Source organism: Solanum stenotomum, chromosome 6 (assembly GCF_019186545.1).
Source record: "Solanum stenotomum isolate F172 chromosome 6, ASM1918654v1, whole genome shotgun sequence".
Classification (NCBI taxonomy): domain Eukaryota; kingdom Viridiplantae; phylum Streptophyta; class Magnoliopsida; order Solanales; family Solanaceae; genus Solanum; species Solanum stenotomum.
Genome location: NC_064287.1, coordinates 37,606,487 through 37,678,575, shown reverse-complemented (window position 1 = coordinate 37,678,575; position 72,089 = coordinate 37,606,487). Strand labels below are relative to the sequence as shown.

Sequence of the window (72,089 nt, the reverse complement as noted above, 5' to 3'; positions counted from 1 at the left end):
TTCTATCACATAGAATTTTTTCGAATATAAGACCACTAGTAACTATGTTAATCAATCTACTATTCTACCTCAAGCTGTTATGCCAACACCTACCTCTTGATCAATTTAGTAAACCACCTGCAAGACTCTTACTAAACCACCTTAACTCAAATTTCCCTTATCAAATATATCTCATACCACCTAGACTTTAGTACAGCTAAGCCAAACTCTCAGTCAACATCCTGACTTAACAGCGTTCCAGTTAAACAAAATATGAATAGGTAACCATAACTTAGTAAAATAGATAACATACAAGTATAACCACCCCCAGAAACATTACCCTGACTCTTATTCCTTACCCATACTTAACATTCATAAATCATATGATCCACAACATTACGAAAAGTCATACCTGATTCATCACACCTTTCAAATAATTTGAACCTCTAATGATCCGAAAAACATCATTACGGTATTTAGTATGCAATTCTACTCTACACAAAGACCAGCCAAACATTTAAATATATCAATTCGGCCATTTAAAGACCAACATGTAATAAATATAAAACAATAAATAAATACTGAACGTTCATGGTACGCACACAAATGATATCTCGTACCCATGCATGATACTCATGCCAACTGCTAATACATACCATGCATGAATCCGAGCCAACCATTAGTAATCTGTACCAACATGGTAACCGAGCCAACAAACAATCACAAACAACATACACTATCACATTCACAATGAAAAATTGCAGTTGAAGCCACAAATAAATTAAATAGGTTCATTGCATAAAATTTATCAACATAATGTAATTTCAATATTCATCCCTTGTGTTTTCCCCACATGCATTGTCCAAGTAATACTATATAACAGTTGACATGAACATATCGCATAACTTGGAAATCAAATAACCATCACCTACTATTTTCTGATCATAATCTGATCACCCACAATTACCTTTCCTAGGATAACACTCAGCAAACACCATAAGTTGAACATCAACTAAGCAAATTCATCCCCAACCTAAACCATAACTAACCACAATTCCAAGACTCCGTGCTCAAAGGCCTAAGCACGAAATCACTTGACAATCTATAAGATATTATATTAGTAAAGATAACTTTAACTACTCGGTTAAGAAGCCTAGCCTATATCAAATTAAGAAGTAAAATAAATGAATTCCCCCGCATATTGTCGAACTTCACTGATCATGTAGAGGTACCAGCTGTTTGAGAGGCTTCTTTTGATGTGATATCTGACTTTATTGAGTAGCTTGTCAAGTAATGGGACTATGCCCATAAGGCACACGTACAGTTCTCATAGTCCCCATGCACAGGCTAGCTACTATTCGAAATTTCAACATATTATAATTGTGGGTCTATGGATTGATGAGAAATCTGAGTTCGGTAAGTTACTAGAGTACTGATGATGACTAAGGATGAAACATTGTTATGGTGGCGGACATATATTGATTGAACAACCATCAGATGAGAAGACGATCACATACTAAGAATGTAGAGGGTGTGATACAAGACTTTCATGCTAAGCCTGTGGTCAAGAAGATTGGTACGTAGTTTCAATGGATCAGGGATTAGCTAGTTTTTGGAACCAGATCGATCTCAAGGGTATTCCCAATGGTATATATAGTTGATTTTTTTGTTTATAAAAAACGCAATAACATGCACTTATTGAAGATTGAAGTGCAGTATTAAAACAGAAACGCACACGCAATAGGACGTAGGAATTAGGAAGAAAATTAATTTGTTCTTAAAAAATGTCATCTTATTACAAATTTTTATAAAGTATTCTTAATAAAATAATTTTCAATCACATTAATATTTTAATTTTAATTTTTTTTCTTTTGATTAAATACCATATCAAAGTCAAAAAAATATCACTCAAACTAAGATCATTTTATTACCATATATAGTGAATTATATTTGAATATCATTAAAAATAAAAGTCAATTGAAAACAACAAAAAAAAAGGTGAACATGGACTTTTTAACGAAACTACTTACTATAAATAGCAAAATGTATTTTTTTTTGGTTGAAAAATTCATAGAAGTGCCATGTCGAAGTAGATAAGGGATTAGAAGAGTGTCCTTGTCCTATATGGTAGCAAATACATCCCCATTAGGACACGCGGCAATGTTATTTGGTGTGACAAGGATACTAAATTTTATTAAATAAATACTCTCTCCGTTTAAAAAAGAATAACCTAATTTAGCTTGGAATGGAGTTTGAGAAAATAAACAAAACATTTTAATCTTGTGGTTCTAAATTAAAGTTATGTCAAATGTACCAATATGCTCTTTAATCTTGTGATTTTAAACATGCTACATGAAAAGATAAAGTTAAAGTGTTGCCAAAAAAGAAAAGAAGGTCATTTTTTTCTAAATAAACTAAAAAGGAAATTAAGTCATTCTTTTTTAAACAGATAGAATTGATCAATATAATTGCTAGATTATGTAATTACACAAATTTCAATCATCAGGTGGCTTTCCTTAACAGATCCAAAAAGTATAATTGGTATTTGGTAAAATGGTAGAAATTAATAGCTACCAAACACGCATTATTATTTCTTTTACCATGAAATGTTTTTAATTATCATGTTACGTTTTTTCAGAAGTTAATTTGATTAATATTTAAAGTTAAATTAGATTATATTAATTCAATATTTTAAACAAAAAATTTAGTCAAAAGCTATATGAAAAGTACTATAAATTACAATTTTTATTAGTTTAACGATATATATAGTTGATTTTTTTTTGTTTATAAACGCAATAACATGCACTTATTGAAGATTCAAGTGAAGTATAAAATAAAAAATAAGTCATATAAATTAATTTTATATTTTTCCAAATATCTAGTCTTAATCGGACTCAAAGAAACTATTTATTACTATTTATTATAACTAGCAAAATGTCTTCTTTATTTATTACCTCTGTCCACTTTTAATTGTCATAGTTTACTTTTTAGAGTCAAATGATATTAATTTTAACTAACATTTTACGATGTATTTTTTATCATATTGATATGCTAAAATTGAAATTTATACTCCCTCCATTTCAAATTAATTGAATTATTGAGACATTTTTCATTTTTCAAATTAACTTAATTGTTCAATTTTCAAGACTATTTTTAAAATGTTCTTCCAATTTTACCCTTCATTAATTAGTATTGGAATTAGTTATTAATTAATATTTAGTTGTTTTAATCATAAAATTGATAATAATTAATAAGAGTAAAAATGGAAAATTATATCTAATTTATGTCTTAATCTTCTTTTCTTAAAAGGCGTGAAATAGCTTAACAATTCAATTAATTTGAAATGGAGGGAATAATATTTTTCGTATAGTTTTTAATTATCTAAATTATTTATTTAAAATATCAAATTAATATAATTTAATTTAACTTTAAAAATTAATTTAATTAACTTTTAAAAATCGTAACATAACAATTAAAATTGAATAAATAAAGTATTTTTTGGGCTGAAAAAATCATAAAAGTGCCATGTGGAAGAGGATAAGGATTAGAAGAGTGTCTTTGTCGTATTATGGGCAGCAAAGAGATCCCCCTATACGACACGTGGCAAATAGATGGGTTGTCCATTAAATGTTGTAGGTTATAATAATTGATCATAAGTCAGAGAAGGGGTGGATTGACGTGGCACGTCACTCTCTAAAAAGAAAAGACAAGTTTCTAGTGATGGCCTAATCACTTTCTCACAACATCACTACATTCATCCTTCTTTTTCACTCTCAAAACCTTTTTTTTTCTTATTGAAAAGGGTTGGAAATATCTTTAAATTATGGGTACGTATGTATGTATTACGTGTAAATATATCAATAGTTTATTATTTTTTTAAGAATAATGTATTAACGTACTTTTTAACTTGACTTCAGATTACATATATGACAACATTAGTGACTTAGCTTTCGTGCTGTCAGCGACCATGTGCAGTGGCGGACCTACCTTGGTCCAAGGGGTGTCGAACGATATACCTTCGTTGGAAAATTATGTTGTGTATAGTGATTAAATTTTAGTTTAATAAATATAAATACATAAATTGACACTTCTTGAAACAAATTGAAGGTTTAGTCTATTGGTTAGAGGCTTGCAAACACTCCATGAGGTCATGTGTTCAAGTCCTACTAGCCTATTTATAGTTTTTTTTTATTATAACCATTGACACCCCTTAATGAAAATTCTGTGTCCGTCACTAACCATGTGGCAAGGGGACTATTAGAAGATTGATCTGCTCTAAAAAGTTGAGTATTTTGATTTGCACTCATAGTCTTTAATTTTGAATGTGAACAAGTAGATATTTAAACGTGTAATACATATTCTAACACGAAATAACATGTGTCATATATGACATAATATAAATTAATTTGAGTATATCTCACACAATTATCACATAGTTTTTAAGTTCAAGATTAAGTGTCTACTTGTTTACAGTTAAAGTTTGAAGACATATATAATAGCTGAAGCCAAGTTAAATGACATGTTCATGTTCATGTTCATGTATATGTTTATATAGACAGGGAAGGCGGCGGCGGGGTTGGGGGAGCAATAAAAAATTGATCCGCTCCAAAAAGTTGAGTATTTCAGTTCAGTTTGCATTTACAACCTTCAATTTTGGGTATGAATAAGTAGGTACATATACTTGTAATATATATTCTAACACGATATAGCATGTATCCTATATGGCATAACATAAATTAATTTGAGTATATTTCACACAAATTGTCATATAATTTTTAAATTCAAGTTTAAATATTTACTTATTTATACTAAAAAATGGAGGACATATATACTAGTTGAGTTCAAATTAAATAACACGTTCATATATACGTTTATCTCTTATTCTGCATTATCTACATTGATAAATAAATTTTGGTTATCACTAATATGAAATGTTATTTAAGTTATATAATATAAGTAGATAATCTCTAAAGAAAATTTGTTATGAAGTATATCTTTATTTTTAATAATTATTTTTATATTAATTTTATCGAAATATGTTTATAAAGTTATTATACTATTAATTTCATTAAAAACAGTAAAATTGTTTTTTATTCTATTCATTTGTTTCCTTTTAGGACGACATTAATTTATATACTCAAGCAATACTTCTCAGTTCTCACTTTTCCTTTTTGGTCAAATTTGTGTTCTTTTATAGATTTATGTAAATTAAATAACAAAAATACTATGATTTTAAAGAAGTGTATATAAATTTCTTTTGATAGTGTAAAGATAGAGAAGACATTTAGAAAGTTAATTAGGCAAAAAAGGGAGAGAATCACGATTTTTCAAACTTGAGGGGGGGAATTTAATATTTAAAGTAAAGTTATGGATATAAATAATTTCCACCTGATATCCACATCTCAACTGATATTTTTTTATTAATTTAATTTATAATTTATAATTTATTGTACTATATGATATATAAAATACATACCTTAAACTTTAAATGACTACGTGTAATTTGAAATTTAGATTACGGGGTTGTTTACCATGCAACAAACCCCTCTACCCGACCACATAATATTATTGTGTTCTTTGTGATTCAACAATTATTGACGTGGTGAGAATTAAACTTTATTTTGTTAGCGGATCTAGAATCTAAGGTTGTGGGTGCTCTGAAAGTGGCGGAGTGAAAAGTATAAAAAATACATGTTAACAATGAGATTCGAACTCAGACTCAACAATACTAAAATAGCCTTAAGCACCCACCCAAGAGCCAATGGGTCAATTAGATTATTTATTCATTGGGTGCTCTATGTTAATTTTATACAAATACCTCTTAATTTCTACATAAATATATATATTTCGAGACGAAGTTAATGGGTGCTCGAGCACCCGGCAGACTCCATGTGGGTTCGCCCCTGATAGCGGGTGACACGTCGTGTCACGCCCCGAGCCTACACCCTGGGATGGATTGGCACTCGAGAACCATTGTTGGCCCCAAGTAAATCCTTGGCCTGACGTACTTACTCAGCGGAAGACTTAAAGAATTATTACAAGAATCAAATGCATTTGTAAAACAACTAGCTGGAATAAACTTAGAACGTTTAAAGATAAACATTCAAACTAGCCATAATTGGCAACTCAAGTCTTATAGCAAAACATCTGAAATACAATACTAAAGAACTGTGACTACTCGTCTACGAAGCCTTTAAAACAAAGAGGGATGTCAGGACAAGACCTCCGATCATCCTAATAACTGAAATACTAGAAAGCAAAGTAAAAGGAGTCCTCCGAAAAGCAAAGAGGCTCACCAACTGACTCTGAGTCCTCAACTAGATCAACGAGGGGCTGGATGCTGATCCTGGTTACCTGTCTCTGCATCATAAAACGATGCAGACCAAATGACATCAGTACATTAAATGTACGAGTATGTGAGGGGAATACTAAACAAGACATAAGCTTGAAAGGAATCTGAAAAGAACACTTACCTTGACTTTACTCAACTCATGAATAGCTCAACTCAAATGCAAAGTAAAACAACAATAATAGTGCAGTTATACATAACATTTAAAATAGTAGTAGCAACTCAATTTGTTAAAGAAATGCAATAACAACTCAGTTTACATATAAAGTAAACTAATACTGTTGGAATTTCTCTAACCAACAACCACCACTATGAGCCTAAGTGGTGATACAACGTCTTGCCCACGCTGCTAGAACTGTCCTATACTTTGTCGTCATATAGAATGCCTTAACTAAGTGGATCCACTAGTCTATGCTAAAAAACACCAAGGATTCATCTAAAAAGTATGATCTTTTTCTACCCATGATGGCTACATGGTTTATGGAGACTTGAGTTATAATGAACTCGCATCCCCATATCGGTGCTCAATACTACTCCCAAAATATACTCAGCTCATATGTTTTTAAAACAAAAACTCTTTCTTTGGTTTGAGATAATTACTCAAAACTTAGCTTAAACGCTCTCTTGGAAATCAGTGTTTCCTTTCTTGCTCAAATGTGAAAACATTTTAACTCTTGGGAATACTTAGTTCCCGTATAATCTTTGAAGAAATGAACTTTACTTTTACTCTTTACTCAACTCAAAACTTAATTCTTAAAACGACGTTAAAACGTTTGTAAAAGACTTTTGAAAAACTCTTTGAACTTCTTTTGACTTGATTCTTAACTTCTTAACTTTCCTTGAATTGAATTATGAATTCAAGGTTCATGATATCATGTTTATGGATGATTTCATGATATTTAGACGTACCTTAGAGTGTTGGAATCAATTAGGAAACATAGGTACATTGCTAATGAACTAATACAGAAAGATGGGGGAAGAATGGGAAGAACTGGCGTCCCAAGCGCTCAGAGCGACGTGGAGCGCCAGAGGAAAAACTTCAGAAGCAAGGGTGGGGCGCTTTGTCTGGCACGGTGCCCCAAGACCCAAACTTCAGAGCCTCTGCTGAGGCGCTCTGGCTGGGGCGGTGTCCCAGGCCCCTGCCCAGGTAAGTCCAGACTTTTCTTGCTCGTTTTTCAACTCTAAATCCCCTAAATCAACTTGGTTCTTTCTCCAAACATTTAGAATCGACTATACCTTCAATATATGCAAGATTAAACTCAAAATCACACCTAAAAACATGAATCAACCTCAAGAAACTTCAACAACAAGAACCCACAAGATTTCAAACGAATTTCATCAAGAACTCATAAGATTTGCTTTCAAAACAATATAACTTCGATGAATTGAATCATGATTGGCGCGTGGGTGAACTAACCCAACGTTATGTGATCTCACATACCTCCTAGGGATCACCCCTTGACGAAATCCACAAGCGATTCTGGAAGAACTTGACGATTCTTGCTCCTTCTCCTCTTTTCTCCTATTATTTTCTCTTCCCTCAAAACCCTAACTTAGTTTAGACCCCAAATAAACTCCTAAAAACGAAATAAAATAATTGGGTAAGGAAAAGACTAAACTACCCTTTCCAAAATCCGAATTAGACTTTCCTTATTTGAACATCCCAACTTCAAATAGGCATATCTCACTCATACGAACTCAAAATCGCGCAAACTCGGCAGCGTTGGAAAGATAATCCTAAGATCTTTACTACGGTATATGAAAGCACATCTAACTCATCCTGATCTAGGAGTTATGGTCGTTTGAAGTTGACCTAAAACTCATTCTTAACTTAACTTAAACAAATTTCCAGATATTTCATTCTTTCCAAAAATGACTATTTCTAATTGTAGCTCTTTCTAGTTCTTTCAAATAGTGAGGTGTTACAATATCTCTCCCTTGGTAATATTCGTCCTCGAATGATATTACTCTTACTAGGCTAAGGGTGTAACAACTATCATTCAGTTCAAACACCCAACAAGCAAATCTAACACATCAAGTATATAAATTAAAGAGTACTATTCCCAAGTAGCTTCCTCAAAAAACTGATTCCTCCAAAGGACTTTGACTGACGCTACTTCTTTGGTTCTCAACTTGCGAACCAGACGGTTTAAAATCTGAACCGGAATCCCCTCATAGGATAAGTTATCCTTGATACCAATATCTTCAGTTGGTATGATAAGTGAATGATCTCCCATGCACTTCTTCATCATGGAAGTATGAAATACCAGATGAACCGCTGCTAACTCTTGAGGTAGCTCTAGCTCATAAGTTACATTACCAACCCTTTTGGATATTCTGTAAGGGCCAATATATCGGGGACTAAGCTTCCCTTTCTTACCAAATCTCATAACACCCTTCATGGGTGAAACTTTCAAGTATACCCAATCATCTACTTCAAACTCTAACTCCATTCTCCTAACATCAGTGTAGGATTTCTGACGACTTTGCGTTGTTTTCAACCTCTCTTGAATGAATTTCACTTTCTCCATAGCTTGATGAACTAAGTCTGATCCTATCAACCCAGCTTCACCAACTTCAAACCATCTGATAGGAGATATGCATCTTCTCCCATAAAGAGCTTCATAAGGAGCCATTTGGATGCTAGAATGGTAACTATTGTTGTAAGCGAACTCAATGAGAGGTAGTTGATCATCCCAATTCCCCTTGAAATCCATCACACAAGCCCTTAACAAATCCTCTACGGTCTAAATAGTGCGCTTTGCTTGACCATCTGTCTGAGGATGAAAAACAGTACTTAAGTTCACCTTTAAACCCAAGCCTTTCTGAGAAGATTTCCAGAACTGTGCAGTAAATTGTGCACCTCTATCTGAAATAAGCAAAACTGGCACCCCATGAAGTCTAACCACCTCTTGAATATATAACTTAGCATAATCTTCTGCTGAATGGGTAGTCTTTACCAGCAAAAAGTGGGCTGATTTTGTCATTCTATCAATAATCACCCAAATAGAATCATGGTGCCTATGAGACCTTGGTAAACCTGTGATGAAGTCCATATTGATTATCTCCCACTTCCATTCCAGAAGTTCTATATTCTGATCCATACCACCCAACCTTAGGTGCTCTACTTTAACTTGTTGGCAATTCGGGCACTTAGCAATAAACTCTGCAATTCCCTTCTTCATACTACTCCACCAATAAACCTTTCTCAAATCACAATACATCTTTGTGGAACCTGGATGGATTGAATAACTGGAGCTATGAGCTTTCTCCATGATCCTCTCTTGGAGTTCATCCATCCTTGGTACACACAACCTACCTTGATACCTCCATACGCCATCTCCCCCTTGTTCAAAAGTCAATACTTTTTACTTGTGAACATTTGCCTTCAATTCAAGCAAAATAGGATCTTGGTCTTGCTTTTCTTTCACTTCTGACACTAAGGATGATTCAGTTCCATTCATCACCACTACTCCTCCTTTAGTGGAATCGATTAGACGAACTCCCAATCATGCAAGCCTATGCACATATTTCGCTAACTCTCTCTTTTCTTCCTCAACATGGGTAGTACTACCCATAAACAACCTACTCAAGGCATCAACAACCACATTAGCCTTACCTGGGTGATAAATAATACTCATGTAATAATCCTTGAGTAACTCTAACCACCTTCGCTGTCTCAGATTAAACTCTTTCTGAGTAAACATATACTGTAGACTCTTGTGATCGATGAACACGTCCACATGAATACCATACAGATAGTGGTGCAATATTTTCAAATTAAAAACTACGGCAACTAATTCTAGATCATGGGTTGGGTAATTCTTCTCATAAGCTTTCAATTGTCTGGAGGCATAAGCTATAACTTTGCCATTCTACATTAACACACAACCCAAACCAACTCTAAACGCATCACAATATACAACAAAGCCTTACGTGCCTTCTGGTAAGGTCAATACTGGGGTAGTAGTCAACCTCTTTTCAATTCTTGAAAGCTTTTCTCACAAGCTTCAGACCATTGAAATTTCACTATTTTCTGAGTCAACTTGGTCAAAGGGGATGAAATAGATGAGAACCCCTATACGAACCTTCTATAATATCCAGCCAACCCCAAGAAACTTCTAATATCAATTGGAGATATGGGTCTAGGCCAGTTCTGCACTGCATCTATCTTCTGAGTATCAACTTTAATTCTCTATCCAGACACATTGTGGCCTAAAAAGGCCACAGACTCAAGCCAAAACTCACACTAGAGAACTTGGCATATAACTCTCTATCCTTTAAAGTTTGGAGAACTATTTTGAGATGACTAGCATGATCTTCTTCATTCCTTGAATAGATTAGTATGTCATTAATGAATACGATAACAAACATATCTAAATAAGGTTTGAATACTCTATTCATAAGGTCCATGAATGCTGCAGACGCATTGGTCAAACCAAAAGACATGACTAGGAACTCATAATGACCATAAAGGGTCCTGAATGTTGTCTTTGGAATATCACATTCCCTTACTCTCAACTGATGGTAGCCTGATTTGAGGTCTATCTTAGAGAAACAGGTAGCACCCTGAAGCTGATCGAAAAGATCATCAATTCTCGGAAGAGGAAACTTATTTTTGAAGGTAACCTTGTTCAACTGGCGGTAATCTATACACATCCTAAGGGAACCATCTTTTTTTCTCACAAATAAGACCGGAGCACCCCCAAGGTGAGACACTTGGTCGAATGAAACCTTTATGTAGGAGGTCTTTCAACTACTCATTCAACTCTTTTAACTCTGCTGATGCCATTATGTATGGTGGAATAGACATAGGACGAGTATCTGAGTGTCTATATCGAAGTCTATTTCTCTCTCAGGAGGGACTCCGGGAAGATCATCAGGAAAAACTTCTGGAAATCTTTTTACTACTGAAACTGAATGAATATGAGGTATCTCAACACTAGAGTCATTAGTTCAGACTAAGTGATAGACACACCCCTTGGAAACTAACTTCCTCACCTTAAGGTACAAAATGAAATGACCCTTAGGCACTGCTGAACTGCTACTCCACTCTATAACTAGCTCATTAGGAATTTGGAACCTAACAACTCGAGTTCTACAATCAATGGAGGCATAACAAGCATGAAGTCAGTCCATACCAAGAATGACATCAAAATCTACCATGTCTAACTCAATTAAATTAGCCATGGTGTTCTTGTGATTGATGGAAATGACACAATCACGATAGACTTGCTCAGCTAGAATAGACTCCCCAACATGTGTAGAAACATAAAAGAGTTCACAAGGTTTCTCTGGAAGAACATCAAAATTATTTGCAACATAAGGAGTCACAAAAGATAAACTTGCTCCTGGGTCTAGCAAAGCATAAACATCAAGAGTAAAGACTTTGATCATACCAGTGACAACATCTGGAGAATTCTCTTGCTCTTGATGACTAGTGATCGTATAAAGGCGGTTTGCTCCTCTTCTAGTACCAGAAGTAGCTCCTCTAGGTGCAGCCCTGTCTGGTGGAGCAACTGATGAAGATTGGGCTCTAATTCCCTGATTTCAATTACCTTGTCGGTTCTTAGGGCACTTTTTCATGAAGTGACCCTCTTGTTCTCACTTGAAACAACCTGTGGAGCCATCACGACACTTACCTGGGTGAGTCCTTCCACACTTAGAACATGCAGGAGCCCAGTTACCTCTTTGTGCCACACTACCCTAAGACTGTGTGGGTCTAGCTCTGAAGTTCTGTGAATTCTCACCATTGTACTCACATTTGTTTCTGGGTGCAGGTGCACTAGCAGATGATGGAGCAGGCCCCTTTTGCTTTTGTTCGAAAGAAGACCGATTCACATTATTTCTTTGCTGCCCAGACTCATTCCATGTCTTCGCTTTCTTGTTTCTAAACTCCTCTCTATCCCTCAGCTTCTCTTCCTCAACCTGCTGAACATAGACCATCAACCATGCTATATCCATGTCCCTAATTAGCATGGCTACCTTGCCCTCTTTGCTTGATAGACGGGACAACCTAGCAACAAAAAAAACCCATCTTGCTTCTCATATCCGCAACCATCTCCGAAACATATCGGGAAAGTTGGATGAACTTCAAGCTATACTTATGAACACTTAGTGAATCTTGCTTAAGGGTGAGAAACTCTCGTACCTTGGCCTCTTTCAGTTCTCGGGGAAAGAAACTCTCCAAGAAAGCCTCCTTAAAACAAGCCCAACTCGCAGGTGGTGATCCCTCACCTCTACCCTTCTTCCACTGGTCAAACCAAGTCCTAGTAACATTCTTCAGTTGATATGCAGCTAGTTCAACTCACTCAACATTGACAACATACATGACCTCAAATACCTTTTGCGATTCCTCAACAAAATTCTCTGGATCCTCAGTAGTGCTTGAACCGGTGAAACTTGGAGGATTCATCGTCAAGAACTCTCGGATCCTCGAAGTATCAGCCACTTCCTGTCTAGCTCCTCTTTGTTATCCAACCTGGTTAAGCACAACTTGACTTAAATTTTGAATCGCTTCCCTGAACTCAGCATTCGTGACTTCTCCTTGGGGTTGCACTTCAGGTGCATTAGATACCATTTGCTCCTCAACGTTCCTCCTAGCAGTACGACCTCAGACAACTCTTCATGGAGGTAAACTGAAAATATGCGCAAGCATGAATTATAAGAAACTTTCTAGAGATCAAACTCTAACACACGAAATGAGTGTAAAATAAGTGAGGTAATTTTCCAAAGTGTTGCAACCTCATAATTATAGATGTGGTGCGCTTCACACCGATAACTAGGACTCTACAGACATGAATTTATAGACTCCCTAGGACTCTTGAACTTTGGGCTATAATACCAAGCTTGTAAAGCCCCGAGCCAACACCTTGTGCGGGACAGGCACTCGAGAACCATTGTTGGCCCTAAGAAAACCCTTGGCCTGACTTACTTACTCAACGGAAGACTTAAAGCATTTTTCCACGAATCAAATGCATTTGTAAAACAACTAGCTAGAATAAACTTAGAACATTTAAAGATAAACATTCAAACTAGCCATAATTGGAAACTCAAGCCTTATAGCAAAACATCTGAAATACAGGACTAAAGAACTGTGACTACTCGTCTATGAAGCCTCTAAAACAAATAAGGATGTCGGGACAAGACTCCTGATCATCCTAACAACTGAAATACTAGAAAGCAAAGTAAAAAGAGTCCTCCGAAAAGCAAAGAGGCTCACCAGCTGACTCTAAGTCCTCAACTGGATCAACGAGGCGCTGGATGTTGATCCTGGTTACCTGTGTCTACATCATAAAATGATGCAGGTCAAATGATATCAGTACATTAAATGTACGAGTATGCGAGGGGAATACTAAACAAGACATAAGCTTGAAAGGAATCTGAAAAGAACACTTACCTTGGCTTTACTCAACTCATGAATAGCTTAACTCAAATGCAAAGTAAAACAACAATAATAGTGCAGTTATACAAAGCATTTAAAACAATAGTAGCAACTCAATTTGTTAAAGATATTAAATAACAACTCAGTTTACATGTAAAGTAATATAATACTGTGGGAATTTCTCTAACCGTCAACCACCACTATAAGCCTAAGTGGTGATACAACGTCTTGCCCACGCTGCCAGAACTGTCATATAATTTGTCTTCATATAGAACACCCTTAACTAAGTGGATCCACTAGTCTATGCTAAAAAAATCTAAGAAATCATCTATAAAGTATGATCATTTTCTACCCATGATGGCTACATGGTTTATGGAGACTTGAGTTATTATGAACTCGCGTCCCCATATCGGTGCTCAATACTACTCCCAAAATATACTCAACTCATATTTTTTTAAAGAAAAAACTCTTTCTTTGGTTTGAGATAATTACTCAAAACTTAGCTTAAAGCTCTCTTGAAAATAAGTGTTTCCTTTCTTGCTCAAATGTGAAAACATTTTAACTCTTGGGAGTACTTAGTTCTCGTATAATCTTTTAAGAAATGAAATTTACTCTTACTCTTTACTCAACTCAAAACTTAAGTCTTAAAACAACATGAAAATGTTTGTAAATGACTTTTGAAAAATTCTATGAACTTTTATTAAGTTGATTCTTGACTTCTTAACTTGTCTCTTAACTTTCCTTGAATTGAACTATGAATTCAAGGTTCCTGATCTCATGTTTATGGATTATTTCATGATGTTTAGACTTACCTTAGAGTGTTGGAATCAATTAGGAAACATAGGTACGTTGCTAAGAAACTAGTACGGAAAGATGGGAGAAGAATGGGAAGAACTGGTGTCCCTGGCGCTCAGAATGACATGGAGCGCCAGAGGGAAAACTTCAGAAGCAAGAGTGTGGAGCTTTGGCTGGCACGGTGCCCCAAGACCCAAACTTCAGTGCCTCTGTTGAGGCACTCTGGCTGGGGAGGCACCCCAGGCCCCTGCCTAGGTAAGTCCCGACTTTTCTTGCTCATTTTTCAACTTTAAACCCCCTAAATCAACTTGGTTCTTTCCCCAAACACTTAGATCGACTATACCTTTAATATATGCAAGATTCAACTCAAAATCATACCTAAAATCATGAATCAACCTCAAGAACCCACAAGATTTCAAACGAATTTCATCAAGAACTCATAAGATTTGCTTTCAAAACTATATAACTTTGCTGAATTGAATCATGATTAGCGCGTGGGTGGACTAAACCAATGCTATGTGATCTCACATACCTCGTAGGTATCACCCCTTGATGAAATCCACAAGCGATTCTTGAAGAACTTGACGATTCTTGCTCATTCTCATCTTTTCTCCTCTTCTTTTCTCTTCCCTCAAAACCCCAACTTAGTTTTTCAAAAGCGTAAACTGACCAAGTTTAGTTTAGACCCCAAATAAACTCCTAAAAATGAAATAAAATAATTGGGTAAGGAAATGACTACACTACCCTTCCAAAATCCGGATTAGACTTTCCTTATTTGAACATCCGAACCTCAAATGGGCATATCTCACTCATACAAACTCAGAATCGCGTGAACTTGGTGGGTTGGAAAGATAATCCCAAGTTCTTTCCTACGGTATATGGAATCACACCTAAATCATTGTGATATAGGATTTATGGTTGTTTGAAGTTGACCCAAAACTCATTCTTAACTTAACTTGAACAAAATTCCAGATTTTTCATACCTTCCAAAACTGACTATTTCTAATTCTATCTCTTTCTAGTTCTTTCAAATAGTGAGGTGTTACACGTCGTTATAACAGATGATCCCGCTATGCCGCCGCCGCTATAGCAGGGTTAGTCGAAATTTTATGCAGAAGCTTTCCTAAATCGTTAGTATTTGACAATTTCGTTTTAGGGAAGAGCAAGGGTGAACTAGGGTGAGAGTTTTTCCATGTTTTTCAATGGTAAAGGTAAGTTAATTACTCACCTAATTTAGAAATTTGATTCTTGGACATTAGAAACTATTGTGGTTATCTTATGAGAGAGTTTTGTTGGATTTAATGGTGTATAAACCTTTATTCGGGTAGGGATCCTCATGAGAATGGTCTAGGTTTAAGATCTGAGCATAATCTGGGTAAAAGGTAAGGACTTCATTGTATTTCGTGATGCTTCTCATTTTGGGTTGGGTGGTGTTAATGCAGGATAATAGTGTGATAGCCTATGCTTCAAGGAAATTGAAGCTCCATGAAAGGAACTATCTAACACATGATTTTGAGTTGGCAGTGTGTGGTACTTGTTGCACTCAAGATTTAGAGACACTATCTTTATGGTGTCAAGTGCGAGGTATTCACTGATCATCGTATCCTGCAACATGTGCTCACACAGAAAAATTTGAATCTGAGATAGAAAAGGTGGATGGAATTTTTTAAAGACTATAATGTGATGATAAAATACCATTTAGGTAAGGCCAATGTGATTGTAGATGCATTGAGTACAATTATCATGGGTAATTTGGCTTACTTGAGCGATCTTTTTCTAGGGAGATTCAAACTCTAGCATCTGAATTCATGCACTTGGGAATTTTAGATAACGGTGGAGTGTTGTCCAACATCGAAATTAAACCACCTTCCTTGATGAGATCAAATTCGAGATATTTTAGGATGAGAAATTGAGCAAAATTCGGGACAAGGTGGTATCTAGTGAGACCCCAGATGCCACACTTGATGTTGGTCGGGTGTTGTGTTTTAGAGGACGAGAGATGTGAAACCTCTGGTTCTTGACTTGGTGAGGAAAGCCCAGGAAAAGGTAAGGGGATTCCAAACCAAGCTATTGACAGCTCAGAGCATGCAAAAGGAATATGCAGATTGCAAGGTAAGAGACATGATGTTTCAGGTTGGTAAGAATTATTTATTGAAGGTGTAACAAATGAAAGGGGTATTGCGGTTTGGCGAGAAAGGTAAGGTTAATCCTCATTATATTGGTCCATTTGAGGTTCTTGGCAGTGTGGAGTTAGTAGTACAGGTTAGCCTTGCAACCCAACTTTTCTATAGTTCACGAATTTTCCATGTGTTCATGCTGAAGAAGTACCATGAGGATAGAGATTATATAATCAAGTGGAACACGATATAGATAGACAAGGATATAAAGTACAAATGAGAGTTGGTTGTTATTCCTGATGAGGATGTCTGAAAGTTGAGGACAAACAAAATCAAATCCGTGAAGGTTTAGTGGAACCATCGCCTAGTTGAGGAAGCCATTTGGAAAACCGATAGGGACATGCGGGACAATTGCCCTCACTTGTTCGAGGATCCAGGTACTACTTTCTTCTTGACTTAGCTAGATTTTCTTTTTTTGACAACTCTATGATGAGCGATGGGTAAATTGATATCTATTTTAACGACCCATTCCATCGTTACATGTGAACTAAGTGTAAAAGAAACTAGGCCAGGACACTTTTGGAGTGGTGAGCTAAAATTTTCAAACTAGGCTAGACTCAGACGAAATCTAAGAAAGGTGAGGTTTAGAAAAATTCGAGAAAGAATTGGATAAAATATCTAAGCTTGAGCTGATTTTCTATTATTTAAGATATTAAGGAGTTGGCGGGGCTTTTCATAATCAAATTCGGGCAAGTATAACTCCCGATATTAAACTTGGTGTTAATGGGTTGGTTTTGAAAGTCAAGGTATGAATGTTTGTTGTAAAATGGGGATTTTTGGGGAGATTTCTAAGTTTTTGTCCTATACAAGCCGCTACAGCAAGTGCCACACTGCTATAACGGAGAAATAAGTTCCTTCTATACGAGGTGATCCTGCTATGGCAACACCGCTATAGTGGGTTGGGGCTGTTATAGTGAGGTTAGCTACAATTTTATGCAGAAACTTTACAAAACTCCCCATTGTTTAGCAATTTCGTTTTAGGGAAGAGTAAGGACGAACTAGGGTAAATTTTCTTTATTTTCAATCGCTTTCATCGATATATGTAATTTAATTACTCCCCCTAACTTAGTAATTGATTCTTTAGACCTTAGAATCTATGGTGGTTATCTCATGGAGGGTTTTTGTAGGATTTAATGATAGAAAACCTTGGTTTGGGTAATGATGATCATGGGAATGACCTGAAATTTAGGATTTGAGTATCACTCGGGTATAATTAGGCCATGAGAGAACAATTTTGTGTTATATTATTATTTGTAGACTAAGAACAAGCCAAGATTCATAGTAAGGGGAAGACTCAGGTCCAAGCTTTCAAAGATTGATTTGAGGTTGGTGATAGTTATTTATTTATCATTTATGTTATATGTACTTGTTAATTGCTTCGTTACTACTGCATGTATGATGTATGGTTAGGGAATGAAAGGAGCATGAATTGAAATGTTAATTGTTGTTAATCACATGCAATGTATGTGTTTACTTGTGTGTATAAGTGTGATTGCAATTCATTATGAATGTGATGTGTGATTGATGATTGACTCGGGTACCATGTTTCGAATATGATATTTCCATGGTTGGATCGGGTACTACGCCTGGTACACACTAATGGTTGGCTCAAGTACCACACTAGTACATACAAATGGTTGGCTTGGGTACTATGCCTAGTACATTAACTGTTCGTGTGTGGGTTCCATAAGTGAGTCGATCGGGTTGACTTGTTATGATGTGGTTGTTCATGTTTATTATGCATATTAACTAATGGTGAGGGCTGAGAGTCGGTGTTATGTTCATAATTGTGGTTATAATTGTATGTTATCTGTTTTTACTAAGTTGTGGTTGCCTGTTCATATTCTATATGCTGGAACTAGTCGATGATCCTATCATTACACTATGAATTTTGTGTACTTATATTGCACTTGCTCTTTCTTTGTTGAGTACATGACATATTTCAGCAGTTGCTTCTTGATCTCAACTGTGATCCTAGCATTAACTGATTCAAGGGTGAGATGTTTATTCTGTGCTGTCATGGATTCATCTTGTTTTTCCTAGTCCATTTTTTGGACTGAGACTCTCTTTAGTTCTTTGTTTTTGGGTTGCATCGCTATATTGTAGACTAGTAGATGTTTTGGTATAGGACTTCCAGTTCCTAGGAGGTTTCTTCCGCAAATGTTTGATGATAATGACTTGTGCTTTATGAAACTTAATTTTGAAATTATGAAAGTTTGTCTTTGAATTGAAAACAAGTTATTTTTTATTCTTTAATGGACATGGACCGTGTGATAATAGTTAGTTGATTCTTCCACCAGAGGTTAGTAAGGTGTCTCACATCAGATCGGAATCGTGACAATAGTCCTGAAATTCTTTTCAATCACATCAGCATAAGTAAGCTTAAAGAACAATGAACCAAAAAAAAGAAATTTCAATCTCGAGTCTTGATTGAAAAAATGGGGAAAAAAGGAACAACCTGTAGTTCGTTGCAAAAAATGGCAAACAAAAGAAAGAATATTAAAATGGAGTTTGTTGCAAGCCTACTCCTTTAATTTTATTTTATTTTAAAAATAATTAAAAAATAAACGGACGTTAATGACCGACAATGACAAAAATTGGGGTTCGCCTAATAGCTGGGAACAACCCGTTTGGTGCAATGAGATGAAAAATGTGTCTTGTAGCGCCGGACTTTATTATTTTTTATAACCTTTATGTACAATCAATGTACTCTATGTACCAACAAAAGTTGTGTTGGAATAGTAAATATTTATTTAATTTTAATTAGTGATTTCGAGTTTGTTAGATACAATGTTGTCTTTGTTAAAAAGCATTTTATTTTTTTATGTGAACTTTCAGACGAAGATTCAAATTTAATCGAGCTTCAATATGAATACCAAATAAAAAAAAAGGTACTCTCTGTGCGGATGGAGAAATTTTGTATATGCTTGTGACATTATGCCTATCAAGTCAGTCTTAGCTAGCTTGCAATCACTTTGATGCCACAAAATATCCAATCAACTCTCTCTTTTGTCATCTTTTTAATTACTTTATTTGTTTCCTTGAGCATAATTAAAAGATTAAGAAAGTAGAAGAGAAAAAGGTTACTACAATGTGAAACACCTAAATATATTATTTTATTAATCATTAAAGAAGAAGGTTGGCCAACCAACTTTCTTATCTCACTTGTTTCTCTAGCAATTGGATTATTTTACCATTAATATTCTAAATAAAGATGGTAAAGCAACATTCAAAATAATTAATTAGTTGGGTGCGTCCACAAGTTTTATTGGGCAACAGAAGAAATAAAGACTACATTTTTAGTATTATAATATATAGTATTATTAAAAAGTTACAAAACATCGTCAGAAATTAAGTTAAGATGAAAATTTCTTTCCAATGAGAAGACAAATTTTTTATAGCACATGAACTACGTTTTACCTAGTTCATCAAACGATGAAACTCATATTAGACGGTACATCAACTATTTCATTGCACATTTAGATGTCTCACTAAAACCAATCAAGCATATATATATATATACACACGCGATATTGGAGTCTGTGTCAACACGAGCTCAATATATGTTACTCACTTTGTTTCAATTTATGTGACACAAATGAAATTTGGAGAGTCAATTAAAAACAAAAAAATATGATTTGTAGATATTCAAGTTATTAATTATTGTGATTTATAGTACTTTTTACATAATTTTCAGATAATATATGTTACTCTTTTTGTCCCAATATATGTAACACCGATAGAAGTTCGAGAGTCAACTAAAATTTTCACGTTTTTTAAAAATATATTTTAAGTTGTGAATTATTGTGATTTATAATACTTTTTACGTTATTTTGAAATAACATATGTTAATCCCTTTATCTCAATTTATGTGACACTGATGAAATTTTGAGAGTCAACCGAACTTTTTATATGTCATTTAAAATTTTGAGTTGTTAATTATTGTGTGTTTATAGTACTTTTTAGTCATTTCAAATATTATATGTTACTTTCTCTATCCTAATTTATGGGAAAATCAATCTTTTATATATATATATATATATAAATATTTTAAGTTGCTAATTATTGTGAGATAATATTATTTTACTTAATCTTTAAATATATAGCAGACTAAAAAAATAAATAATACAAACAAATTAAAACAGAAAAAAAGTACAAAATGATCAAATTACCTGTTTAGGAAGCAGGCATGTTGATGACCACCTACCTCTTCCTAGACTCTTATTAATAGAAGTCAAATAAAGTAAAGTAATATTCTACGATATAAGACACCACAAGCCCAAACGAGCCCAAAGCTCGTTGACGATGTTTGCTTGAGTTATGTGCTTGTAGTGGGTCCTTCATTATTTTTTTCATTATAATTTTATTTTATCTTACTTTACTTTTTAATATGTTATATGCTTGAAAATTATCTTTAAAATATTATAAATTACATTAGTTAACAACTTAAAATATTAATTTTATATTTAAAAATTACGTAAATATTAAAGGAATATAAATCACAATATAGCAATTTCAAAATATCTAAAATATATAATAAATAATTTAGATTGGATCTCCAAATTCCATCTACACCACATAAATTGGGACAGGGGGGAGAAACACATATTATTTGAAAATGACGTATAAATTACTCTAACACACAATAATTAAAATTTTCAATTATTTTCAAAAACATATAAAACATTAATTGAAGTTCTAAATTCCATCTATATTGCATAAATTGGGCCAAAGACAATAACATATGTTGGACACTTACTTACTCAGGCTCCTATGTCTAGTATATCTTATATTGGAGTAATACTATGTTTGACTTATGATCCTACTAGAGGAAATGACACGTGACACAGGCCCAATATTATAAAAAATTGAAATTATTAATATATTTTTGTTAAACAACAAATATCAAGATAAATATGTATATTTATTTTTTATTTTAAAAAAATGAATAACTATCAATGTCTTAATTAAGTCAAAACTCTTAATTATTTTAGGAATATATCAAGACGAAAATATTTTTCAACCTTATAATTGAAAAAAAATGAATTTATATGATATTATGTTTTCACTTTTTTAGAAAAAAAATCATTATATATGTTTTAAGATCAATTACACCAAAGATATAATTCACATAATTATATACTTGACTCAAAACCAACAAAAACAAAAGACTCCAAATAAAAAAGACTCTATACTAGCATATCTCATCATTGGTCTGTGACCAATTTTTCATTCAAACACAATCTTAAAGAATCTCAAGTCAATGGTATCAATCTCTCATTTTGCCTAAAGATTCACACAAATTTGTCGAATTCATGCAAATCAATTGAAATCAAGACATCTCAATTAACCTGAAGGATACAATGTCACTCACATAACAGAGAATCTCACACACAATTAAGGATGTCAGTTCAAGTGATTGTAGATCATGCAAAACACTTCCTTTTACAAATGAATTCAAGTATACACATTAACCCGCCCTGTATGTAGATCGCCACAAATGTAGATTGATAAGACTCAAATCTCCAAGGATTTGCGGGGTTAGCTTAGACTTAGGAAATATGTAGGGTATCATTTGGTCAAGTGACATTCTTATTTTTCTTCATTCATAGAATCTTTTCAGCACTTTTCAAATTAAAGCTTATGGTGCTAATGTTTTGGCTCAAACCTCTTTGTTTCATTGGTGCACGAACTCCCAAACTTAGTTTCTTGCCTACATTTCAACTCATTCACTTTTTTCTTCTTCTCGGAACTTAGGCTTTACCCTATATTACAAACCATTAGTAACTAGGGAGACATTAGGGTGTCAAGATAGAGAGCTACAAAGGTTCAAGGTATGCAACACGATGGATACAAAATTTGGTCTAGGCTCGAAGAGGCTGACTAAAGTCACATTATTGGAGGGGGAATTTGGGATAGATTGGCTGGTAAAAAATGGCATAGGTTCATCTTTCAAGACAAGTCAAATCTAGAATTTTGCCTTGGAACATATTTTAGGGCAAGTTCTAGACTACATGCACATACAAGAATGAATCAAATCCTTTCCGCACAAGACATTACAATCCAACAAACTCTCAAGCTAGTCTCAAAATCAATTAACTCGAATGACTTTTGACAAACTACAATGGGGAGATCCCACTTGTAAATTATAAAGCCAAATAAAAAATGTATGAACCATGATAAAAAATTGTTTTTCAATTCACTTTTTTCCATTTTTAAAAGCATTTTTAAAACTTCTTTTTCCAAGAAATCTTTTATGGTGGTCTCTCTTGCAAGAGGTACAACACAAGACTCGATTTAAAACTAAAATTTGACATTTTCTCTTAAGAAAGTAGTATCACAATCTATCATAGAGAACGCCAACCCAATTCAACACAAAAAACGACTCAAGAAAAAAATAAAATAAAAGAAGAAAACAAATATTTTGCTCCTTTGAAAATAAACGCGACATATAGGAAATGTTGGTGTTTATGCAACTAACAATTATTTACAAAGACGTGTTTATTTATGACTAGTAATATAATAGAGAAGTATAAGATTAACCCGGCTAACAATCAAGAAGATTATCTCATACGCCTAACATGACATAGTTTAACATTCTTAAAAGAAAAGTAAAATCAACCGTAACATAGTCACAAAAATTAAAAATTAAAAAATTAACACACAACAACCAAATTAACACACAAATAACCTCAAATGACCCCCAAACTTAAAGTTAGCATTGTCCCCAATGCTCTTGTAATAAAATTAGAAGGGGGAAACACTTGGTGGATCATTGGACCTCTTCTTCTTCATCACCCACCCCCATTTCATCATCGTGTTGCTCGAACAACACGCTAGACTAAACTTCATCTCCTTGTGAGTGATTGTCCTAACAGATACCTCCATGGCTTGTTACATTTTTGTTATCTTCTCATTGGCTCCCTCCTTTGCGATCCCCATACTCCACATCAAAACATCTATTAGTCCAAGGGTGTTTTTCATAGTTTTCATACCTCAACCAACATAGACATTTCACTATCCTGTATCAGAGCTTTCCCCTATAAGTCTCTCATGTCAGTTTGCAAAATAATGACAGCCTCTTTGCACACGTTATTGACACTATTCGCCAAGCCCTTTATTGCTCTTTTCGTCACAGCCATGAGCATGCTAGGTGGAGATTTTGAAAGCCTTTTCAGTTGGCACTTATTAGAATAAGTTAGTTCCATCAGTGAGTGGTAGGAACTTTAGTTTAATGATAGTTGAGAAGAAGTTCCTCCCGGATTAGTGTTTTCTCTCATTGTTGCATGTCTTGGTTCTAGAATTGGTCTCTTCGGAGTATCATGAGGAAAATATTGGTCTCACAACATCTTAATTTTATGCCTATTGATCTTAGGTTCCTCGTAATTTCTCTTGCAATCCACATCAATCACCCCGATAGCGGGTGGAGCAACATCCAAAGGTACGTACCTCACATGGGCACGAGTAGACAATTCTCCAACTAGAATTGGGAAAGGCATATAGAGGGTCTTTTGTCGTGCTTTTCTTCGTATTTATGTCGCAACTATTTTCCCATAGTTGATATGGACCCCGTAATTAAACAAGCGATAAGTATGTTAGCTCTATGGACTCCTTGTTCATGTTTGGAGGGAATGAGCCGCACACATATAAATTCGCTCCAGAGTGTGGCTTGGCCCACAACAATAGAGTTGGCAACCCATAGAAGGTGGCTGCTCTTGGTGGAGATTTTCTTAGTAAATGCAGTTTTTTTCCTTATCTTTTCATCCTAGAAGAGAGAGTTGATTGCCTTTGGTGTATTGTCGATCTCCACGCCCTCACAAGAACTGAAAAAAGATTTGGAAACATTTCTGCAGGTCCACAAAGGCCCATCAGCTCATGCCTTACCTGAGATGAGACATAAAATTCCATGACCAATTTTGGAAAGAAGACCTATGGGGTGTTTGTGAAGGGGAATCCACTTTCTGGTGGTGATGAATTCTTCCCCCAACCTAGCTATGTTGAAGCTCTTTTCCGGAGTGAAGGTGCATTTACTTTTGTAGAGAGTGTACTTATCTTTCATCCACTCAAGCATTTGCTTTTGTAGAGTATACTTATATTTCATCCACTCAACTTCATTGGCTTTGTTGTGAGGAGATTTATCCTCTCTTTCCTTTACTTTTTCCTTTGTCAATGTAAGAAGAGGGTTGGCGGTCCTTCTTGTTTGATGACCCCTTTTGAGAAGTCATAGTCTTCAAAAGAAATTGTAACATAATAGAAGTGTAAAAATAATTCATCATTGAGGTTCCAAGTGAGGCTGACGTTTGACTGATGATTTGTAGATGTGAGATTGTAAACCATCCGTTCAAGCGCCACTTTTATCAGAAAACTGGCAACCATTTAGGCAAAAAGGCATTACAAAGGTGTTACTTTCTTGAACTCTTTCTTGATATACTTCTTTAAAAATCTTGAAACTTACTTTATTCATGAATACAATTCATATGAATACTATAACAAGGTTTTCAAGTAACCTTATCTAAAAAGGCCCATGTGGTAGAATAATCATGAACCATTAACCAAGAATCATCAATAAATATGAAATATAATAGGATCAACAATGAACAATATGAAATAGAGAGAATTCAAAATCATAAATTTTGGAGTAAAAACCCTAGCTTTAATCTTATTAACTGAAACTGTAGATGTAGGGCGTGAGGGATAATTAGGTTCCTGACTATGATAGTATTACATACCTATAGGAGTAGAAATTAAAATAGAAGGAAGAACTCTAGATGGACTTTCTTGAATAAAACCCTAGGTTTAGCTCTTTAAGAGACTTTTGTGTCTTGAAGTTGTTGGAAGAAAATAATAAGGGATATTTGTCACGACCCAAAGTATCCCTGAGGTGTGACATGGAGAATAAGACTTCGAGAGGCGCAACAAGTCACTTGACATTAACATGACGTAGTAAAGTACAATTCAAGAGATATAATTGATATAAATCTCAAATCTACTAATGGCATAAAAGATACCAACATAGTACATAAGAGAATACACAAAACACTATTTATATCTAACAATATCTCTACTAATCATAATGTGACTAAGACAAAACTGAAAAGACTAGAAATCATAAAGCTAATAATGACCTTGCCCTCTAACTATGACGACTTACCAATCAATAGTAGCAACAACTGATCTATCACCTAAGTGCGTCCATGTGGATGAGTGTCCGATCCTATATTATGAGACAATATAGGCATAAATATGCATTTGTATGGTGAATGTACTAAGTAGGGAGAAATATGCATAAACATAAATAAAATATAATAATGAGTTAGCAACGTGAATATGCAAGACCATGTAAAGACATAGTGAAGGTTTAAAAGACAATTCATAAAGTGTGTACAAGGTCAGTGCATCTTAAAATCATAAAGAAAGCTTTCATAAAACCTTTTTGTAGTAACGTAATTCATTTGTGGGATATTTTACCGTCAATCGAAAATAAGACCATATGAGCTATGACATGGAAACCGGTGTAACCCTCACACAAAAAAGAGAGAGTCTACTTACCAAGGTAGAACTATGTATCATTCATTATTTCTAAAGTGGATCCATAAGCTTAGGTCATTTAAGACATCCTACAAGGGCACGTAGTTTGAGAGAAAGAGATTACTTCTAAAGACCTGACCTCTACTAATGGGAGAGCCTCCGTTTCAAGTCCTCTTGGTGCTAAGTAAAAATTCCAACGAAAAATACTATTAATCATATCAATAATACTTGGAAAGACAAAATTTAAGACTAACAGTACAATCATAAGTTCGTATAGAATAGTGTCACACCCCAAAATAGGAAGGCGTAACTGGCACTCGATAACCTAGTTGATCGAGTTAGCCACTGAAACATACTAGCTAACCAAACTATGAGACAAAAAGATGAGGCAACACAACATCTAAAATGTGAAGCCTGGACCATGAAGGTCATGACCTGTATGACAATAACCCATACAAATAATGGTAGACAAGCCAAAAAAATAAAGATGTACTAGATAGCCGACGAGGCCGCAACTGAAGACATACCTACTTATAGACACATATATATACATACCAAGTCTATGGGCTGGAGATTAAAACTTACAAAATAAAACCAAGAATAATGTGTCCATGATAGCCTATACGAGTGACATAAGCACTGTCGGGACAAGGCCCCGACTATACCCAAACTGTATAACAAAAGTAAACATTCTCTAATAGCCTCAGGATAAGATGGAGCTTACCAACTCACAGCTGAACCTGAATCTTAGCGGGTGGATCGATCAGAATCTCTGCCTGAACCTGCTCGCACGAAACAAAAAGCAAGAAAGTAGAATCATAAGTAGCAGCTATAAAAGGGTAATAGAGATACCATCTGAAATTGAAACTAAAATAATCTCCATGACTGACATTTTGCCTCTTACTGTTTTACTATGCATGATATGCTCATATAATCGTATGTCGTGAATACATATATATAGATGCAAATGCATGACATACCCAACCAAATACTAGCAATGGTGGTGTTTTTCAGTAGCTAACCGACATCATATTCGCAAACTTGTGGCCATCGGTGTCTCATACGTATAAATATAGGCAATAGGCCCCATACCTCCCGATAATAACTCGGGAATATAATGCATAACATGTCATGTCATGAATTTATAGAACATATATGTTACCGTTGTCATGTTGCCAATCTTGGCCCGTTTGTACTCTTCTTCTCATAACCTTGTAATCATTTTCGTATGATATGTATCCATCTCATGGAACCCCATATGTTCTTCCGAATAAGCTTGAAAACTTAACTCAACTTTTTGAAAGATAACCTAACCTTGAAGATGTTCATAACAAGTTTAAGGTGATTTACTTAGTTCCTATACTTGATTCCTAGATAATTTATAAAATAAGTATTTCAAATATCAAGTGTTCTAATAGTTTAAACATTTAAGTTATATTTGAGAGTTTTGAAAATCATGTGTTACTTTAAAGATTTTTCATCATAAAACTTTAGCGGTTAAAGAAGGTTGGTTACAAATAATAAAGGTCTCCCATAATACTTTTAAGTCACATCACCCAAAGAAGAATAAGAATTCATACATATGGACATATAATTAAGGAAACCTATAAAATGACATGTAGATGTTGAATATCCTATGTCACGCCCCGAGCCTACACCCTGGGCAGGACTGGCACTCGAGAACCATTACTGGCCCCAAGTGAACCCTTGGCTTGACTTACTTACTCAGCGGAAGACTTTAAGCATTAAGAAAAGAACTCAAATGTAAGATAACTCAACTGTCTCAAACTAAACTTGTAACGACCCTAAAAATGAAATAGGAAGAACTAGAGCCTCACATGTGTATTGAAGTTGGTAACTTGATTAAATAATGTAAATCGGCTTTTTGAGTTTGGTTAAAGAGATTTGGGGTCCGTAGATGCTGCCGGCTTTTGACATTTTAATTTTTAGTTGGGGCTTTGTGAATTAATTAGTTATTATATTAAGGGCTTAGGGGGTCGGTTAGGAGTTAATTAAATGACTTATATAAGGTTTTAAGTCTTTTAACAAGTCATTTACTCTCTTTTCCCAAAATCAAAATCCCCAAGTCTTCCCTCTCTCTATATTTCTCTCTAACTCAAAGAAGAAGATGAAGTGGGAGCTAGAGTTGAGGATTTCATGGATTTTCTTCTTCAATTTTCGTGGGATTCATGAAGGTTAAGGTATGGGGATCCTTTATCCTTGATTCCTTTTCCATTCAAGGAGCCAAATCAAAGTGTTTTGAAAGTTCTTCAAAAACTCAATAAAGTCCTAATTTCGGTTCTAGCATGGGTTCTTGCATTAAATGATTTTTAATGATGATTTATGTTATTATTGATGTTTATTGATGGTTTTAAGAAAGAAAAGTCCATGAACCCATGTCTTTCCAAGTTTTCTAAATTTGGCTTATGTAGTGGGTTGAATGTTTATGATTGAATGATGATGGAAAAATGCTTAGGTTGAGTTGAGTAGTTGATTTCTATTATTATCTATGTTTATCTATTGAGAATTGTTGAAGAATTGAGGAATGGTGATTGTGGCTTTGGAAAAGGGTAAGTTGTCCTAACTTCATTGTTAATGTTGAATTGATATAGAATTGTGATAGATTGATGTGTGATCCACTTATGGTGGAGGTGTTTACTTATTGAATGTATTATGATTATGGCCTTGAAGGCATTATATGAGGAATTGAAGTGTTGACATGATATCATATATGTGAATGTGATGTAAAGGATTTGAATGAGAATCCAATGAAGTAAAGGTAATCATGTTGTGAATATAAATGTGTTCATGGGATCCCAAGATGAGCTTGAATAAAGTATTATTGTGTTGTGATTAAAAGTATGTTCTCTCTTAACACTTATGAATGAAGATGATGGAATGTGAAGTGCCTTATATTGTTGAATGTCATCTCTTGACTTGGTAGACTTAGGTGCTCTTCTTGATAAATGAAAAGCTATGTTGAATATAAATCGATAGGCTATGGCATTCCTTTCACATGTCAGTGATGAAATCCGTTTGTGAGTTGGGTAGTGTTTAGTAATTTATGCATATCTTATTCTCTAGAACTTAGTTTACAATGAATAAATATGATTTGGAAAGATAACTCGTATACCTACAACTCTTATATTTATGTAAAACTCTAATTTAACTGTTATGGATACGAAATATGGGACGCAACATAGGGCAGGTTCTGCCCAGATTTCGGAAATTGAAATCCTGTATGATCAGCTGTAGTGTTTTGAATATATCTTTTTGTACAAAATATATTTTGCGGTGATTCTTGTTTATTTGCAACCTTTAGAGATGTACCTACATCTTGCATGAAGGTTATAAAGTGTAGTTTTGCCGTTTTCCTCTTCAAATCTAACTTGCGACTTGAGGTACCAGGTTGGACAGATTCACCGTTTTGGGAGCATAGTTGTATTTGTACATGCTAGGCTTACTTGTGATGATGATCCTATTTTACATCAACATTACTGAGCTAATAGAAGTTAAAGAAGTTATTTTATTGTATTGTTAAGGTTGTATATACTCGTGAACAAGTTGAGGACCTTGAAACGCTGGTTGGTCTACGGTCTGAACTTGCAAAGTTGTGTTGGATTGGTTCTTTGCTAAAGCAATAAGTTTATGTATAAACTTGTACTTGCACTCTTTTAACTGCGGAAATATTTGAAAGTTGATCTTGGTACCTTGGCTACCTCTTGTCACTTTGCATTGTCGTGTTGGTATCCTTTAAGACGTTAAAGACGCTCATGTAACTCGCCCACTTGTACGGACTCTTTGATCACCTGGCACTCTTGTTGGGACCTTGTCCTTCTTGTGGCTGTGACTTTGTCACTCTTGGCATGCCTCTTGATTCGGATCACTTGCCAACTTGACTCTAGATTTTTAGTCCGTCTTATGAATAGAAGTTGCCCATTTTAAGTACAAATTAGAAAGCCATTTTTAATATGGTTCTTGGTTCTCTTGATTATTGGGCTTTGACCCTTCTTGATATTGGGAGTCGGGCCTTCTTGATACTTGTTTGTGCTTGGTGTGACGACATGATGTATATATTGGGCGAGCCTTGTTATTGAATCTCTTGGAAATTTGTGCTATGAGCATTCTTGACACTTGGATCTTTAAATGTAAAACTTGATGTCCTTAGTGTGAACTCTAGTTACTTGATAGGTTCTACAACGTGTAGGTAGGAGTATGGGATGCTATCTACACATGGCACGAGTAAGCTTTGAAGGTGCTAAAGTGAGTTCCCTAAGTCTATATGACTAAAGTGTGAAGTTCCCTAAATGCATGAATGTGTCCTAAATGACTTTAAAGAAGAATGTTGACTTATTGTCTAAATGATTTGTTGAATGGATAGCTTATGTTAATGAAGTGAGTTACTTAGTATGCTACCTTGAAGCATAATGGTTCTTGTCTATAGTAGCCTTGAGGAACACTTAGGTGTGTATGAAGAGGTTGTATGGGCGACCACTTCATGTCTCACTCAAGTGTGTCTTAGGGTAACTTTAGATAAGGGTTCTTGGATGATAAAATGAGTTACGTGGTGAAAAAGTTGAGTATGTCTATAATGTGGTTAATGTCTTATATGTTGGTTATGTTCTATAATATGTCTAATATGTCAATATTCATGAAGTTTTACTAAAATGGCATAGGGCATGACTTTCAACCAAATGCCCTTTATAGCATGTTTTTGCATGGTTTCCATACTTAGTACTTAATTGTACTAACTCCTTTCTTTCCCTTTTGACTAAAGTGTAGGGATTTGGAGATGTCGATATTCCATGGTTGATGGTTAGGTTTCTAAGATGTTTGAAGATGAAGACTTGGTGAGTCCTCATATATTCAAGGACAATAACCAACATGTTCCTTTATGTCTTGTAGTTTTGTTATAGTTTTGAGTGGGCTTAGTCCCATTGTTGTATTCAAGTATTAGATGGTTTTGAGACATTTTGGATAAAGTCTAGAAAGTCTTTCGCTTGTTATTTGATGAAAGTTTCTTCGTGTGTGAAGAAATTTTTTTTCCTTGGGGGTTTTAGTGTCTATGCGATGAATGAAAGATCCATGAGGCTTGTATTTGACCTCTTCGAGGTCGAAAACGCCAGTTACGACTAGAGAGTGCTCTCGAGTCATGACAAAACTCATAATGTTTTAAAAATAAACATTTAACTTAGCCAAAGTGGCACCTCAAAACTGAACATAAGTCAATAACAAGATAAAGACAAATGAACTAACTCAATGTCTATCTATGATACGTCTAATAACTGAGATGGATGTCAGGACAAGACCCACGACGTCCTACTGAACTAAATACTGAAAAGCAATAAAAAGGGATTCTCCGGAAACAAGGAGGCTCACCAACAAACTCTGGAGCTCAACTAGAATCAACGATGCACTAGATGTTGATCCTGGTTACATGTGTCTGCATCATAAAAAGATGCAGGCCAAATGGCATCAGTACATTGAATGTACAAGTATATGAGGGGAATTCTAAAACAAGACATAAGCTTGATAAGAACTGAAGAACTTACTTGGCTCAACTCAACTCAACTTAACTGAACTCATTTCAATATAAAGCAATAACATAAATGCAATATAAAGAAAAACTTTTAAAACATGGATATTATCATGACCCAGGGGTACCCCCTAGACGTAACATGGCGTACTTGACCCCGAAGGGGTCTCATACAAACCCTTAGCATAATCATAACATAAGATAGTAGAAAAGTATGGAACATTTAAAATTTCTTTAAAACCATACAATCGAAAACATTTTCATAAGCAAACGGAAGTCCTTACTAAACCTTTGTCTCAAACCATCTATTAAACTCTTGAATAAAAGACTTGGGACGTAGCCCATACAATGTCTAGAACATAAAGATATAACATAAAGGAATAATGAGTTTGTCCTCGAAGCCATGAGGACTTATCAAATCTTCAATCTTCTTCTTGCTCCTTAGAAACCTAGCCTTCAAAGGAACTCAATCTCCAAAACCCTACATTTGATTAGAATGTAGGCAATATGCATTAGTACAAAATGTACCAAGTATGAAAGCTAGCCCAACATCATAAGAGCATCTCAAAATGGTTAGTCAACATAAGACATAAGCATAAAAGACAATAACATAATCATAGCATAATCTCCAACATAAGCATCATATCATCACAAGTCAACATAAGACAAAGTTAATGAGCATATGAGATAAATCATATTCATGGCATAGTCCTTACTTAGACTTTCATAATTACATACTTCAACCTTTGGTCTTTTATATTACAGGAGAAGTACTTCACAAGCCTCAAAGTATACATGTGCAAGGCAAGAATAACATCCTATAATACCATCCAAGCTAAGTACCTCTTTTTGGTCATTCTTAGGTATATTTCACATTCATAGTCAAGACATAGGTTTTCATGTCATAAGAGCACTATACTCCTAAGCAACCTCAAGGAACACTGGTGCAATGCATGAATGACATCCCATAATACCATCCACACTAAGCATATCTTAACATCACTATATTCATGCTTACTAGTCATATGTGTCATTCTTGACCTACTTCATAAAGACAAAGAACTGTCATCTTAAGTCAATCATAGTATGGAAGACAACTATAGAAACAATCCAAGCTAAGCATATATCACATAAGATAAAACTTCATAAGTAGCTTCAAGTCATACTTGTGCTATGTATGAATGACATCCCATACTACTACTCACACTAAGTACTTTTTTAGGCTAGCTTACTCAATGCTTACTATTTATCATTTTAGACTATCAAAGAATAGCACACTACTAGGCTAGACCTAACTACTATGGTAAGACACACTATCTGCAAACCAAGTTATAAAAGGTCGAGTACAAGTACCACAACCTAGCTACCATGCAACATTAAATATTATGCATGCTACCCTTAGGGGAGTATGAATCCTCAACCCTAAGCTACCCCTTAGTAGAGTAGGGTGTCTCAAATCTAAGCTAATGAGAGTATAAATCCTCTATTCTAAGCTACCATGAAGTGGTCTTGGCCTAACCAAGTCATGCTACCATGAAGGCATTCTAAAAATGCTAGTTCAAGCTTCCCTTAGGAGAGTATAGGTCCTCAATCCTAAGTTATCATGCATATACTAATGAAATATACCACGAAGAACATCCTAGAATGCTCATTCAAGCTAACCTTAGGAGAGTATAATTCCTCAATCCTAAGCTACCATGAGAACTACTAACTCATGCTACCTAGACAAGCTATACATAAAGGGATCATACGTCACAACTTCAAGCAATTCTATTCTAACATGATTTGATTCATTTTAGGTGATTAGCCTTTCAATTAGAACCATTCTAGGTGAGAAGACCTTTCACATTCTACATACATGCATTCATATAGTTCTAGGTAGGTCATGTGGGTAAAAGCCTTCCATCACAACACTATTTATTTTGTATACCAATTTCATGCAAGTTATCTCATCATATAAGACTTATTCTATAAGCCCTAGTGATCAACATTATGACTTAAAGACATACCTTCAAGCTTTACTCCACAATCATCATACTAGACTAGATCACAAGACATATTAGTCACAAGTCTTAATCATAGGCAATTTTAAGCATAATTCATCATAAGACCCCAAATTCAACCACTACAATTCATGATCTAGCATACATTCATAAATCTAGTTCAATTAATTATTTCATATTCCTATTATTGAACAAGTTCTATACATGATAAAAATTCTACAGAATCTATCAAGAATCATCAATTTCTATTCGCAAGGCATAAACCCACATACTTTGATTTCTACGGGTAACCATAGAATTCACATAAATTCTTCATAGTATCATGAATCAACACTAAATTAATCATATATAAGTATTATCCAACCAATTGGAATCATACCCATCTAAAACCCACACATTGGAAGTAACCCTAGCTTAGATTGGGGTTTTTCTTCACAAATTAGGGAAAACCTAGGGGACTCTATGGGTGGAAAAATCCATAGATGAATAAGATAAACATACCTCAACACAAAGCTCTAAACAAAGCTTTATTCAATGGTGAATTTGACCTAGGTTGCTGCCCTTCCTCTTCTTCTTCTTTGCTTCTAGAGAGAGAAATATTTGAGAGGATGTGTGGTCTTTAGATGAATGTGTTAATGACTTAGTTTAGGGTCTTATTAGGTATTTATAGGTGGTTATTTAACTAATTAACCGACATGCCTAACCCTTAATTAATTACTTAATTAATTCCCTAAGCCCCTAACTAAAACTAAAAACTGAAGGGACCTACGGAACCCCCACCCACGGACAGTGGGTGGGTTGACCGGCCATTTTGTTGGCTCGTGGTTCCTTACTAGAACTAGGGAGATTTGGGGAGGTCAAGCTTTGACCCACGACCCCTACCTATGGGGCGTGGGTCCACCCACGATTCCTGGGTGTCCATTCGTGGACCATGACATTTTTTTTACAGCTTTTGGGCTGTTCCAAGGGTCTTCCTCAAGGACCTCTTGGGTGGTTCTTGGGGGGTCTTACCTTGACGCCCTAACTCTTAAACCCCTATTCTAAGTACGTGAATCATTTTTTTTATAACTTTTAATCCTCATACCACACTCCTAACCTCTTACGAAAGGCTCTACATCCCCCAAGTTCAACTTGCTAGTTTCTAGGGTGTTACAGATATCAACTCTGTGTATTTAAAAATACAATAGTAACTCTGATGTTTATGCAAGGATACAATATAACTCTGAAATATATATAAAAAAAATACAAAATAATATTGATGTGGGAGTTTCTCTAACGACAACCACCACTATGAGCCTAAGTGGTGATATAACGTCTTGCCCACGCTGCCAGAACTGTCCTATACTTTGCCTTCATATAGAACGCCTTAACTAAGTGGATCCACTAGTCTATGCTAAAAAGCACTTAAGGAGTCATCTAAAAAGTATGATCCTTTCTACCCATGATGGCTACATGGTTTATGGGGGCAGTGAGTTATCTGAACTCTCCCACATATCGGTGCTCAATACTACTCCCAAAATATATTAGCTCATATGTTTAAAAACATAACTTCTTTCTTTGGTTTGAGATAATTACTCAAAACTTAGCTTAAAATCTCTCTTGGAATCGATGTTCCCTTTTGTGCTCAAATGTGAAAAAATTTACTCTTTAACTGAAAACTAGGTCAAACTAGATCAAAGGCTCTTTTGGAAATCAAGGTTTCCCTTCTTCTTTAAATGTGAAAACATTTACTCTTTAACTGAAAACTATCTCAAAGGCTCTTTTGGAAATCAAGGTTTCCTTTTTTCTTTAAATGTGAAAACATTTTACTCTTTGGGAATACATAGTCCCAAAATATTCTTTTGAAGAAATGAACTTCAAACTTTACTCTTTACTCAACTCAAAACTCAAGTCTTAAAACAAAGTTGAAACATTTGTAAAAGACTTTTGGAAGACTCTAAAAACTTCTCTTGACTTGAATCGTAACTTCTCTTGACTTGACTTTTAACTTCTCTTAACTTGACTTGACTCGTAACTTTCCTTGAATTGAATTATGGATTCAAGGATTGTGATTTCTGATAGGAAAGATCTCATGATGTTTAGGAGTGTTTTTAGATAGTTAAACATGAGAAAAGATCAAGAAATCACTATCTGGAAGCAAGTCCGAGACGCAAAGATGCATTTAATTATTTGGTCGCGAAGTAATTTTAAGGCAGAACGGTCCGTGACCGTTCCGTGGCGCGAGGAGAACTTTTTCCCATTCTGAGGAACAGGTCTGCGACGCGGACCTGGTACCCAGATTCTATCGACTTTTTCCTTCTTCAGTTTTTGACCTCAATTCTCCTAAACTCGGTTTTTTTTCTCAAATTCCCTTTAGATTTAGATACCCAGTGTATGTACACGAGAATCTAACTCAAAACAACTCTAACAATCGACCTTAAACTCTCAAGAAGTCCTTAATCGCACCCCAAATTCAAGAACGAAAGCAATTCAACAACATCAAAGTTTCAATCTTTTAGGATGAAAATCATACTGAAATAAACATGTTTGGCGCGTGGGTGAATGAACCCAACGCTATGTGAACTCACATACCTCGTAGGGATCACCCCTTGACGAAATCCATAAGCGATTCTTGAAGATCTTGACGATTCTTGGTCCTTCTCCTCTTTTCTCCTCTTTTTTTTCTCTTCTCTAAAACCCTAACTCAATATTGTAAAAGCGTAAATTGAATCCTATCAGTTTAGACCCCAATTAACTACCAAAAATTGAAATCAAGTCATGGAGCATGGAAAAGACCAAAATGCCCTTCTAAAATCTAGATTAGACTTTCCTTAATTGAACAACCCAACTTCCAATGAGCATATCTCACTCAGACGAACTCGGAATCGAGCAAACTCGGCGGCGTTGGAAATATAATTCCAAGATCTTTCTTACAGTATCAAGAAGTACACCTAACTCATCCTGAGCTAGGATTTATGGTCATTTGAAGTTGACCAAAAACCAAAACTTAACACAACTTAACAAATTTCCAGATTGTTCATTCTTTCCAAAAACCACTCTTTCTAATTCTAGGTCTTTCTAGTTCTTTCAAAAAAACGTGGTGTTACATCCTATTTATCCGAAGGAGTGGAATATCAAAATAGTAGAAATAATTCAGCTGAGATCTCAATGTTTTTCATAGATGGTTTTTCTAGCAAGAGAATAGCAAATTATCACATTTGGCATTTAAGGAATTTCCCAGGAGTCATGCTAAAATGAAGGACAAAGCTTAGCCTTAACATACCTTTCCAATGAATGATCGAATGCCCGCAGTTTCTTCACAAAAGTTGTCCTTACGCCTTAAGCTTCACAAACACTATATATACACAGTTGGTACGCACCTATAAACAATCCATAATAGACATTAAATTGGTAGATTTTTCATACAGCCCTAACTTGAAAAAATGTCCATAGAACTTCGTAAAAACAATCATAAAAGAGCCCTAAGATGATTACCTTAGCAAACCAAGCATAAACCTTGAAAAAACACCAATAAGTACCAATTTATATCTTCAAAAACAAGCTCCAAATGAATCTAATATGTAACATCTTACACCTAGAAACGACTATAAAGAGTTTAAAATACGAACATATTGATTTTTGGAAAGAATAAGGAAATCTGGATTTAAGAAAGTGAGTTTTGACCATTTTCAAACGGCCATAACTCCTATCTCAGGATGATTTAGGAGCAACCCTTGATATGGTTGGAAAGATCTTGGAGAGATATTTCCAAAGTCACTGAGATTGCCCGATTTCGACATCGTATGAGTGAGTTATACCTTTCGGAAATTGGGTTGTTGGATTGAGGAAAGTCTCAATCTGGTTTTAGGGAGGGGCAAAGTAGCCTTTTCTCTAATTAATTTCCTAATTTGATTTTAAGGATTTATTGGGGTAAAAACATGACTTAGTCAGTTTGGAGAATTGAGAAATACGCTTAGGGCTTGAAGAAGAGAGAAAATAAGAAAGAAAGGGAGAAAAAGGCAAGAATTCGTCAAGATCATCCAAGCTTGCGAGTGGAATTAGTCGGGGGTGATCCCTATTAAGGTATGTGAGATCTTTTCGTGTTGGGTTAGTTCACCCACACACCAAATTGTTTCAATTCATTGATTTTGAGTTGTGTATAAGTTGAGGAAGTGAGGTTCTTGAAGAACAAAGAATTCTTGTTGGTTGAGTTGTTGATGCATGGAGGTGAATTGATTCATGTTTTCGGGTTGTTTTTCGAGTTAGATTGGTTGTATATTGAGGTTCCAATGGATCCTAAGTGTTTGGGGAAAGAATTATGAAAGTTAGGGGAGTTTAGAGATGAAAAATGGAAGAGAAAAGTCGGAAGTCGTTGGGCAAAAAGGGATGGGCGTCGCGCTTGCCAGAGCGCCAAAAAAACTTCTCTGAAGTTTGGCCTCTGGAGTGTCGCGCCAGCCAGGCTTCTCTAAAGCTTGAGGGCTGGCGTCTCGCGCTTCTCAGAGCGCCAGGGACGCCAGTTCTCCCCATTCGTTCCCCACCTTTCCGTACTTGTTCCTAAGCAATGTACCTACATTTTCTAGTTGATTCCAACACTCTAAGGTACATCTAAGCATTATGAAATAATCCATAAACATGAGATCATAAGCCTTGAATAGATAATCCAATTTAAGGAAAGTTAAGATCAAAGTCAAAGAAGTTAAGATTCAAGTCTAGAAGTTTAAGAAGCAAGTCAAAAGCAAAGTTCTTAAAGTTTTCAAGAGTCTTTACTAAACGTTTTAACTTCGTTTTAAGGCTCAAGTTTCAAGTTAAGCAAAGAGTAAACAATTGAGCTCATTTATCAGAAAACTATTAGGGAACTAAGTATTCCCAAAGAGTCTATAAATGTTTTCACATTTCAGAAAGAAAAAGGGAATAAGAGAACTTTTAAGCTAAGTTTTGAGTAATTATCTCAAACAAAAGAAAGAAGTTATGTTTTTAAAAACATATGAGATAAAGTATATTTTGGGAGTAGTATTGAGCACCGATATGGGGATACGAGTTCATATTAACTCAAGTCTCCATAAACCATGTAGCCATCATGGGTAGTAAATGATCATACTTTTTAGATGACTCCTTAAGATGTTTTTAGCATAGACTAAGGCTGGGCACAGGATCGGAATGGGACCACTGGACCGAAACGAACCGGTACCGGATCGGAACGGGACGGTTTGACCGGGTTGTTGACCGTTACCAGGATGAACCGGACTGGAACTATCGGGATGGAGGCTCAGAGGCTCAGTTCCGTCCCGTCCCACTATATACCGGGACGGACCGGAATGGACCAGAATGGAACGGGATGGGATAAACGGGACGACACATATAGCTATTTCAAAAAATAATTATTTTTTTTGAGTTATTTTGAATTACGAAAATACGAATGTTTTTTTTTATTTTTCTAAGTTATATTAGTTTATAGTATTTAAGTTTTAAAATTTATAATAATTTTACTTAAGTTTATTTTAAAGATTTTTTTTTAAATTTTTATGTATATAAGTTTGTAAGTTAAGTTTAATAAAGTTTTTTTTTTTAGTTTTTGAGCTTATGTAACTATGTTATAAGTTTTAAAGATTTGAATCTTTTGAAGTTTATAAGTAATTAAGTTATACTTATAACTTGTATGTTAAATAACTTAAGCTTGTAATTTTAAAAAAATTAAATAAACAAAAAAGAAATGCTAATAAAAGTAAATAATGACAAAAATATTATTTTTTATTTTAATTAAAAATGATTTACCGATACCGGACCGGACCGGAACGGAACCGGAATGAACCGGGATGAACCGGTACCGGTATACCGGTACCAAATCATGGTACCGTTCCGTTCCGTGTACCGGTTCAATGTATCCCATCCCGTCCCGAATACTACCGGACCGGAACAGACCGGAATGGTACCGGAACGGACTGGAATGGTATCGGTACAACCCGTTCCGGTGCCCAGCCTTAGCATAGACTAGTGTATCCACTAAGTTAAGCATTCTATATGACGACAAAGTATAAGACAGTTCTGGCAACATGGGCAAGACGTTGTATTACCACTTAGGCTCATAGTGGTGGTTGTCGGTTAGAGAATTTCCCACAAAAGTTATATTACTTTTATATTTAAGTAAAGTTGAGTTGTTATTGCTTTATCTTTAACAAACTAAGTTGTTTACACTATTTTACAAGCTTTATATATATTGCATGTGTCTTATTGGTTTATATTGAGTTCAGTTGTTCATGAGTTAAACAGAGCCAAGGTAAGTGTTCCTTTGTACTCCTTTCAAGCTTAAGTTGTTGTTTACCTTTCCAACTCGCATACTCGTACATTCAATGTACTGATGCCAGTTTGCCTGCATCTTATTATGATGCAGACACAGGTAACCATGATTAGCATCTAGTATACCGTTGATCCAGTTGAGCATTCCAGAGTCAGTGGTGAGCCTCCTTGCATTCTGGAGGACTCTGTTATTTCGCTTTCCTAGTTTTGCTTTATTAGGATGTTGTGGGATCTGTCCCAACATCCATCTCAGTATTATAAAGGCTTCATCGACAGTCAGACAGTTAGTTTTGAGTCTCTCAGCTATGTATATGCAGATACTTTGTTTTGAGACATAAGTTGCCATTTTGGCTAAGATGTTATCATTTAAACTTTTACTTGAGTTTATTTTGTTGAGTTAAGTCTTCCGCTGAATTAAGTAAGCCAGGCCAAGGGTTTGCTTGGGGCCAGCAATGGTCTTCGAGTGTCGACCACGTCTAGGGTATAGGCCGGGGAGTGACATAATAGAAGGGGAAAATGATTGCCACGTGTAGAGATCACGTTTCTAAGCACAGGGGCAACCTTTAATGGTAGAAAAAACTAAAAATTAACCTTCATCATGCAAGAACTCCATTAGAACCCTCTCTTCAACTTTCGTTTTGGTTAGGAAGTGAGAAGAAATGTGTTTATGGGTTAAAACGTTGAGTAGCCTACATACCACATTTTTTTACCCGACCCGGGTCACGACCCGAATTCTACCTAGACAGTCCAAAGTAAAATCCTCACAACTGTTTACTTCAACGTCGGTTGGATATGGGGTTTTATGTGTTGCAAACTAGACTCATAGGCCTTCGATTTGATGGGTTATGGGCCTTGTAAAACTTTATATATTAGGGGAGAACATCCAAGACATTTAACCCAAAGTTAAGAAAATTTTATTAGAGAAACTTCAATAACTTTTGCCGACCTTAGTTTCGCTAATTTTCTTGACTTCAAAACTTAACATACGACTATTGTGCTATTATAATACCTCGTAGCACATTATTCTTAGCATGTTAGACACTCATAGGATTATACCCAAGGTATGGGATAATTTAATCCTTTCAAACGGGCGAAGTGCTACCCGAGCCATTTCTTTTATCCCGAAATTTTTTTGAGGGGTCCCTTTGACCTAAAACTTTAGTTTAGTTCCTTGATATTGCCACCCATTTGCAATCTTAATCTCTAATGTACTATACCAAGTCAGATACACCTCATATAACCACGCCATACTACGCCACACATATTATGCAAGAATAGAGAAAAAAAGTATGGGATCTTATAGCTCCTTTCAAAATCATGATTTCATATATTCATTCATTAAGACACTTACTTATCTAAGCATCCAAATCATGATTTTATTCATATGTGAGAAAACCTTTCACAAATCATTGACACTTTGTCCTAAAATCATCCTTTAGTCATAAATAATTACTTTCATCATAGCTTCATAATCATAGTTCATATTCATAAAATAGACATAGTAATGAGTTCATTTGAAATCAATTGAAAATAATGTAATCGAGTTAAATCATGCATAATAAGATTGAATATGAATAATTGAATCAAAATAAATTGAACTCCTGGAGAATAACATGAAACCCTAAAAAATTGGGTGAAATTGGATTAGAGATTGAGATTCTTTTGGAATCCAATGGATGAAAGAGATCCATTGGTGAATTCTCACATACATTGGGTAATCAAAGCCCTAGCAATTGAGGGAGAAACCTTGAAGCTCTTGAAACCCTAGCTTTGCCTTGAGAAAAAATTAGGGAAGAAGACTTGGGGGAATTCGAGGGATTTGAGTGAATGAGATGGAATAAGCTAAGTTTGAAGAGTAAATTCAGTTATAGGGGTAGTCATATGGCCAAAATGACATAGTTTAGGGGTTAGATGGGTAGAAACAGACCAAAACACCCTTATTAAAAAATGGTCGGATGACTCCTACGGTTTGAACCTATGGATCGTTGGAATTTTTACGTTTCGTCCTAGCCATTCGTAGAGTCAACTACTGGAACCCAAAACTTTGAACAATTTCTATGATTAGCTTTTACGAGTTGTCAACTTTTCTACAGTCTGTAGACCTCTTCCGTAGAAACCAATTTACTAAAAAAATCCTTTAAGTCCAACCACTTTCCAAAGGCACCCTTTCTATGGTCTTAACATGAACTCATACAACCTGTAGGTCTTTTCGTAGAGCTAAGTCCATAATTTCACCAAGTCTGGAACCATTTCTACGACCCGTAGAGGTTCCTACGGTTTGTCCTGTCCATTCATAGATTGTCACAGAGACTTGGTATTTTCCAAAACCCTAACTCAGTTTCACGAGAGCCTCCTACGACCCACAGAGATTTCTACGAACCATAGATAGGCTTCATAGAAACTCACCAGCACACTTTTTCTGCAACTTTTCCCTTTCCAACTCAACTTCCAATTTCTGAGGTGTTACAATACCCTTGATCTTATGCTTATACTAGACTTAAAAGTCGAGTGAGGCGTCCTAATTGGAAATGACCAAAATAGAATTAATGAGACAAACTCGGATGCATTTTTCACCTAGGAACAAAATGGGTGCATTGTGGGGTTCATTTCAGACACTGGGAGTCACCCCGCAGGCTCCATCGCAAACCTAGGATGATTTTCAGCTTCTAAAGTTTAGTTTGGTGATAGGTGTGACATAGACCTCAGAGTAGTCCTTAGAAAAATGGGCATAACTTCTTTATCCCATATCGGATTGACAAATGGTTTGTTGTGTTTGCAACTAGACTCGTATACTTTTAATTGTATAGATTATGGGCCACATAACCCTTTTTATTATAGAAGATATGACTATTTGAAGTTGACCCTTATTTGAACTTACACGATAACTTAATAAGTAGGGAAGTGTTGAACTCGACTTAGTACTAGAGGTTCCTTATGACCCTAATTCACATCTAATACACTTACCAGATTTAGAAATTGACCCTAACCCTAAGCACAATTAGGAAATCATCCGGTCTAGGCCTACACACATACAAAAATGGTTCGAATCTTAGAGTAGAATTTGCAGTGTGTTACACTGTTATTTTCCCAATATTCATCGTATCTTTGGGCCACATTCCCTTTTCTTCTTCTTTCATGACTTAGTTTTTTTCTTCTCTAACAACAACTATGATATCTCATAGGATATTTATTTTCGATGCCTCTATGCTAATTCCTTTTCTAATTTCACTCTGATGTCATATGCTCCTTTTGTCCTACGCCGCGACATGTACATGATCATAACATTCCCAATACAATCATGAAATAATGATTATCTAGTAAGTAGTAGAAAATGGTAAATAACTAACTACATTTAAAAATTTGTATTTATATTGGGGTTACATTTATCATGTGTTAGTGCTATAATATCCATAACCATACAAGACAACAAATTTTAATTAATTCCCCCTAAAAGAATATTTGTTGTTCTCTTACCCTCTTGGTATTAGATGCCATGCATGATATATTGCTCAACATGCAAGGATAATATTGTCCATTAACATTCTATAAACGTACAAGGAATAGAGTTCAACAACTTGGCGTGTAACCATAGGACTTGTCTTGTGTGGATGGATAAGGCGATGTGAACACAAAGCTAAGTGGAAGTATGAAAAAGAAAGGAAAAAAAAGGAAGATAAAAAATATAAAGTCATTTTCTTGCTGAGTGGAAGTATACTTTTCTGCCCTTTATTATTTTTATCATAAGATGAGAATATGTTCATTTAATAATTTAAAGTATTTATTTTTCTTTTATTATTTGGATGTAGACATAAATTGGATAGAGAGATAACAGACCGTGGCAGCAGACATTTTCTACCACCACCATATTCCTTTCATCTTTGCTTTTACAGATTCTTTATGAGTTTATATGAACCAAAACTCTTTTGTTTTTTTTTTTTCTTTTTGGTTACAAAACAAAATTCTTAATTATTGACTGGGTATCCAAAAGTTGTGCTACTTGAATAAAGATTAGCTTGTAATTTTCATATTAAGGACACATCCAAGATTCTTTGTCTGGGGTTGTTTTTTGCTTTATCCTGGTGTAATTACTTTGGAGAATCTTGATTTGGCCCATTGTTTTTGAGCTTAACTTGGTAATAATCAAATTTGGAATCTTTGGGATGGGATCCCTTGATTCTTTCTTTGGTTTTTTGCTGTTTCTTATCTTGTTCATGAATTCTGGCATTCCCCTAATTTGAAGGAAGATAGCATCAAATTCTAACTTTTCACCTTCTTTATTCCTCTCATCACATCTTCTTAACTAAAGTTTGAACCTTTACTGATGTTAGGTTCAGTAGACTGCTAATTCTTGAAAAGGGGTTTGTGTTTGATGTGTTCCAGAGTAGTTGGATGAGTTTGTTTCATGTTATTGGGTTTGGTTTGAAATTGGGGAGCCTACTTTTGACTCTATGTTGCTGGTTTCTGTCTCTGATTTTTTCCATGAATGGTGAAGTTATGACTAGCAGCAAGACTTTGCTTGGTGATGGAGAGCTCATAGTGAAGAAATTGTGGGAGTTGAGTGCTAAGATTTGTCATTGTTACCCTCAGTATGTTGGAAATAGGAAAGTGGGAAACAAGTGGTGGAGGAAGCTTTTGATAGTATGGTTATTATTTTGGATTGTTGTTTCTTTTTCAGTCTTGTGGTATATGAACTCTAAAGCTGTTGAAAAGAGAAAAGAAACACTTACAAGTATGTGTGATGAGAGAGCTAGGATGTTACAAGATCAGTTTAATGTTAGTATGAACCATGTGCAGGCCATGTCCATTCTCATCTCAACTTTCCACCATGCCAGGAATCCTTCTGCTATTGATCAGGTCAAAATTACTCATCTTTTCAATTCAAGGACTATACTTGGTTTAAACCCCTCCTCCCATCAATGATTTTTCACATATTTATGTGTTTCCCATCAATATGCCTTTGAATAATGAACTCTAAAACCATAAATTCTTGTGCTTTGTCATGAACCTTTTTTTGAACTTTTTATGTTGAACTCCATGCATACTCCTGTTTTTAATAGAATAAAAGTGAACTGTCTAATTTTTTGCTGTTTAATGAAGTCTTCTAGGTATTCTTAGTTTACATTGAGCCTAAAGAACCAACTTAATTAGTAATCTTTCTATTTAATTCACTAAAATACCGAAAAACTATGTTCGTGCAGTGTACTTTTGCAAGCTATACAGAAAGAACAGCATTTGAGAGGCCTCTTACTAGTGGGGTGGCATATGCAGTAAGAGTGCTCCACTCAGAAAGAAAAGAGTTTGAGAAGCGACACGGTTGGAGTATTAAGAGAATGGATACACGTGAACCAACTCCAGTTCACAAAGACAATGAGTATGATAGAGATGGCCTGGAGCCATCTCCAATTCAGGCAGAATATGCCCCTGTTATTTTTGCACAGGATACGATAGCACATGTAATTTCTGTTGATATGCTCTCTGGAAAGGTAACTTCTTTATTTAGGTTCCCAAGTGTTTATTGAATGTACAGTATTAAATAGCTAAATTTCTAGTCATTTTACTTTCTGCTATTCACACTCACCGACATACATACAAAGGGAAGTACAGAGCAAGACCCTTACAATTGATTGTGCCTAACAGGAAGATCGCGAGAATGTTTTACGTGCGAGGGAATCAGGAAAGGGTGTCCTCACAGCTCCCTTCAGGCTACTTAAAACAAATCGCCTTGGGGTGATAAAGACATTTGCAGTTTACAAAACTGATCTTCCTTCCAATGCAACTCCAAATGAAAGGATCCAAGCAACTGACGGGTATGCCATCTGATTTTATGCAATCACTCACTGTGTAACCAACTTTTTGAATATGTTGCCCCTTCATAGTGGGAAAAGAATCTCAGAACTGCAAGAGAAAGACAAAAGATAATAAACTTGGTTCAACCTTTAAGAATTCACATTCTACGAGTAAGCTAATATTCTGGGATACTTATTAAATAGGAGTTCATGAAGGGGATTGTAAACTAATGACTTCTCAAGACCTAAGTATGTTACCAAATTTCACAAATATTTTGATGCTTCTTCCCTTTCCAAGCAGGTACCTTGGTGGAGTACTTGACATTGAATCACTTGTAGAGAAGCTTCTTCAGCAGCTTGCAAGCAAACAAACTATCCTTGTAAACGTCTATGATACGACTAATAACTCCCACCGTATTAGCATGTATGGTTCAAATGTGTCGCGTGATGGTCTGGAGCATGTCAGTGCCCTCAACTTTGGGGATCCATTTAGAAGGCATGAGATGCGTTGCAGGTGATTATGTTCTTTCATATCATTGGATGTTTTCTGTTTCAACTTCATCTTGTGGCCTAGCTTCCATGTTGCTGATTGTGATATTTTGTTTGATGGAAGCATTTGTGCAGCTATTTTTATTTAGTTGAATGAGGTGTCCTTGATTTTATAAAGCAAGCTTACTTACTAATAAAGCGGCAAGAAGCACCTTTTTTTGTGTATGATCATGATTCCCGTCATTTTAGGCTTTTTCTATTCGCTTAACTAAATATCCACACTAAAGATTAGAGAAGTCTCCAGAGAATTGAATCCACTGGGATTGGTATTCGTTTTTGCAGATTCAAACAGAAACCACCATGGCCTTGGCTAGCCATCACAACTGCAACAGGAATCCTCATAATTGCATTGCTTATAGGGCAAATATTTCATGCAACCATCAACAGAATCGCCAAAGTTGAGGATGATTATCATGAGATGATGATGCTGAAAAAACGTGCAGAGGCTGCTGATGTTGCAAAATCACAGGTATATGCAACTTTTCTTAGTTCGCTTAATACTTTTATTTAACACTTGTTATGGGATATGTTCTAAACTGACCTCTATCTTGTAGTTTCTTGCTACTGTTTCCCATGAGATCAGGACCCCCATGAACGGTGTTCTTGGTGAGTGTAAAAATATTCATTTTGCTGCATCACTACTCTTAGTATATATCGGAGTGATTACGATAAACATATATACACTTGTTTCACAGGCATGCTTCATATGCTTACGGACACCAATCTAGATGTGACACAACAAGATTATGTCAGCACTGCTCAGGCCAGTGGTAAAGCTTTAGTTTCACTCATAAATGAGGTTTTGGACCAAGCAAAGATTGAATCTGGTAAGCTTGAGCTTGACGCAGTTTGTTTTGACGTGAGAGCTACTCTGGATGAGGTTCTGTCACTCTTTTCAGGGAAATCTCAAGAAAAAGGAGTGGAGGTAGTCCACAACTTAGACTTTCCATTTATTACTGTCTTCTTTTTCCTATTGTGTGATCTAATTAACCTTTTCTCTGGAGAGCAGTTGGCAGGTTACATCTCTGATAAGGTTCCTGATGTGCTCATTGGTGACCCTGGACGGTTTCGTCAGATTATCACAAACTTGGTGGGAAACTCTATCAAAGTAAGTTCACTTATCTCTTAGACTTTGGTCCCAGAAAATATAGCAGCGACAGAGCTTGAAATTAGCTAGAAGCGAAAGCAGAACGCTACCCTGTAGCCGAGAGTTTGGGGGGGAGGGGGGGAGGGGAGGAAGTAATTAATGCAATTGATAATGTGCTTGTCTGTTCTGCTAATTCATTTATCAAAGTTGCGCCAGGTTTTGTTAAGTCTGTTATCTTGGTTATATATATCACTCACCTTGATGACGATATATAAGGTCCTACATCAAGGATAAGTCTATGTATACTTGATATGATTCATTCTAGCCGACCTCAACTCGCTTGGGACTGGGGTGTAATTGTTATTGTTGTATCCAGGGTATAAAGGCATCCAAAGGATTCTCGTAAGGTGTTGGGATACCTAATTTTATTGGTTTTAGCTTGAATGGTTAGATTTTGTGACAAGGTATCAGCCCCAACTTTTGGTAAACCTATTTTCTCACGTGCAAATGTGCATTCAAGTCTGGAGTGTTGGAGATAGGGAATGACTCATATCAAGTATGTAAGGCGATAAGAGTAAGGAGGTTGTCACAGATATACAATGACTCATGTTGATCTTAGATCTATAAGGACAAGAAAGAGTTTTGGTGATATATAAAATCAAGAATTGCATATATAAGGGGTTAGTTGTGGGTACTCCGCCCACATAAGGATTTGGTTTGGATGATCACTTTTCACACTCTCTAAAGTATAATATCTTTTTGCAGTTCACTGAAAAAGGCCATATATTTGTGACTGTCCATCTTGTCGAGGAAGTGACCGAGTCAGCTGAGGAGTTCAAGGTGAATTCATTGTTTAAGAGCACTTTGAGTGGATTGCCTGTAGCCGATAAACGACAGAGCTGGAGAAGTTTCATGGGTTTCAATCAAGAAGGATCTTCTTTCACATCTTCCTCATTGGACCAGATTACTCTAATGGTTTCAGTAGAAGACACTGGTGTTGGAATTCCTTTAGATGCTCAATCTCGTATATTCACCCCCTTCATGCAGGTTGGTCCTTCTATTGCTCGCATCCATGGAGGAACTGGTATTGGACTTAGCATAAGCAAATGTTTGGTACAGCTTATGAAAGGTGAAATTGGATTTGTAAGTTTGCCAAAGATTGGATCCACCTTTACTTTTACTGCTGTTTTCACCAATGGCCGCAATAATTGGAATGAGAAGAAGAGCCAGCAAATAAACAATCAATCGAACTCTATCTCTTCAGATTTCCATGGCATGAGAGCCTTAATTGTTGACCCAAGAACAGTCCGTGCAAGGGTCTCACAGTATCACATGAAACGACTTGGAGTCCATACTGAAGTGGTCTTAGATTTGAATCATGGTTTGTCTTATGTAAGAACTGAAAATGGAGTTACGAATATGATCCTCATTGAACAGGAGATCTGGGATACTGATTCGGGAAAGTCAAGTCTCTTTGTCAAAAACTTAAGAAAGATCAATACTAGTAGTTCTCCCAAACTTTTCATATTAGCCAATTCTATAAATTCTAGCCGAGTGGGTGTCTCAGTCAATGGTTTTCCTACTCCATTTATCATCATGAAGCCATTAAGGGAAAGTATGCTTGCCGCATCACTCCAACGTGCCATGGGTGTTGGTAACAAAGGAAATTGTACAAATGGAGAGCTCTCCGGTCTCTCTCTTTCCAAGCTCCTTCAAGGGAGAAAAATTTTGATTGTAGATGACAACAACGTGAACCTTAGAGTAGCTGCTGCTGCACTGAAGAAGTATGGTGCTGATGTCGTCTGCACAGACAGTGGGAAAAAAGCACTCACTTTTCTACAACCACCTCATCAATTCGATGCCTGTTTCATGGATATTCAGATGCCAGAAATGGATGGGTATGTTTCTTAAGACAAACTATATTTTCTACCACTGTTTGACAAATTTAATCGTTTTTAAGCTGACAGTAACACTATAAATTAAATTACAGGTTTCAAGCTACAAAAATAATCCGCGAAATGGAATCTGATATCAATAGCCGTATCAAACTTGGGCAACTTCCTCCTGAAGCATATGGAAACATTTCAAGCTGGAAAGTACCCATTCTGGCCATGACTGCTGACGTAATTCAAGCTACAAATGAACAGTGTCAAAAATGTGGAATGGATGGTTATGTTTCGAAGCCATTTGAAGCTGAGCAGCTTTATGAAGAAGTATCACGCTTTTTCCAGATCAAGCCAACTCAGAATACCTGAAGAACATTCCTGATGAATTCTTATGATCAACCTCGAGTAGAAATGCCATCGACTTCATGGTGCCTCAAGGTCGTTCACATTTTCTTTTTTTCCAACTGTGAGTTCTCTATGTCCGAAGCATGATTACTTCTGCAGGTTAGAATACTTGTTCAAAATCTCGATGTCCACCACTTGGATTCCAATGCATTCTTTTTCAGGGAAGGAATCTCTGAAATGTACATAAAACTTGAAGGATTGCTTTTGATCTCGCATCTTCCAAGCTTGAGGAGCGGAGGACAACTTGTGCTTCTCTCATCAAGAAAGAAATATTACAATCCTTTAGATTTCTTAGGCTTCTTAGAATGGATGTTGCCTGCAGTTACCATAGAAAGTGGTTATATAGTTTATATAGCAACAAACATTGTTTGTAACAGAAATATGTTTTCATGTATATATTCTCAAATCCTATAAGGCAGATAGGGAAGTAGTCATAATAGGTGAAAAAGGTTTAGTTCAGTCAGTCATAGTTGGCATAAACATAGGGACAGCAAACAGCTGAGTTTGCTTCCTCTTTTTTTTCCCCTTGTGTATAGTAGAAAGAACAAGTTTGATGTAGGGACATTTTGATATCAAGTGTAAAAGTAAGTTACAATTATTTGCATATGCATATAGTTTATCTGAACTCGGTCAATATTTGTGGAGCCAAATTGTGACCCATTTTGTACAGTAAATGCAACTTATTGACAATAAGAGTTTGTTGCCTTATGTAGATGGGTCACAAGTGTCCAACAGTCGCGTTTTAGGTAAGACAGGGATTTACCAACTACCAACTCTACAATTTGCAACCACTTGGCGTTATACTCCACTTTCTTATGGAGAGATAATTCCTAGTAGGCAAATTCCTTGTTTTTGTTCGAAAGGGATTTTCGAACTTGAGACCTCCAACGTGAAAGTCCCAAGCCCAAACCATTGGACCACCACGAAGGGTAAAAAGAAGGTTGTACTCAGCCCTTCTATCAAGGGTATTTACCATAGTCTAAAATTATTCATCATTTATATCTGCAGCATGACTAAACATAGAAATTGAGTTCCCACACCATGTATAGTGTGTGGTGACATTCAAAAGACTTTGTTGGTAATATAATATAAATCTTTTCCTAGCTTTAAAATCAACAAAGTCGATATGTCCGAGTGGTTAAGGAGACAGACTTGAAATCTGTTGGGCTTCGCCCGCGCAGGTTCGAACCCTGCTGTCGACGTTTTACTTTTTTTGTTTGTTATTAAATTTTTAATCTATATTTTATTAAATGAATCGTCTTTCAATATTTTTTAGAAATTATTAATTAATTATATTTATAATATTGACTCCTAAACGTCCTGAAAAATTAAAAGTCCTAAATTAATTATTTTTATAATATTTTATGTAGAAAAAGTAGGTTTGACCATTATTGTTTGGTTGGAAACAAGTTATTTCAGGATAACTTATTTCACCATATATGAGGAATAACTTATCTTGGGAACAAGTTATTCCGTGATAACTTATTCCACCATATATGAGGAATAACTTATCTCATCACTAAGGTGTAAATGGTGGGATAAATAATCTCAAAACTGCCTAATACCTGCAATTAAACGTAGGATAAAATAGTCCTGCATTTTATCCCGAGATTATTATACCTTATTTCTCATACCAAACATGCTCTTAATATTGGTAGGTCTTCTTTTTCTACATAAAAAGAACTAAAATAACTGAAAAGAACCCTAATAAAAGAAATACAAGAAATATTTTCTTAATATTGAAATTTGGTAGTGCAATAAAACTTCAGTTTGCAAAACATTAGAGTATATATCAAAATTTGAAACTCTATCCCTTTACTCATATAATCAAAGCTCATTGCATATGTCATATAATATGTGGAAAAAAGATGGCTATTTTTTTTTATCTTAAACTTTTAAAATAGTCTCTTGGAGATTGTTTCTTCATTAGGTCTTTTTGAAATCAATTGTTCACATAATTTTCATCGTAAGAACTAACATGAAGATTCAAAGAAAGAAGTATTACATAATGAGATAAGAAAAAATAATTTACATGTATTATTCTAATAATTATTAATTATTATATATGTCAATTGTTGTGAATCTCTTTTCATATACTTCCATTCAAGTTTTTAGAAAATTTTGTATTAATTGTGATTTAATCTGTTTTTACTTTTTGCTTATTTAATTAAAATGTTGTTGATAGATCGTTGACTATATCCATTATCTGTACTTTTAGTAACAAGGTCTTATTTTTGCAAGGAAGAATTTTCATTTGTTTTCGATATTATATTGTTCATAAAATAGAGCTGGTAATTTTTTTTGATAAAAAAATATATCAAATAACATTTAAAAGTAAAATATCTTGAGAGTCATATATGAATTATATGGAATATGATTTTCAGTATGCAATTTTCTCCAAATAAGGGTGTAAGTAGACCATAACAAAATTTGAAAAATAAATAATTATTAAAACACAATTTGTTAAACAAATTCACAAAATTCAAGTAATTCATCGGGAAAAATAATGGATATATTTTTTTACAAGCATTTCTTAATAATTTTTTCTTTTGGAATCCTTAGTTTTTAAACAAGCTTTTTATTTAAAAAATGACAACTGTTATTTGGATAACTTCTACACAGAAAACATATTGGTGATGAAAGAAGAAAAATGAGTATGTTTAATATATTTGATTGACGTGGCAAATTATTGTTTGTCATCTAAATATCTCGTGTAAAGGATAAATATACTTTGACTCTAACTAGGATAGATTTATATATTTATGTGTCCTTTCTCTTTATGTACTCTAGTAATGTTAGGAGACTTGGCTCCTCAGGAACCTCTTGTATAAGTATTGGTTTTTATCTTCAATGAGAATCAGAGAACAAAAGTTTTTTTCATGGTATCAGAGCCCTAGTAGTTTAAGCAACCTTCTAACTAGGATTTTTTTTTTTTCGTTCTTCTTCTCTAAGGTAAAGAAAAAAATTGACCACTTGAACCAACAATGGGAGACTCTATTCTGCCAAGCAAGTCAACCACCCCAGTAGCCGCTTCAACCACCCCAATGACAACTTATTCGCCAAACACCTAACCTTGCTCATCAATTGACCTTGAAGCTTACATCGTCAAACTTCTTGGTATGGAAGACAAAATTTCTTTCAATGATTTGTGGGTGTGGTCTTAATCACCATATTGATGGTAGTGAACTTGTTCCTGATAAGTTTATAGCAGATAATCAGTTGAATCTAGCCTACAAAGCTTGGACACGCCAAGACCAACTTGTTTTAAGTTGGATTGTCGCTTCAGTATCCGAGAATGTGCTACCATAATAAGTTGGCGCTAAAACAACCCATGCAACATGGAACAAACTAGTTGCAGCCTATGCATCCGGATCCAAACCACAAATTCGTTAGCTCAAAACACAATTGCATACTCTGAATTGTGACAATGCGAGCATTGAGATTTATGTCCAAAGGACAAAACGGATTTTAAATAGGTTGGCTTCTTGCAACATCCTGTTAATAACGAAGAACTTATATAGTTTGTTTTTGCAGGTCTCGGTCCTGCATATCGTCCTTTCACCAAAGCACTTGATGCACGTTATGAATATGTCACTTTTGATGATTTATATGACATGTTGTTGTATGAAGAAAGACAATTGAAAAGATGATGCCCTCCATGTGATTTCTCCTTCAGCTCAATATACTCAAAGTTTTGTTCCCACCACACGTGGTCGTGGTAGTGGTAGAGGTAGAGGTAGAGGTGGCCGAGGTCGTGGTTGTTCTTCTAATCAAGGATTTACACAGTCTTCTCAGGAACACAACTTTTAGAGTTCTACTCCATTAACTCAATCTGGGGTCCAATCTTTGTACTCTGATATGTTTGGGATTGTTTGTCATAATTGCGAAGGAAAAGGGTCTTATTTCATGTGTTTTCCCTTCACCAAAAATCAACAGTGGTTATAAGGTCCCTAGCCGATCCTTCTCAAATTTAGCTAGCACATCGACTTAGCCTGCACAGAACTGGTTAATGGATAGTGGCACCACACATCATCTTATAGCTTTTCTTAACAATCTCGCCATTCATTCAGAATACCAAGGTCCTGAAGAAGTAACCTTAGGTAATGGTTCCAAGCCACCTATCTCTCATATAGGTTAAGGCTCACTTTCTATTTCTAATAAAATATTTACTCTAGATAATATTCTACATGTTTCTACTGCCACTCAAAATTTACTATCTATTACTCCCTCCATTTAAAAAAGAATGACTTAGTTTGACTTGGAATGGAGTTTAACAAAAGAAAGAAGAATTTTTAATCTTGTGGTTCTAAATTAAAGTTATGTCAAATGTACCAAATTTCCCTTTAATCTTGTGGCCTTAAATATGTCACGTGGAAAGTTGAAGTTAAAGTGTTGCCAAAAAAAGAAAAGGGTCATTCTTTTTTAAACAGAAGAAAAAGGAAATTAGGTCATTCTTTTTTAAATGGAGGGAGTAGTTCTTTTACTACATCTAATCAAGTTTCGGCTGAATTTTTTCCTACCTATTTTTTGGCAAAGAATTTGGCGACGAGGGCAATTCTTTATACATGGCCGAAAACTGATGATTTGTACTCCCTTCCACTGTTGAAATCACCATCTTCTCCTGCTTCATATATTGCATCCCTTGGTGTTTGGCATACATGACTAGCTCATGAATATTATCTTACCGTTTGTAAGGCTTTACTGTCAAGTGTCTTTGTGTCGTCTCCTAGTTTATCTCCTAAATTGTGCTCTACATGTGCAGTTCGCAAAAGTCACAAAGTCCACTTTAGCGATTCTAGTTTTAGGGCCACAGGGCCTCTAGATTTAATTTGTTCAGACGTTTGGGGTCTCGCCCCAGTTATTTCTAATTATGACTATCGTTATTATGTTATCTTCTTTAATCACTTTAGCAAATATACTTAGATCTACTTTCTTCAGTTCAAATCAGATGTCCTATCCATTTTTATTCAATTTTGTACAATTGTGGAAAATTTCTTTGGTTGCCCAATAAAATGCTTTCAAGTAGACTGGGGGGGAGGGGGTGTGAATTTCAGGTGTTAACTAGCTACTTGAGAGACAATGGCATTGTTCAATGTTCATTGTGCCCTTATACTCCAGAACAAAACGATTGTGCTGAGAGGAAACATAAACAAACTTTGGACCAATACTTTTGACATTATTGTGTTTACAATCAATAGCTTGCCCACTCCACAATTGAATAATTCATCTCCTTTTAGCATTTTATTCAAAATAGATCTGGACTATTCCCGTTTGCAAATTTTTGGTTGCCTTTGTTTTTCGTGGCTTCGTCCTTACACAAAAGATAAGTTATCACCTCGCTCTAAAGCTTGTGGTTTTCTTGGTTATAGCAAGATTCATAAGGGTTATAACTGTTTTGATCCTCTCACATCTAGATTTTATGTCTCTCGTCATGTTGCTTTTTTATAAAAGCACTTTTCCTTTCATTGTTCGGGATGATGTGGTGCCTACTACTTTGGCTAGTTCTGATAGTACATATGTTACCATTCAGTTGCCAGTGCCAACTATTGTTCCAGTCTATCTTAATTTGAATATACCGACAAATAGGTGTCAAGATGCTCCTATGCTATCACCTTTCTCATCCTCTAACCAACTAGCATCTGCCTATGCAACTGATACAATGGACCCAACTATCTCAATGCAAATACCTCTTACCACAGGTGGTCAACCTACTACAAATGGTATTTCTCCATCTAACAATCTCACACGTTGTCAATCCATGCCTAATCACTCACCATCTAACTCTTCCATGCATCCTACACTTCTAAAGTCCTACAAAATGGTGACTTGTGCTCAAACAGACTGTTTAAAACCAAAATAGCCCATATCACTTTTCACCGTGACATCAATTTCACAAAACCCAACTTGCTTTTTGCAAGCTACAAAAGAAAAGAACTGGCGCTAAGCTATGCATGATGAATACAACGCCCTCATACAAAATGAAACTTGACAACTAATTCCACCATCCCCATCTCATAATGTGATTGGATGTAATGGGTCTTCAAAACTAAGATGAAGCCAAATGGATTAGTAGAACGGTGTAAGACGCCACTTGTAGCCCAAGGGTTATCATCAAATACCGATCATTAACTATATTGATACATTCAACCCGATAGCTAAACTTACCACTATTTGACTGCTTCTGTCACTGTTGTTTCTTATTATTAGCATATTACTCAGTTGGACATGTCCAATGTCTTTCGTCATGGGCATCTGGATAAAGTTGTCTATATGTCCCAACCTCCGGTATTTGTTGATCCTTCACGACAAGATCATGTGTGCTTACTCAAATGATCACTTTATGGCCTTAAATAGGCCCCTCACATGTAGAATAAATGCCTCACTGATGCTCTAATCTCCTTTGGTTTCAAGTGCTCTAAGGTAGATAGTTCATTGTTTTATTTGATTCTAAAGGTGTTAAAATATCTTGCTTGATTTATGTTGATGATATCTTGGTGATGGGAAGTAGTTCTGGTTGTCTTCGCTCTCGGATTTTTAAGTTGCAATCACAATTTGCAGTTAAAGATCTGGAAAAAAATCATATTTTTTGGGTATTGAAGCAACCTGGACACCCCGCGGCTTGCATTTGTGCCAGCAGAAGTATGTCTCTGACTTACTTAAACGTGCTCAAATGGAGTCCTGCACCTCGGTGGCTACTCCAGCTTCATCTTCAAGCAGATTATCCTCCTCTGATGGTTAACTCTTTCATAATCAGACCTTATTTCGAAGTATTATCGGTGCTCTGTAGTATTTAAGGCCTGACATCTCCAACTCAGTTAACAAAGTATCACATCTCATGCATTACAATTGGAATCTGACTGGATGTCAGTGAAACAAATACTTTGATATATCAAAGTCACTCCCTCACATAGTCTTTTCTTTACCCAACAATCCTCACTGGTTTTACATGGTTCTAGTGATGTTGATTGGGGTGGTTCCCTTGATGATTGCAAATCCACTACTGGTTTTGCCATCTATCTTGGTTCTCATTTTATTTCTTAGGCATCTAGAAAGCAAAAGGTTGTGTCTCACTCGAGTACTGAATCGGAGTATAGAGTACTTGTTTGTGCTACCTTTGAACTCATGTGGCTGGAAATAGTACTTAAAGAGATTGGCTGCCAGCTTGATTCACCCGCACCTATTCTTTGGTGTCACAACCTTAGTGCCACCTATTTGACTGCAAATTCAATCGTTCACTCATGCACAAAACACATGGAAACAAATTTTCATTTTTTCCGTGAAAAGGTCCGAGACAAGGCTCTTATAGTTAAGTATATCAGCTCTCATGATCATATAGTACTTGATGTCCTCACTAAATTTCTGCCCAAAGCACGTTATCAGATGCTCAGAAAGAGGTTGACAATGTTCCCACATCCTGCTCAACTTGAGAGGGTATGTAAAGGATAAATGTTCTTTGACTCTAACTAGGAAAGATAACTAGAAGTATTATATATTTATGTATCCTTTCTCTTTGTGTATTCTAGTAATGTTAGGAGACTTGGCTCCCCAGGAACCTCTTGTATAAGAATTGGTTTTTATCTTCAATGAGAATGAGAGAAGAAAAGTTTCTTTCACATATTAATTAGGAAAAGTCATTAGATGACTATTATCCACTATTATAAAATTAACTACACTTTTGTATTGAATTTTCCAAGTCCTAATAACATTAACTCCATCATACCAATTTAGATGTAAGCATTATTAGATAATTTTGACAATATAACAATTCATAATTTGAAAATAGATTTTGAAATAAATATTGATATTGATTTAGTGGAAATAGTAACTTGTCCACGTGGGCACATATATATCTTTAAAAGGGAAAAAGGATAAATTTATCTGTAACACCCCGGAAACTAGTAGACTAAATTAGGGCTAAGTGTGAGGGTTAGAGCCAAGGAAGAAGGGCAAGGGCCAAGGAAGTGGGCTAGGGCAGCCTACGTTATCATAGGCACTGACCCACCTACCACAACCCCCACAACCCCCACTATGGCTCGTGGTGAGGACCACGACTCGTGGTGTGGCTCATGGTGGGCTAGGCAGTAGCCTCCCCAAAACAGCCCCTATCTTCACGAGCCACTACACGGCTAGTGGTGAAGACCACTATTCATGGGAAGGCTCATAGAGGGGAGTTAGTTTTTAGGGGATTGAGTAAAGGCTTGCCAATCTAATGGTCCATCACCACGGAGGGGACTATGGCTCGTGGTGCCTCTCATGAAGGTGGACAGTGGGCTGGCAAGTGTGGGTTAATTTAGGTAATTCCGATTTTAATTAAACTTACGCCACGTCATTTTGCCTAATCCTTGGACCCCTATATAAACTATTTTAACTCTAAAACTAACCCATTCAAGTCATTATTTCCAAAACCCAAAACAAATCCCCAAAGTTCTTCCTCTCAAAATATCTCTCTCTAGAAACTAGAAGAAGAAAAAGAAGAAGGAAGTTAAAGCTAGGATCAAGGTCAAGGCTCAATTCCTCCATTTAAGTTTAGCATTGGGATTTGTTGTTAATGTATGGTAGCTTTAATCCATGGATAACTTTCATCCATGGAGTTCCTTCAAAATCTTCAATTTCAAAAGATAGAAATCCCCCATTGTTAGGGTTTGATACAAAAGTCATGGGTTCCTTTCAAACTTGATTGAATTGAGTTAAATTAAGCACTAATTGATGATTTCTTATGGTTTTCATGAAGTTCCCCATGAACCCATGTAATTCCCATATTTCTCAATTGTGAGCTTATGATGTGGGTCTTTGTTGATGAAAGAAGAATTTTATGAATTGATGCATGAGGTGATAGAATCACATGAAATTATGATGAAATTCATATCTAATGTTTGAATTCTAGATGTGGTGATTGAAAGTAGGTTTTGAACCTTGAAGAGCAAAGTATGAGATTATGCATGTTTTTATGAAATCTATGAAAATGCTTTAAAGACACTTTGAGAGTGAAGTATCAATGATTATGATATTGTTGTTTTGTTGATTGAAAGGACATTCTCTAACATATATGAACATTAATGTGAAAGGTTTTTCTCACATAGTAAGGATTCTTAGGTTGAAATGTTTTTTCACCTAATTGAATCTAAGAGTAAAAGTGATTATGGATGGTGAAAGGTTTTCTCACGCATTGTCTAAAGAGCTATTCTAATGAATTAACTTGGATTGATTGTCAAGGACATCCTTCTATGAGACATGAGTTAAGTTAAGACTTAATAAGTATTTCATGGGATTTATATTTCGCACCGAGTGGATATTGAATATGAGATGGAGGCTCACACGTAGTTGAGTCCAGGTTTCCAAAATGGGAACTCTCACGTAGTAGAGTTCAGGTTTCCCAAATATCTCATGAGATGGAAACCTTCACGTAGTGGAGTCCGGATTTCTAGTGGAAATCTTTGTATCCCTTAAACTACGTTTCCCGTAGGATATTTAGCTAGTGGATCCACCTAAGCTAAGAGTTATCGATTCTACCTTAGGCAAGTAGACCAACCCTTTTCGGTGTGGGAGAAACCAGGTGAACATGTTATTATAACACCCTAGAAATTTTTTGAGCTAAAACTTGAACCATCCTTGTTGTAAGTAGGATTTTATCAAAGAATTTAAATTTATTAAGTATTAAGGTAAGGTCACTAGATGTAACACATTGAGTTCCAAAAATAACTCAATTGGAAATAGAAAAATCTGAAATTTTGCAAGTTATGCTTAAGTTATGAGTTTTGGGTCAACTTCAAACGACCATGACTCTTAGTACATGATGAGTTAGGTGGGATACAAGATATCTAATGAAAGGTCTTTGAATTATCTTTCCAACGCCACCAAGTTTGATAAGTTTTGAGGTTGGATGAGTGAGATATGCCCTTTTCAAGTTAAGATGTCCATTTAAGGAAAGTTACCCGAAAATAGTGAGGAGTATTTTGGTCTTTTCCATACCAAATCAAATTTAATTCATTTTTAGTAAGGTTTTAGGGTCTAATCTGATTAGGTTCAGTTTTATAATCCTAATATACGCCTAGAGTTTTAGTTGAGAGTTCAAGAAGCGAAAGGAAGAGAAAAGAGGAGAGGATCAAAGCGTTCGTCGAGGCTCTTGAGTTTTGTTGCGGATTTTCGCCATGGGTTTAATCCCTAAGAGGTATGTAAGCTTCCATAGTGTTGGGTTCATTCACTCACACGGCAATCATGTTATTTTCAGCACAAATTTCATTCTTGAAGTTGAAATATTAAAGTTCTTGATAAGTGTTCTTGAAGTTTCCTTATCGATTAAGTTTTGATGTAAGATTCTACTTGGGTCAACTTCAAACGACCATATCTCTTAGAATATAAAGAGTTACGTGAGCCATAACCTATTAAATTAAAGGTATTTGAATCTACTTTCCAACGCCACCAATTTCGCGCCAAATCCAATTTTTGAGTAAAAAGTTATGACTATTTTAGTAACCTATACAATGTTGTTACGAATTTAGCCGACAAGAAAACATTAAAAAGGCTTGTTTTTATTTTTTTACCTCCAAGAAAACTATAAAAGAATTTCTTGACTAATAAAAGGCTCAAAATAATCATATTTTTATCTTTTAGTCCATCATTCTCTTCTCTCTCAAATCCTAAGTAAAAATCAAAGTAGAAGACTCCATTTAAGATTCTTTCAATCTTTTTCAAGATTCTTCTTCAAGGTAAGTTTTTCTCCAAGAATTCCATTATTTCCAACTCAAGTTCCTCTATACAATTATGAATCACTAATGAAAATCATAAATCTTGGCCATAGATATTTCAAGAAACTAATTCAAGAATCTCATAAAAGGTTTTCTTGATTGTTTACCTTCAAGCTAGGGTTTCAAGGCTTCTAGTCAAGTTCTTCTTCAAGATTCTTCAAGATTCTTCAAGAACCTTGTTTTTTTCAAGTATGTAAGACTATCATAGTGTTGGACTAGTTCGTCCTCACGCCCTACATCTACTTTCATATCAGTAAAATAGTAATCAACGATACTTTCCCTAGATTTGAGTATTCTTGAGATAAATTGATTTTGAGTTCTTGAGTTCATGTTTCTTTTAAAAGTTCTATTCCTAATTATCGAATAGCTATATTGTTATTGAGATCCTTCATATCATGAATCATAACTCTTGAATTCATAATTCAAATTCAAGAAAGAGTTAAGAGTAGAGTTCACGAAAGTCTTTGAGTTCAATTGTGAATCTTTTGAGATCAAGTATCACTTTGAGCTAAGTTTTAAGGAAGTAAGTACGAGAATGAGTAGAGTCGTATACACGAGTTCCATATCATTACGAATACCCTTGAGTCAAATCGTTTATGCCCATAAATTCCACATGAACTCCATCAGTTGAGTACCTTTGAGAGGAGTAGTATCTTCAAGTTCTAAGTCTTGAATATTGAGTTCCTAACCCTTTGAGACTATATTACTAATCATGGGATCATTGCACGTTACCCGTGAAGTCTTTGAGTTGAGTAGTTTATGCTCATAATTCCGCATGAACTCTATAAGTTGAGCAGTCTTGAGATGAGAAGTATCTTTGAGTCCTTAAGTTGAGTAGTTCATGCCCATAATTCCACATGAACCCTCTGAGTCGAGCATTCTTGAAATGAGTATTATTATTGAAGTTCTTGAGTTCTATGTATGGTTATTGAAAACCTTGAATTGAGTCGTTCACGTCCATAATTCGGCATGAACTCTATTTTAAAAAGTCTTTTGCAAATGCTTTAAACTTGTTTTAAGACTTGAGTTTTGAGTTGAGTAAAGAGTAAAAAGTGAAATTCATTTCTTCAAAAGAGTATATGGGGACTATGTATTTCCAAAAAGTAAATGTTTTCACATTTAAACAAGAAAGGAAACACTGATTTCCAGCAGAGCCTTTGAGCTAGTTTTTCAGTAAAGAGTAAATGCTTTAATATTTAAGTAAGAGAGGAAGCATTGATTTCCTAGAGAGCCTTTGGGCTAGTTTTTGAGTAATTATCTCAAACCCAGAAAGAGTTATGTTTTTAAACATATGATCTAGTTATATTTTGGGAGTAGTATTGAGCACCGATATAGGTGAGAGTTCAGACAACTCACAGCCCTCATAAACCATGTAGTCAACGTGGGTGGAAAAGGGTCATACTTTTTAGATGATTCCTTAGTTAATTTTAGCATAGACTAGTGGATCCACTTAGTAGTTTGGTTCTATACCCCTGGAAAGGTATAGGATGTCCCTGACAGCGTGAGGCAAACATTGTATCATCACATAACTCATAAGTGATGGTTGTCGGTTAGAGAAACTCCCACATAGATTATTTTGTATTCTTATATACACAGAGTTTATTTTGTATTTTCATATACAAACAGAGTTTATTTTGTATCCTTGCACTATAAACTGAGTATATTGTATTCTTAAATACATTGAGTTGCTTTCTACTAGTTTAAAAGCTTTATATATATTGTATCTCTTATTGTTGCTTTATTTTTGAGTTGAGTATCTTATTCTTGAGTTGAGTTTAGTTGAGTGAGTTGAGAAGAGGTAAGTATGTTTCCTTTTAATCAAGTTCAAGCTTATGTTATCCTTTAGAATTCCTCTTACATGCTCGTACATTCCATGCACTGAGTCATTTGGCCTGCATTTTTTCATGATGTAGATACATGTATTCAGGATCATCAACAAGAGCTTTGTTGATACCACATGCAGTTTGAATTAGCTATGGTGAGCCTCATTGCTTCCAAAGGGTTCCACTTGTACTTTCAGTTATATCAATTTTTAGGATGTCGTGGGTCTTGTCCCGACTTCCATCTTCATCAGATAGAGGATTCATAGATAGACATTAGAGTTTCAGAACTCTGTTTATTTATTTTGTTAAATGTTTTAAAGACTTAAGTTGCCTATTTTTTTGGCGAGTTGAATATATTATTTTTATTCACAGTTAATCATTTTAGTTTTTAAGCTTTTGCATGCTTAAGTTAGTCTTCCGCTTGTAGTCAGCTAGGATGTGGGTTCGCTTGGGGACCAGCAATGATTCTTGGTGTAGACTCGGGTCGTGATAGTTATAGCTCACATGTTCTCAATGTCGGTTAAGGCTTATTTCCCACAACAAGATTAATAATGAACTAAGACATGCTTCAAGAAGTATGTCGTAGTGTTCAAAGGTTTTAAAGATGATGCTAGCTTGCATAGAAAGATGATGTTATGACTTATGTTTTCCAACTATATCTATGATGATGTTTAAACTTGGTAAATTGCATGCTTTGAAATGAAATGTCTCTTTTATCATGTTTTAATTTTTTTCTTGCATAGTTATCATACTTAGTGTATTTTTGTACTAATACATACTCTTACCTACATTTTCCCCAAATGTAGGTCCGGCAGTCAGGGTCAGTTTCGTGGCTAAGTGTTGATCTTGAGATTCTGAGCATTGGTGAGTCCTCATGCTTCAAGAACGGAGTTTTATTGTTTAGTTCCTTTTCATTGTATTTTCCTTTTGAACATGATGTATGGGCCAGGTGATGTTTGCATGATCAAGACACAACTTCCAATTCCAGTGTCTACGATCGTACAATATTAATATAATCCAACCAAGGGTTGGTGTCAAGTCCCAAGGGAGCGGTTTCTGAGAATTAAGAATTAAGCGCGAATATGCTATAGTTAACCATAGCTAAAAACATTATCGAGTAAAAACATAATAAATTAAGGGGTTGACACGAATATCAATTATCAATGGGAGGTTTGTATTTAATTAATGAACAAAAATAGCGAAAATAAGAAGATGCAAATTAGGGAGACGAGATTCTTGGGATGTGATAGGAATGTGTGATAAACTACACAATCAGGTAAATGCTATTGATAGTCAATTGTTGAACATTTGTAACTAGGCTAGACTTTAGTGGGGGTAAATTCTCTCTCGAGCAACTTACCTCGAATTAACTCAGTTTCTCTCAAACATCGAGTTGCCATTTTTAAGCACAGACTCCGCCTTAGCCTATTCACACTCTCGAGCTGAATGTGTGGGAAAAGGCCTAGGATTCACTCTCTCGAGTTGAACCCACGACGACCCAATAACCACCGGCTATCGATTTAGTAGTCTTAGTTTTAAAACCTCTTTCTCAAGCAATCCAAAAACATTAAGATGAAATTGTATTTGAAACTACAATCCCATTAAGTTCAAACATAACCACTAAACAAAATCACATTTAAACAACAAATAGACTAACAATAAGCAATATCCAACAGGAAATTTAACCCATATTCACAAAATCACACCCCAAGAATTGAGGTTTTAGCTAGACATAGGAAAAAGGAAGAAAATGATACCAAATCAAAGTAACATCAACTGGGTATGATTTATATTCACTTCAATCGAGTATAAGATGAAGAATCTTCAATACCCACTTCCAATTTCTTGGAATTCAAAGTCTTCAAATCTTCAAAAGCTAAGCAAAATATTCTCTACTTGAAAACTTAGAAAATAAAATATTATCTCTGAAATTGCATACTAAACTAAAAATTCCAACAAGTATTTATAGTTGTCAAAAAATGTGTTGCGAAAGTCCAATCGGCGCAGTTAGTTGGGATCGCCAATCCAATCGCCGATCCGCCCTTTGGTCATTTATATCGTTGTTTTGCTTTTGCCTTCAGCATCTTGAAGTTCTGTAACTTTGGGAGATAAGGCACTGCATCGCGGAACTGTTCGGCGACTCGCCGACTACTCTCTTCTATCGCCGACTTGATTTTCTCCTTCAGGGTTTGGCACACTGGAACATTAGGCGAGGTCAAGGCCATTCGGCAACTCGCCCAATGGTTTAGGCGATCCTCAGGCCTTCTTTTCTTCGTTATTTCAGCTGTCTTGTTCCTTTTTGCTTATTTGTAACCATGCTTTGTTCCTCAATCTAAATAATTGAAATTCAAGGATTTACATCAGTTATTGGCACAAAATATGTATTTGAGGACACTAAATCTATTAAAATAAATCTCTAAATGAGTCCAAATCATGGACTCATCAACACCCCAACTTAAACGTTCACTTGCCCTCAAGTAATATTCAAGTTCAACAGTTCAAAAAGGATGTCTCAAATAGTGTTTCACAAGACTCAATCATGAATGCACACGAAAAAACTCAGCTTACTCATGCAATGATCAATTCTCCACTCAAAGATTCAAGTTGTGACTCACCATTACCAAAGAATCTCAAGCTCACATTACTTGCTTCAAATGCAAGTTCAAGCTCAACAAAGGTGATCAAATGCACTCACACAAATAATGACGCCATATTAACACACAATGATTCAACAATTTACAGTTTCGAAATCAAATGCAACACTCACACTCACAAAGATGAACACAGTGTATGATTTCACCTATAGGTTTACCCGTATTATCTAATCGACTTCTGGTGTAGCTTATTCAAGATCAAAAAGATATTTGCAAGGCTTGTAATGGGGCTGAGTGCAAAGGTATGGTCATTTAGGCTCATAGGTTGTAATCCTTATGAAATGTGATGTGAACAACACCTTCTTTCCTTTTCTTCATCATTTTCATTCAAGCTCGAAAGTCACTTCTTATTCATCTTCCTTGGACCGTTGAAAACCCCATTTTCTTTATATTTTCACAACTTTTTCTTTCTTTTTCTTTTTCATTCTTTTCTACTTTTTCTCTTTTTTTTATATGGATAGGTTCCATTATTCTCAAAACATGGGCAAAAGGGACTTCTTTGCATTTTCTTGATTTGCCTTTTCTATTCACCACACCCTCAACTTAGGCTTTTGGTCTAAGTTGGCTATTCAAACATGCCACAAATCATGAGGATTATGGGTAATGGAACAAGAAAGGTTATGTTTTCATCAAGTTTCTTCCAAGAAAAGGGTAAGGTTCAAGGGTGCTCAAGCAGGGTTCACACACTCACAAGGTAGGCCACAAAAAGAGGTATAATGTCAAATTGGTTCACACTCTTTAAAGCTGCCTAAGATCATCTCAAGAAATTGCCTCACTTATTTAACCGGACTAATGGGGCAAAATCTAGGTGTCATTATACATGGTTCACGGTAAGCTCATCACACAACGCAGCGACCCCAATGCCAAAACAAGACTCCACATTTTCGCTAGTGTGCAAAGCTCATCAAAAGAGACTCAATTCGGTACTTGGCTAGTCACAACGAGATGCAAAGAGTTTACATATTGATTATGCAACTTCATTTGGCCTCATCGTAGCCGCACATTCATGTTTGTTCGATTATAAGCACTATTCAAGTCGTCGATATTGATCAAAATCGATACTCAAATTTGCAAATGAACAGCCACATTCAACACAAACATGAGGTGGCAAAAGAGTTTCGAAAGGGTCAAAAATCATTTACAATTATAAACATGGAGCTACAAGTTCAAACCTTCCACAAAAAGCAGTGAATAACACATATTTAGCTCTAAACCCAATTATATAAACAAAACATCAATACTCACACAAAAGGTAGGCCTCACCCTACCACAAATAAAGTCATTTGTCCTCAAATGCAAACGAAGATATCCAAAAGTTAAAATAAAGTGAGACAGAGAGGGAGGTAAAGAGGGGTCATGTCTAAGCATTCGCTCAATCTGTTTGAGCATCAGTGCCCGGTGTTGTACTCTAGATCTGGACATCAGTGCTCGGGGTCACCTCATGAGGAACAGTAGTACCAGATCCACCAGGAGCTGCCACAGGTGTATCCGCCAAAAAGTTCCGCACAACTGCATAGAATCTTGAGCCCATGAAAGATGGAGGGGCTTCAGGGAGTAGTCTCATTCCCAGAAATAGGCCTCTTGCCGTTGCATTTGTCTGCAAGTGGAGGTTCTTGTCTTCCATTCTTGGGAGGATTTGACCTCCCTTAATTTATTTTGAAATTCCGTGCTCTAATCTTTCGAGGTGACATGTTTCTTCCTGCAACTTTAGGTCTGGCCATGTCTGCAAAACATTGAGGAAAGGTTAGAAAATATTCAAAGAAAAACACAGAAAATCAGTTGCAGACAAACTCGCCGTACCGGTCGGTGAGTCGCTGAATTGCTATAGTGAGCAAGGGTCAAATCGCCAAAAGTTACAGTGCAACAAGAATTCAGGGGTGCAAATAAAAAGTGACCAAGAAGAATTTCGGCGAGTCGTCGAGCGCCTTCGGCGACCTCAAGATTCTCGCCGAAAGTTACAGAACCCAACCACACATAAAGAATGAAATTAAAGGCGGGATAGGGACCTTCGGCAAACCATCGAGTAGTTCGGCGAGCTTGACCCAGCTCGCCAAATGATCCAACGTGCCTACTTTCAACCCAACTTGTCGAATTCAACCCCACAACCCCCCGAAAACAAAATAAAAACATGCACTACTCAAATTAAGACTAGACCCATAGCACCCATTACCCTGGGATACTCAGACTTCTCTCGGTTTTGCCAAATTTTGCCAATTGATGACTATTGCCCTTAAGAATGATATCACTCACTCTATCATTGGGCAAATTACATCTTTTGGCACAAATATAGGCTACTCAGACTTCACCCAACTAACTTAAACAACATGCAAGAACAACCCCACAAAATTTAATTCATTTTAAAGCACAAGAATAAGGGATTTCAATAATCAAAACATTACGGGTAAGATTATCAAATTGAAATAGGCATTCAAACATTCTAATCCTATCAGAGAGTCCCAACACACTTCATCAAGATAATATCATTGCAAATGAGTACAAGTTCGATAAAAATATACTCGGGGTTCAGAAAACTAACCTTAGATATCGTTAAAATACTTTTGAAATGATAGGCAGCAATGTAATCCAACTCCGAGCACCAATCAACAACTCAAATACAGTAAAAATGCAAGAAATATTGAAAATACTAAACGGGTGCGAGTTTGTGAAGGTTTAAAGTGAGAGAAAGTGTAGAGTTTGAAAGTTTCAACCTTTGGCCTTTTAAGAAGTCGTCCAGTTCTCGCCCATTCGGCGACATTAGTCGTGGTCGCCGATCCATTCGGTGACTCGCCGAGTGGATACTTACCTCACCGAGTTTTACTGCACCTCTAGTAAAATTGGGGGTCCAATCGGTGGACTAGATTACAATCGCCGAACAGGTCGGCAATTCCCCAATAATTTTCTGGGCACGTCGAGTTTTACAGAATCCACTTTGAAGTTGTCTTTAGTCCAACGTCGGTCTAAGTCGGGGTCGCCGACTTCTTTGGCAATGCGCCAACTGGACTTTTGGCTCGCCAATTTACAGTTTTCATTCACTTTCCATACTTCAACCTACCCAAATAACACATCATTATTTCTTAAAGCAAAAATAAAGCGGTAAAACTTTGGGTTGCCTCCCAAGAAGCACCTTATTTAACGTCGTGGCATGACGCAGCTCCTCACTCAAGTTCCATTAGTGAGGTTTCCCTCATTTTCATGAGACCACCCCTTTTTTGGATCTGGGTAGAGAGAAGATAGTACTTGATCCATTTGGTACACATAGTGACCATTCATACTCATCTTTCATGTTTCAATACACAAACAAGCAAAACAAAACTAAAAATTAAGCAAGTGTAACTATAATTAACAAGAACGAAATTCAACTTAAATAAAGATTCTCAAATAACACCACTCCTCGGCAGCGACGCCATTTTGTTGTTTGCATAATCAAGACACAACTTTCAATTCGAGTGTCTACGATCGTAAAATAGTAATATAACCGAACCAAGGGTTGGGGTCGAGTCCCAAGGGAGTGGTTTCTGAGAATTAAGATTTAAGTGTGAATATGATATAGTTAATGATAGCTAAAAATATTATCGAGTAAAAACATAAAAAGTGAAGGGGTTGACACGAATGTCAATTATCAATGGGGGGTTTGTATTTAATTAATGGATAAAAACAGTGAAAATAAGAAGATGCGAATTAAGGAGACGGGATTCTTGGGATGTGATAGGAATGTGTGATAAACTACACAATCGGGTAAATGCTATTGATAGTCAATTGTTGTACATTTGTAACTAGGCTAGACTTTAGTGGGGGTAAATTCTCTCTCAAGCAACATACCTCGAATTAACTCGGTTTCTCTCGAACATCGAGTTGCCATTTTTAAGCACAGACTCCGCCTTAGCCTATTCACACTCTCGAGCTGAATGTGTGGGAAAAGGCCTAGGATTCACTCTCTCGAGCTGAACCCACGACGACCCAATAACCACCGGCTATCGATTTAGTAGTCTTAGTTTTAAAACCTCTTTCTCAAGCAAGCCAAAAACACTAAGATGAAATTGTATTTGAAACTACAATCCCATTAAGTTCAAACACAACCACTAAACAAAATCACATTTAAACAGCAAATAGACTAACAATAAGCAATATCCAACAGGAAATTTAACCCATATTCACAAAATCACACCCCAAGGATTGGGGTTTTAGCTAGACATAGAAAAAAAAGAAGAAAATGATACCAAATCTAAGTAACATCAACTGGGTATGATTTATATTCACTTCAATCGAGTCTAAGATGAAGAATCTTCAACACCAACTTTTAATTTCTTGGAATTGTAAGCCTTCAAATCTTCAAAAACTAAGCAAAATGCTCTCTACTTGAAAACTTAGAAAATAAAATGTTATCTCTGAAATTGCATACTAAACTAAAAATTCCAACAAGTATTTATAGTTGTCAAAAATGTGTTGCGAAGGTCCAACCAGTGCAGTTAGTCGGGATCGCCGATCCGCCCTTTGGTCATTTGTATCGCTGTTTTGCTATGGCCTTCACCATCCTTGAAGTTCTATAACTTTGGGCAATAAGGCACTTCATCGCGGAACTATTCGGCGACTCGTCGACTACTCTCTTCTATTGCCGACTTGATTTTCTCCTTCAGGGATTAGCACATTGGAACATTAGGCGAGGTCAAGGCCATCCGGTAACTTGCTCAATGGTTTAGGTGATCCTCAGACCTTCTTTTTTTCGTTCTTTCAGCTGTCTTGTTCCTTTTTGCTTATTTGTGTCCATGCTTTGTTCCTAAATCTAAATACTTGAAATTCAAGGATTTACATCAGTTATTAGCACAAAATATGCATTTGAGAACACTAAATCTATTAAAATAAAGCCCTAAATAATTCCAAATTATGGACTTATCAACACCCCAACTTAAACTTTTGTTTGCCCTTAAGTAAAACTCAAGTTCAACAGTTCAAAAAGGATGTCACAAATAGTGCTTCACAAGACTCAATCATGAATGCACACAGAAAGACTCAACTAACTCATGCAAGTATCAATTGTCCACTCAAAGATTAAAGTTGTGACTCACCATTATCAAAGAATCTCAAGCTCACATTACTTGCTTCATATGCAAGTTCAAGCTCAACAAAGGTGATCAAATGCCCTCACAGAAAGAATGATTCCATATTCACACAATGATTCAACAATTTAAAGTTCCAAAATCAAATGCAACGCTCACACAGTGTAGGATTTCACCTATAGGTTTGCCCGTATTTTCCAATCAACTTCTGGTTCAGCTTATTCAAGATCAGAAAGGCATTTTCAAGGCTTATAATGGGGCTGAGTGCAAATGTATGTAGACACGTAATTTTTTACCGAACTTAAAATTTTACACCATTTTTAGAGCAGAAATATTTTTATAAATATAAATTAAATATTTTAACTTTTCTCTTATTTTATTAAGTTTATTTTAAAAGATATGAAAACAACAAAATATAATCACTTTTTAAGGTAAGTTTTATTGTCAATTGTTTAAAAAGAAATGAAAGATTACAAAAAATCTATATTTGAAATTAAGTTTTTATAAATAAGCTAGTATTATTTAATTGATCTTATCTTATAGCCAGTTGACTTTTTCTTAGATTTTTATTAATTTTAAATAATTAGTTGATATGCTATTATAATCTATTATTTTAAGAGTAAAATAAAACTAAAACTAAAGTAAATAAAAAATAACCTAATTAATCTAACAAACCTACCCCACTCCTATACCTACCAAAAGACATACTACACGTAAGAAAATAAAAGGAAAAGAAGAGCAAAAACAGTTGGATGCTTTTTAAAATAAATAAACAAATAAACAACAACAATACCATACACCCCACACACTCCCACTTTCCCACAATTCTCTACACTCCCTCACATTCTCCTCAACTAAACAGCTCACTACCCACTCCTATACCCACTAGACTACTACTAAAATCTGCAAGAAAAAGAAAAAAAACCTATCCTATATATAGGACACATACGTACAAACCAAAAAAAAAAGAGGAGAAAGAAAAAAGAGGACACACAAAAAAGGCATACATAGAGAGATAGGCATTAAAAAAAAGCAATACATATTGTACTTTCTCACATTCTGGTTGAAGATTTAGAAATCTATTTTCGCGGTTTCAAGTTCGTGGCTCCTGATTATTTGTCATTTCTTCTCGTTAACTAATTTTCACAAGAGGTAACATTTATTTGTATTTTTATTTTTTGCATAATTTTATGTCATTATTGTGCAAGAATTAATTTCAATATATTGAAGTTGTTCAGATTTCGTATGTGTTCAATCTGTTAATATTATTAATGTTGTGTACTGAAATATATTCGAACATGCTATATGACATGTGAGTATTTCTTACATGCTTAAGAGTCCATTCCTCGCTCTTTTTCCTTAATTAATTATCAAAGTTTTTATGTTTGTGTCTTACTAAGTTGAATGAATTCTTTGTTTGATAGTATTTAGAAAAGTATTAAGTCATGTTTTATGCTATAATATGTGTGTTGTCTTGATATTTAGGGTTCTAACAAAACATAATAATAATAAGTTTGTTAGGATAAGGAGAAGCTACGAAGACAAATTAAAATTAAAATAGATTAAAAAGAAAAAGAAAATGAATGTACAGAATGTCAAACAAAAAAAATTATTATTATAAAAATATAAAAAAGGAACAACGAAAAAAAAATAATGAAACAAAAGGAAAAAAAAAAAAAAGCAAAAACATAGAACGACAAAAATTAAAGTAAAAAGCAAAGAAGAAAAACAGAATGAAAAAGAAAAAAAATAATGGTACAGAACGTTTAAAAAAAAAAAGAAACTTACAAAGAACAACAAAAATAAAAAAATAATAATATAAAATTAATAAAACAAAGTGTTCCTATTATTCTATATGATAGGTAGATAATATTAGTTTAAATTTAGTATAAATACTAAAGATTTTTTTTATTTTTTTTATTTTTTATCTTTTCTCTAAAAAGGGCCTTTTATGGGTTCATTAATTATATTATTAGATTTGGTTTAATAACTTACAAAAAATAAAAGTTTTATCTTAAGATTTTTTTTTTACTTTATTGTTAATAAAATAGGTCAACATGTGTCATTAATCATTAG

The 72,089-nt window shown here is 35.4% G+C and overlaps 1 protein-coding gene and 1 non-coding gene across 2 annotated transcripts; both read left to right on the top strand.

The window, feature by feature from the left end:
* The first annotated feature begins 43,835 nt into the window (after positions 1-43,835).
* LOC125868062 (histidine kinase 3) lies at positions 43,836-50,335 on the top strand. The gene is made up of 10 exons (XM_049548662.1): positions 43,836-44,878; positions 45,223-45,507; positions 45,662-45,831; positions 46,112-46,324; positions 46,642-46,828; positions 46,914-46,965; positions 47,055-47,284; positions 47,369-47,467; positions 48,212-49,344; positions 49,437-50,335. Exons 1-10 carry the CDS (start codon positions 44,414-44,416, stop codon positions 49,699-49,701), a joined length of 3,099 nt encoding a protein of 1,032 aa, XP_049404619.1. The 5' UTR covers positions 43,836-44,413; the 3' UTR covers positions 49,702-50,335.
* A 522-nt stretch (positions 50,336-50,857) lies between these two features.
* On the top strand, positions 50,858-50,939 carry TRNAS-UGA (transfer RNA serine (anticodon UGA)). Its single transcript has one exon. It is a non-coding gene; the product is annotated as a tRNA-Ser (tRNA).
* Positions 50,940-72,089: the final 21,150 nt, after the last annotated feature.

What these genes read in the sequence shown, in the direction of transcription:
- LOC125868062 (XM_049548662.1), top strand. Translation starts at nt 44,414, where the DNA reads ATGAGTTTGTTTCATGTTATTGGGTTTGGTTTGAAATTGGGGAGCCTA. An exon ending in ATCCTTCTGCTATTGATCAG is followed by an intron (nt 44,879 to 45,222) that starts GTCAAAATTACT and finishes ATGTTCGTGCAG; the next exon opens with TGTACTTTTGCAAGCTATAC. An exon ending in AGGATCCAAGCAACTGACGG is followed by an intron (nt 45,832 to 46,111) that starts GTATGCCATCTG and finishes CTTTCCAAGCAG; the next exon opens with GTACCTTGGTGGAGTACTTG.